This window comes from Daphnia pulex, chromosome 12, assembly GCF_021134715.1.
Source record: "Daphnia pulex isolate KAP4 chromosome 12, ASM2113471v1".
NCBI lineage: Eukaryota > Metazoa > Arthropoda > Branchiopoda > Diplostraca > Daphniidae > Daphnia > Daphnia pulex.
Genome location: NC_060028.1, coordinates 5,596,295 through 5,666,852, shown reverse-complemented (window position 1 = coordinate 5,666,852; position 70,558 = coordinate 5,596,295). Strand labels below are relative to the sequence as shown.

The window sequence follows — 70,558 nt, the reverse complement described above, 5'->3', positions numbered from 1 at the left end:
TCCTCATTGCTACGTCATGTAAAATTAGCTAAATTTTCTTCCATGAAATTTTGCTCCAAACGAGGCCAGATTCTTCAAAAACCTTTCATAGTTCGCCTAAAATTTTACTGTTCCCCCCGCGGCGCCCGCTCGCTGACACACACACACACACACATATACACACACGCACACACGGTCGCTCAAGTAAAAAAAAAAAATGGGAAAAGGTCAAAAGGAGAAGTTATATGGGGTATCTGAAGAGGTTTCCCTAGTCGACGAGTCGAACTTTTTCGGCTTTTTCGAAAAATAGACAAATTTTCTTGACGCAAGAAATGGAGGGCGATTTGAGCGGCTATAACAACAAAGGCCAGATGCAGGCCAGTCGTCAGCACCTGGACCAGAACAGCAGCGCCAACCACCAGCCATCCCCATCCGCCCTGTGAGCCTCCCCAAAAAAGATAATAAAAAAAAATTATATTTACTTCTTTTTTGGCGGGGGATTCAACTCGGCGCGTGGTTTTCAGAAAGAAAAAGAGAAATTATTTAAAAAAATTTGCACGAGCGGTTCCCGTTGGTTACACTTATAATTTTCTTTTTTCTTATTCCCGATAATTTCGACACACACACACAAACATACATGTTTGATGAGGATTTGTGAAATACAGATCCATGGGATCCCCTCTTAGTGTAAATACTTCCCCTCCGTGCGATATAGAATCATTTATATGTCCTGGTAATGTATGTATGTATGTATAGGATGTAAAATAACCAAATAACAACCAACATAACAATAGTCTGTCCATCGGATGTTAGCATCGGACATTTTTTACATCCGATATATGTCCACCGGACATGTCATATACAACTAATATTATTTTACTGGTGCCGACGGACTTTGAATGGATTCATGTCCAGTTTTAACTTGGGCAAATTTTTTACTATAAAATTATTCCGACCAAGCCGACAATCTTACCCATAGCTTAGTGGTGTAATGCTAGTGCTCTACTGCCACACCAATGTTTAGATGTTGGGTAGGGGTCAAATGGGTACTGTACGTACAAATCAAGGACAAATCTTACTTGGTACATCTAACAAATGTTGAAAACATGTACTAATCGGATTACTTAATTCATTCAAGTCTAATCTCACTCTTTACATAGAAGGCACATACAAATCATGTATCACCTGGGAAGGTATATCTACCAAAGGTTATGGGAGTATTCGACTCGGATAACTTCATTTCTTCTAAAAAGCCTAAAAAATGTGACGTACAATAAATGTAGTATGATCATCGGATCGCCGACGTACTGGATCAGGAAAGTATTTGATGTCGTTGGGATGTCCTAAGGATGAAGCATAAAAGGTGCAATTTTGTTATTAATCAAGGATTCGTAAAAGCCACCCAGAATTCTTTTCAGTAGCTGTGCTGGTTTTCTTAAGAATGTTTTCTTTTAAATAAAAGTGCATTTTTTCTTATCGAACCAGCGAGTCTGAGGTGCTGGTGTTCCAATTTTTTTTCTTTCTTGAGCTATTTGAAACTTTTTTTCATATTACTTTTTGTAATCCTTATTTTTCCAATTAAAAGACACATATATTAATTTATTGAAGTTCAAAGTAGGATTAATTATTTAAAAGTAAAAAAAAAATCGACATTAACCTTAAAGAGTGATTGCCAATTTCAAGAAGCCTTAAAGCCCGGTGTTCCGGTGGTTCATATTTTGATTTCATCAGGGATTATATATTTAATTAAAATTTCTTTCTGAAACCATCGTACAAGGGATGCCTGATAAACACAAACATCGCTATAGGAATCTGATATAGTGCTGGACAAAGCTTGGTTTGCAGAAATTGCTGATTGATAAACTGACTGAATCAAGACTGAAAGAAGAACGAATCGTTTTTATAGTACTTAGTTAAAGTGTAACATTTTTATTACTTAGATATAGGGTTTTCGTGTCAGTGACTAACGGGAAAAAAATTATTTTTTGATTTTGATTTGCCAACAAATGATTTAATTTAAAATCAACATGATGATTTAAATCAATATATGAATAAATTGCCATTTAAAATGCTTGGTTATTTTAGCCTAGTAATAATAAAAACCAAAAATAATAGATTCTATTGAGAAGGCCTCATTAATAACTGCTTCGGCGAGTTAAGTTGCGGACAAGATTTGCTCTTAATGATGAAACTAAGTAGTTTAACTGTAGGCACCTTTTTTGCAATTATATCGTGAAAGCCTCCTGCCTAAGAATGCATTTCTTTTGTTGAAGGTAATTTCCCAATTCTAGCTATGCCAAAACTACCAACACACACACTGCAGCACTTTTTACGCTCTTCCACAGGAATATTTTCTTCAACACCGTCAATTTTTTCCTAGCATACAATTTTTTCCACAACTTGTTCAGTACTTCGATTCACTAGAACATAGAACATAAATAGAGTTCAAAAAGAGAAAAAATGAATTAAGACATCCAGAAAAAAATAATTTTACTTACATAATACAAACAATCAGTATTTGGAAAGTCTTCTTGCTCGCGTTGAAACAAATTTGCTAAAAATCAATTTTACTCATTTAATCGGATATTGAAATCTGCAATTGAAATTATCAAAAGAGAGTAGGTCTGTTCTAAGGGAATACCAAAAGTGAAATAGAGTTCTGGCAACTAACAGAAATAATATAATAGATATAAAACGGATCACGGATAACGGATGGACAACCAGATACCATTTATGCAGTCTGATCTAATGAATGCCAGTCAATCCGGACCTATTTTTCCGGCCAAGATTTTCCCTGAAGAAATGAAATGAAAATTGTTAAAATGGTTAATAAAATAATTTGCTCTTAAATGTATGTGAACAAATCAGCTGTTTTCTGTTTACGAACAACTTGTTTAGAAAATATTGGCGGCTTTGTTAAAAAAATCTTCACGTTTCTTCATAAAAAAGTGAAGCCATGCATACTGGTATGTTAAAAGAATTTTCCTCGTAGTCGACACGAGGAAGGTTCGATTTCAATTCGTACCGTCAAGTATACGAATAATGTCGTCTTTGACATAAGTTTTTTTTATTTTCTGCAAAAATCTTTCGAGATGAAACGAAGGCCATACAGCTTGAGAACACACATAGTACACTGAGTAGTGCTACAAGGGGTACTGGATCTCAATTCGTGTATTTTATTGTAACTAAGTTAACATGTAAACCGAGTCTAGGTGCTTTTATTCCTTTTTCCTGCATTAAAGAGATGATTGGCGCCTGGACAAACTAGTGAAGGATAACCTAGGACAACCTAGAAGAATAAAGATGGTGGCTTGGTGACCAGTTTTTTGGGGATGCAAATAAATAACAGGCAAACCTACATCAAAACACAAAAGACCTTTGTTTTTATTTGAAAAACAATTCATGTGAAGGATCTGTTTGGGGTTCGCAATTCGCATGTCATAACTCAAACTACGGAATTCAAAACGAGAAAAACAAAAAACCAGTAAAACCAGAAAGAATTTCAAACAAGACCTATGGATAGATATTGAACTTATCGAAAAATTTTCTTTCCACCACCCATCCCCTCTCTTCCATTTTTCGGGTTGAATTTGAGAAAAAAGGAATAAAATAATGGCAAAAAGTAATGGAAAATTAGACTTTTAAACGATGGCTTGTTCTGCTTTTTTGGGGTGCAAAAAGGTGCGCTTTTTACATACGTAGTACATACAGTAATCCGTGAAAGTTTCTTGAACAGGCAAATGGCTCTCTATGTTTTAAGTTTAATTTGACGGAAGGGATACTACGGTGCCTACCGTACCCCCGATATTTTGCGCCTTTTTCTCTTTTTCTTTCGTAGGTAAAGGAAGAGAAGAATATAAAGAAAAAGAGAAAAGGGCGTAAAATATCGGGGGTACGGTAGGCACCGGTGGCTTCTGTCGATACTGCTACTGGCGAGGATGTCGTGGCTGCTGGGTTATATATACCAGTAGTGTAGCCGGTGTAATTTGGAGATGGCTCCAAATTACACGGTGAGGGGAAAATTGGATGAGGGGAAAAGGTACCCCAAAAGATTTGACAGGAGGGCAATAGGAATACATATGGGTGATAATAAGGTGAGTGATGGGTCTGAATCGGCAGAGTCACAGATAACCAATTATAGATTGGTTAACTGGTGGAGAAGCTGAAGTTGCGGAAAAAAGAAAGCGATGTGGGGGGAAAGGATCAATAGTTGGAAATACATTACACACATTAAACTTTCATGGGATTGTAGAGTTTGGTTTTTCATATTAAATAAAAGATCTAAGGTTAATTTTGCCGTGTCTTCTAGACATCCGGAAAGCAAGAAGTTGATGCGAAGATAAAATAATATACATATATCAGTATAATATCGTTTACCGTTCGTATATTTTCAACTCCGGTCCAATAGAAATATGTCGCAATTCTATTTTAATCCTAACTGAGCATTGGTATTATGGGGGGGAAGCAATGGCAAAGAAAAATATAAAGAGAAGTTAACGTAATTTAGCGACGCATTTTTTAGAGAAGCAGTCACGCAGAGGAAATACAGGTGGGAAAATACTCATCCAAGTTGGCAATCTCGAGCCACTATTCATTAGTGATTAACACACCTTCTTGGTGTGCTGCGTTTCTAGCCGCTTCTACTTTGTTTACTTTTTTAAATTCCAAATCTCCCCTACAGACAAATGATATCTGGCAATGCTGTATATTTCGTCTGAAACTGCAATAACCCCAAGTTGAATCTTATGAATGGTCAAAAAAGCTCATAGATTTTGACATATAATTCTCTTTTTAAAATTTCATCAGGGGTTTAGATGGTCCTACTTTACCCATGGTATCATACATATTAACAGAGAACAACAATTTGATAGTCTAATTTTTCTCATACTAAGAAACAAAGAAGCCGAAAAAAGATGCAATACAAGTTTTTTATTTGATTAATCTTGGGTTGCAAGAACAAAATAGTTTACTGGGATTAAACACTTTAGTTTAATTTGTTTAATGACGTTACAAAATGTATTGTTAGTTTTGCAATGCACGCAATTTTTTAATTTTTATATTAATAAATGTGGTTTTCAATACTCAATAGCTAATAAACTCAAAACATATCGGCCTTCTCCGAAAATTTTCGAAGATTAATCCTGCGATCATTCGCCCTTTTCCGACCCCTGTGCCGTCTTCGATGAGGAATCCAGCACGAGAGCCATCAGGGAAAACTTGTTCATGTTGATTGCAAGCAATCTTGATTGTTTCCTTTTGCAGAAGGGAAAGCCCGATTTCTTCCGGGAAATCAAGCGTGTACGATGTATCGGGAGGAGCAACACTGGCGAGCGATGAAGACTCTACGATGTTCGCAGGATGAGTCGCGTTGACTTTGGTGAAGGTATCAGGTTCGTCGACAATCTCCCCGAATGTTAAACGTCGTTGGGAAAAAGATGGAGAAGGAGTCCCTCGAATCGACCGCGACGAGGGTCCAGGGGATGGCGTCGACCCAATCCTTGATCCTGGGCGAGAAGATACCGGTGTTTTAAGGGGTGCCTTACATATTAACAGAGAACAACAATTTGATAGTCTAATTTTTCTCATACTAAGAAACAAAGAAGCCGAAAAAAGATGCAATACAAGTTTTTTTATTTGATTAATTTTGGGTTGCAAGAACAAAATAGTTTACTGGGATTAAACATTTTAGTTTAATTTGTTTAATGACGTTACAAAATGTATTGTTAGTTTTGCAATGCACGCAATTTTTTAATTTTTATATTAATAAATGTGGTTTTCAATACTCAATAGCTAATAAACTTAAAACATATCGGCCTTCTCCGTTGACGATCCCCTTTACTCCTTCTTGACCAGGCTTAATCTATTCAGATTATTCTATTCAATCAGGCTATCACGGTTGGGTGGCGGATGCTAAAAACTAAGGCACTTTTTTCCAGCTCTCTTTGAACAAATTGCAAATCGCAATTCCCTGCAGCTGGAGCCCATTACTATTCATACCTGCGCGCATGACAACACTTTGTGGCTGAAGATGAGAATTCCTTTTCCCATTTTTTTTAGCTTCATGGTTGATCTGTCCAAATTGCTATTTAATTTTGGCCAATGAGAGTTGGATGTCTTAAAGGCCTGGCCGTTAGATCGTGTATTGAGAATGTAATGACACCAATTAGCTAAAAAAAGCAAGACGCTGACTACAACCAACCACACTTCTATAAGAGAAACTTTTAGCTTAATAGTGATTAATCTTAAACTTAACTTACCTTTAACGAAGCATAAAAACAATCTTGGGCCCCAATTAGTAAGGAAGACTTCATCTCCGCAGCTTACCACAACATTCCACAGTCTAAATGGAAAGTTTGGAGGAGTGTCCTCGCTATTCCCTTGTTGTTAAAATATGGATGGAATTTGATGGTAAAAGTTAAGGCACTTTTTCCAGTTCTCTTAGACCACATTGCAAATCGCAGTTCCCTGCAGCTGGAATCCATCACGTACGCCTGCCAGCAGCATGAAGTACTCTACCGAACGACTCTCTTGCTGGGTTCCTCATCATGGACGGCGCAGGTGTCGGTAAAATTCAGATGGTATTGGTAATTATATTCGACGAGAATTATATTCGAGAACTGTTAAAGAGAAAGCAAAATGTCTATCTGGGTTTCTGTTTCCAGTGACCTGAAGTATGACGCGGAACGAGATCTTCGCGGCATTGCAGCCCACTAGATTACTGTTCATGACTTCAAAGAGATGTAGTACAATTCTCTTGCTTATTGGAAAGTCCTATGAAAAGTCCTATGAAAAATGCAGACAGAATTCACTTTGATTTATCTCGTTTCTCTTCTGATTTAAGAGCAGGGCTGTTATAGATAGTATTATAGTAATGGATAAGCCAGAAAAGAAGTATTAGTTCTGTTCGTTATTGTCTCCTTTTGCAGTTGGGAAAGCCCGATCTCCATTTTTTTGGTAAGTTTGTACGATGCAGCAGGTAGATTTACACTGGCCAGGGGGGCAGACTCGACGGATAAACCAGAATAGTAGTATTAGTAGTGGCAACCGGATTATTTCATCCATTTTTTAATCCATCCATGATTCTCTCCAATCTATCCCGCATAGGCTAATGATGGAAAACGAGAAATGGCCATTTGTCAAATCAGACTTTTATATGCGGGGAGAGGGGGGTCTCTTCGTTATTATCGCAATGTCTGATCGCTTGATGAGATCCAGTTATTTGTCGTTCGTGTCTTTTATATTAATAGCGCTACCGACTGTACTCTGTGTATTTTCCAGCTGTATAGCTTTCGTTTTCTCTCCAAATATTTCATCGTAAAACGTCGTCGGGAAGGAGAGGGAGAAGAAGTTCCTTGTCTCGATCACGCGAAAGGTCCGGGGGATGACGTCGACGCCATACTCTACTACTACGGATACAGAAATCTAGATTTCAATAGTTCTCGAAAACTATTCCTGCTTTCATTCTACTTTTACAGAAAACCGTGTCGTCTCCCTAGAAGAACCCAGCACAAGAATCATCAAATGCTTTTATTCACTTGATATGCGTTTCAAAATATCGGAGAGTGCCAACAGCGAAAGCAAAAATGACGTCATTTTCTCTACATAATCTTGCTGAATTGGAGAGTCATAATCCAGTGGAAAATACCAGGCACGTACGGAGCAACTCCTTAAATGTCGTAAAGAAGATTTTGATGGTTTTATTGTGTTTGATAATTGCCATCAAGCCAAGAATTATGTTCCTATCGGCTTCACGGAGCCCATCAAAACTGGCTTGGCAGTGCTGGAATTACAAAACAAGTTGCCTAAGGCCAGAATCCTCTACGTCTCTGCTACTGGTGCCTCCGAGTACAGCATGTGGACCTCCTTTCTCATAATCCCTGATAACATTAATAAATTCTGCATTATAACAGAATAAAATTAGAAAAATAAACCGTTTCTCTGTCGTACGTTAAGTTTTTTTACCATTAAATAGAGTTCCATACCCTATGGTCCCAAATCAGATAGAAAATGAAGTGAAAGTTGCCAGTGACGCTATCAAATGTGGCAATGTGTGGTTATTGGCCTGCAATTCACCTGAGAGGCGCATTCATGAGCAGGTATAAAGAATGAGAGAGAATTTTCTGTTTTGTTTCTATGCAACCAAAAAAGTACTGGTGTCTTTGGTCCGAAATCATTTCCTGGATTCCTCGGGCGAAATGAAGGGTAATAAAATCACTATTTGGTGATTGACACTAATCGGAAGACAGTTTTGAAATAGGGTGGTCAATCAAAGATAGCCTAGGGGTGAAAATTTAAGAAATTAGAGAAAATTTTTCCACCAAACAGCCTTGGATCATTGAAGAAAATTAATCTCCTTAAAAGAAACCGCTTCATGTAAGGAAAGAAGTCAGTGACTGTTAACTATGAAGTCACTAATATAGCATCAGAATTTTCTTTTCATGCACGGTTTGACGAATGAAGGTTTGTGTATAAATAAGTTTTTATTCATTCGCAGGTTTTCTGTTTCTTTTTATTTCGGTTATTTTTTAAAATTTTATTCGTAATGCAAAATTTACTCATTTTATCAGGACTTTTGAAATGTGCGGTGTAGGAGCTATGGAAATTGTGGCGATGAAAATGAAGCATCGAGGCATGTACATTGCCCGTCAGTTGTCATAAAAAAGTCGTCATGTTTAAATTGGTGACAGTTTCCCTATCACCAAAGTTCATAAAATCTTTTTGTCCCTTAAAGCTCTCGGTTCTTTACTTACTTTCTTTTCGAATATCCCATTCACAAACAAACCACACGCAGTCGATTCATGACATATTCCTTTCTGGTTATAATTTTTTTGTTATACAGTAAAATTGAATACAGGAAAGATGCTATTTACTTACCAGTATGCATGGCTACACTGGATAATCAGCTTCTCAACAACTTAATTGTCTCCACTAAACACTAGGGTAAAACAACGAATTCCGGACAGCATCTCGGATACGCGAATGCCGGACAAAAAAGTCGATTTTTTCAATTTACAATTATAAAAAAACGACGAAATATTAACGAAAACTAATGAATGAATTTCAAAATATGACAGGGGATACACAATTGAGCCAAAGGGCATCTAAAAATACGCTGTATTAATTGAGTTATCATGAAATGAAATTTCTCAATTTTTCTATACGGCTGACAACTTTGGCTCTGTGTTGTCAGTTAGTAAACATATTTTACGGGGTAAGGAATTTCTAAGGTTAAAACAAGAAAAATCCCTTAACTAATTATATCAATCGATAGAGAATTGAAAGATCTACAATATTATATAAGGTTTTGTCGTTATTTTTAAGAATTTTCTTAAATATCGAAGAAAATAGAAAACAGGCCAAAATGCGAATGTCGGACAGCTGACGCGAATTCCGGACAGAAAATTTTGAAAAATTTCTATTTTCTGTTTTTTAATATGTCTATACATCAATCGACGCAGAATTGTAAGGCGAATCGATTGATGTGCAATGTTTATAAGTTTTTTTGTATAGTTTTTCCATTATTTAAAAAAAAAGATTTGAGCGACAAGAGGATCGAATCTTAGCAGATCCAAAAAAGCTGTCGTCATAATTTTTCTTTCCCGTTCCACTTGTTTATCAATATTTTTAAAAGGCGTAATAATTCAGTAATTTTAGTGAAAAAATTTTTGAAAAAAAATCGAGCAGTTAGTTTTATAATGACTACCATTCCCCAAAATGGTGTATCTTTCGTCCGGAATGGTTCTTATTGTAAAATAATTAAAGTCTTTGTGATTTTTAATTTAATTCCCATGCCCGTAACCCCATTTTGCTTGAAATTCCCCCAAAAATGTTCGAAGGGCGTAAAATTTTTTTCAAAATCACTTATATGTAGCGTCAGTCTTGCTCCCATAAGGAGCCATGATGCGAATTCCGGACAGACTACATAGTCCGCTCCGCTCGCTAATCGATCTTTATAGTTTTAGACAAGTATCGTTATGGCAGTGTGGGTTAAGGTCCGCTTGTAAACGTGAAGGTTGAACGTTCAAATCTCATAACTGCAATAACGTTAAAATTAAATAGCGTGATGGTAACAGTTGAGATTATTTTACTTATTTCAATAATTGTTACAATTATGTATTATTGAATATATTTATGGTTTAAGAAGAAGCCATTATTACGTATGAACCTAGCTGATGTCCATATTATTTTTGTTTCAATATGTCTGTTGCTTGCTTTGCATTTCTAATTGCATGTACGACTAAAAGATTTTACTAAATCTTTTAATGCAGATTTACCCTTTGCAGGTATCGAACGTCAGTCCTTCCGCATGGTAGACAGATGTTATACCGCTGAGCTATGTTGTTATAGATATGACGTATAAAGAGTAATGCAGTGTTAGTCATATTTTTTCCATCTGCTGTCCAGAATTCGCATCAAGGGCTTTATGGGGAAAGAACCTTCATTAATTAGACGAATTATATTAACGTCATGTTACCATTATGCAGCTAGACATAAAGAGGACTTAATTCTACATTTATTGATACCAATTTTTCTATAAAAATATTAACTTAGAAATTCTAAGAAAATTTTCAAATTTCGGTGGTTTTCGGACATTCGCGTCACGTATGGGCGACTTTCTATTTTAATTTCTCCAGAATTCCAATACGGATTTCAATTTCGTTTTTTGTTTTAGAATTCTAGGCCTATTTGTTCTTGTGAAATATAGTAAACGAAAGGGATTTGCAAAATATTAATTTTATGTTGTTAAGTCGTTTTGATCCCAGGTCGAAAAGTCTTGGCAGACGAAAACAGTTTTTGACAGCTCAATGTTTTGATTTTTTAAATCGAAATATCTCAAAATACTTTCATTGCACTGTACTATATGTCTTAAGCAATTTTACTAAGAATTAAAAACTGCATCGATTGATATAATTAGTTTTTAAAAATATTTCTGTCCGGAATTCGAAAAAATGTCCGGGGCATTCGCGTTTTGTCCGGAAATTCGCATTTCGGGTTTACACACAAACGCCATAAGTCGGATCGCTGTCCGGAATTCGCTGTTTTACCCTATATAGGTAGAATAGAGAATGGTTAGGTTACGTAGGCTTCATGGAAAAGTAATAATAGTGATGGACAAAATGTCACAGAAATCTAAATGAAAGATTTTTTTAAAGAAATCAGCCAAGAAATACTAAACAGTTGTTCATGCCTGCAAACAGTTGATTGGTTTGCATATGTTTTAGAGCTCACTCCTCTTCATATTAAATTTAACAATTTCTTTTAAATTTCTTTTCTTCCAAGAAAATTGTGGTCTGATCTGGAATGACTGGCTGACTATGTAAGTGGTGGTTGTCTATCTATTTTCCGTGACGCTTTTGTGATCTTTATTTTTCTGTTAGTTCGTTGCCATCCACTCTCTATTTTCCTTTTGGTAGCTCCTAAGAAAGTACCCACTGTGTTTTTATAATTTTCACTCAACTTCATATTTCAATATCCGATTAAATAAGTTTAATTATTTGATTATTTAAGGAAGTTTATTTCATCTCAAGCCATAATATTGTTAAGTATGACTTCACAACTACTATTTTGTGTATTATTAAAAACCTTTTCTGGATATTTTAATTCATTCTTAATCTTCTCAAACTCCGAAATATATTTTTTTCTTATAAAGTGACTTACTGAACAAGTTGTCGACAAAACATCCGCAGCTAGGAAACATTGACTGCATTGAAAAAAGCTTTTAAAGTGGAGAATCGTTAAAAGTATTTCAAACCTGAGCATCCCCATTGATTCGAACAATTGTTGGCAGTTTTAGCCAAGCTTGAATTTGGAAATTACCTTTAACAAGAGAAATGCATTCTGAGGCAGGAGGCTTCCACGATACAATTACAAAGGAGAAAAAAAGTGTCTACAGTTAAACTATCTGGTTTCATCCTTTTTAGCATTAGATTTATTGTAGTCAATTCTGAATTGAAAACATATTTTTTTTACCCGTTCTATTTCCTTTCTCTCACCCCCATTTCCACTCTCATGGAGTTGTCACCCACTCATAAGCGCGCCTTTTCTCTATTTAACAGAGAAAAAGGCGCATGTTTGGAATAAATAACTTTTACTTGTGAGAAAGATACTGTGTATTATACGTAGGTAACATTACCAATATAGATGGTGAGGACTCTCTCTGTGGAGTCTTGGGAAATACTCCGCTTTTTTATAGTGCAGAATCTGTATACGTGGCTTTTGCAAATAATGTATTAATCTATCACTTGATGTACACTTGATCGTCAATAGATCATTACAATATGGTGGAACTCTTTTAAGTAAGAGTACCTACAGTTAAAGCGGTTAGCAACTGTTATAAACTTGATGTTGATAGAAGTTTTTAATTAATCAGTTTACGAGCAACTTCAAAATTGCTATTATTGCAGCATGTAATTGTAATTTTTTCCAATCAACCCATGTATTCTGTGATAAGGTTCTTAAGTCTGAGCTCACTTGTTTCTTTTAAACATCTCGTTTTCTATTTTTTTTCAGTGTAGCAAAGTTATTCATATCAAAATAGAGGCAGGAAAACTTTGGTTGAGTTAGCCGTCTTCTTCTTCTTAAAAAGAAGTTGAAATAAGGACTGTGGGAGTTGAATGCGAAGTTTGTCTTCAGGGCTTTTATATCGATACATAAATGGTTTTATACAAAGGAGACATAAAAAAAGGATTAAATGATTGACTTTGTTCCATTGGAATCGCCTTGTGATTCTGAACAGGATAGACGTATTCCGGATTTTCCCAGTCCCTATTCTTTTCAAAAAATTACCTCTGGAAAAAGAAGTTTTTTGGAACCTTTGAGTCGGATATCGCTTGTTAAAAATGAAAAGAAAAAGGAGTAAAAAAAAGACCAAAGATATTTGAAGTCTAAAGAGGTGAAACTTTCAACCAATAGAGCCGACGAATCATCTTAATTTAAAAATTTGTAATTCAAGAAAGAAAAGGAACGAGAAGGTGTTAATGAAGAGCCGTCCATTGATATTGATACCAGACTTAACGCTCAAGATGATAAAGCGGAGGTGGATACCGCTGAGGAGTTGGTTGCCGTGGGTTGCCTGTTGAGAAGCCTGTAAGGAGTTAGCACCTGGTGAAGACGAAAAGAAGAAGAAAAATGTTTAAAATTAGAAAATAGAGCAAGGATAACACAGACGTTTGATTAATTCCCTTTTGATCGGAGAAACAAAAATTGAGCCACCGTCCATATCATTTCCATTTTGGCACTAAAAACTCGTAAATATACAATTTTCTCAACTTGAATTATTAAAATACACCTAATTATAGCCTTTTTAAGGAATGGTTTCCCCAAATATTCAAGGGAACTTGAATTGCCAAATGCAGGTGACAAGAAAACGATGAACCCGATTTTTTAAGGCGAAGTCTGTTTCTTCTGCGAAGAAAATGTTGCACTCGTTATTAAGACATCTGTATTTAAATAATTTCAACTTTAATTTGTGGCCCATAGTTCTGTTATCTGATATGCTACTTTTAAAAGTCGGTAGAAGTCAAGATATTCTTGTTGGGGGTTGTGACGAGTAGCTTGACGCTTAATTACTTTATTGTTCACATTTTCAAAAAGAACAACTGAATATCTCCTGATTCCATCATTTCATATGAATAAAATATTCGTCGCTGAAGTCACCACAATTAATCTGGACAACTTGATGTCTTTTTCCAGCTGGATTTCTGCCCAATCGTTAAGCTGGACTTGTTATGCGTGGACGACCTCTAGCTCCGAGACGAGATTATAGTTACATTTGCATTGCATAGAAAGGTAAGAATATGGGCATTGACCGGATTATGGACCGATTACGAATAGGATTAATAACAACAAAATTTCTCCCTCTTTGCTGGCGAGTCGGTTGACCTACACGTCTTATCCGCCGTCGACGTATGATTCTAGCCCTTACAGTGATATTAGCGACAATGTCGATTGTACTCGATTGTACTTTCAAGTTACTAGAAATGGTAAAATGCATCACCTTGAAGATTGTCATCTAAGGGATTAACCAACCAACTATCTTGGGCCACAATGTAAATGAACAACAAAACAACGTTTCAGGGGAAAGCTAAATCAGTACGGCGAATTCCACCCGGACTTCTTCAAAAGGACCACTATAATGTCTCAATCTTCCAGAAGCTCGTCGATATCGTTATTCTGTATATCACTTAGGGATGTAAAAATTTGCTCAACTGTCAAAAATTCCAAAATCTTACTTCAGTGTATACGTCTCTTCATCTATTTACATACGTCTCTCACATTTTGCGTTTTATAAAATCTTTTGGTTTCTAACATGGCGTCCCCTTCGAAGACCAAATAGCTGTTCACAGTTCCTCTTCGTAAATTCTTGCAGCACACCTGAAAAGTGAAATTCGAGAAGCTTTTTACAAATATCAATTTAAAAAAGCAAGCGTCCAGTTACACATATTGTTAAATGCCTTGTATGAGCCGTTGTAATCCCTCTGTTGCATTGGTAGTGATGCACTTCAAGTTATTCCTTTGGCGTCAGTAATTGACCAATATGGGTACCAGAGTTGAAAACGTAAAATCTTTTAATATAAATTTAAATTATCTTAATTACCTATTATTTCTATTGAATCAGCAGTCTCGGTACTGGCACTAGCACTTTTCATTATGTTGGTAGCCTTAGAAAATGATTTCTTGATTTTTTGAAACGAAATCTGAAAATACTATTCTCCTTAACATTTTGTGGATATCACTTGTTGCAATTAGATTAAATGTATCATATCCACAAGGGGGTGCGCTGGCAACAAAATACTCGGTGTTGGTATTTTACTTTCTCCTTACAAAATACTCATCAAAGATTTTTAGAATGTAGAATAAAATAGTGTTGTTGATTCTGTGTAGACTTATGATCTTCATCTTAATTTATTTCAATGTTCTTCTTCATAGCTTACCCCTCAAAATGCGTCTTATCAGATTGAGCCATTGTCAGTAATAATATGCTTGACATTCGCTTTTAAATCAAAACTCTCTATAAAAAAATGCAGTACTTAAGTAGCACAGAGATATCCCTTGGATATCCAGGAGATGGATTGACAGACGAACTCGACGTCCAGTTTTATTTCTATAGGACATCCAGCGATTATCCAAATATCGCTTTGAATGACATCAAAATGAGATATCAGTGAGAAATCTATTTGGATATCCAGCTGGATGTAGACTGGACGTTACTTAGACGTCTGAAGACATATAATTTTGAACGAATTTTATGCCTACAGCATCTTACATTTGTCGTATGCTTCCATCGGATATTTCATAGACCATGCAAAGTTGTATCTACTGCATCCATTGGAAATTCCAGGAAGGTTTCAGTACCCATTCATGGCAATAACAACAAGTAAACATCAAACAAGTTCCTCATATTGTCAATATGTGTTAGTACTTGTTTGTTTTTAATTGCTATAACGTTTGTAGAAAAGAATGTGCTCTAGTAAATTGCTGTACATAAAAACAATCTAATTGTTTTAAATTGACAGGATAGCCCATCTCTTCAAACCATTTTCATGGTTTTTCAATACTCGGCTTAGAGCCGAGACGATTCAGGGTTCTAGCCTGTTTTTGGAGGCCAAGAAACTTCATATTTTCTATGTCATGTTCCAAATGTTCTTTCAACAATTTACTTAAATTCCAGGTATTTAGAGCTGTTAAACACGCAGAAAAAATGAAGAAAATTCTTTTTTTTGTGTAGTTTTAAAATTTTTTTGCACCTTATATTGGAATTTTTAACTGAACATTTTTAGGTTAAAAAAATTTGTATCATTACAACCTGTCCATATTTAATTACCTATTTTATTTTGCAATCAAACTGTTAAAAACATATGCAAATCGTATGCTTTTGTTTTTTTCTTTTACTTATACTAATTTTTGTGTTTTTATGAAAAAAGTTATTGTGTTAAAAAAAAATAAAACGTATGATAAAATTTGTTTGTGGGAAAAAGTGTTTCCGTTTTTAACACAGTGCTTATGAGGAAATTGAACAGTCATAAAACTGTATAACTCATACATTAAAAAAGATAACAATCCCCCTTTGTTTCATTCGAAAGCTCTTTTATGAGAATCATAATTTTTTTCAAAGGGAATGTAAGTTTATAAGTTATTTAAGATATTCTAGGTCTTTTTTCATATTTTCCCAATCGTTATGTATTAATAACACACGCTTGAAGCGCTGCTTTTCTAGCCTCTTCAAATGTGTTTACTTTCTTTTTTAAGTCTCCCTTACCCCTACAGTCAAATTATATCTGGCAATGCTGTATATTTTGTCTGTAATTGCAATGCACCCAAGTTCATTCTTACGTATGGTCGAGTTTGAGTACATATCTTGACTTACAATTTCCAATTTTAAGTCTCATCAGGGGTATAGAGGAATTACTCTAAACCCATGGTCTCATATATATTAATTTAGCTAAAAAATACGATAGTCTACTTTTCTTCATACCAAGAAACAAAGAAGTAAAAATAATACGCAAAAGAAGTTTTTTATTTATTAAATTTTATTAATTCAGTTTAGTTTTTAAGTTTTTCATGACATTTCAAATGCATTTCTGTTTTATTTTTCAATGCACGCAATGATTGGAATTGGAATGACGTTTTTTTCTTGGAGAACATTGCTGATCCTGAAGCATTTTTGGACCAACCACCATTCACCTCGATCCGTTAGTGGAATCTGCATCACTGGACAGTGTGGTTCCTCCCGATGTGTGGTACAAACTCAATTTACCGGACGAAACCATCAACAGCAGGTCGCTTTCTTCCCTGCTTTGCGGAGTTCATCACGTACGACTGCCAGTAGCATGAAAGTACTTTACCGAACGACTCTCGGAAAAAAAATTATCAATTTTTTTTATTGCTTTTCGGAATCAGCTTTTTTTGGGACTGCTCTCCCTCCCCCATCACCAGCCGACAAAAAAAGCAAGGCATAGCGTATATGGCAGTGATTGCTTAAAGAGAGGTGTCAAGGATGGGTCGAATCGAAAAAAATGATTTCGAAAATTGCGGGAACGGATGTGTGTGATTTGTGTTCAGAAGCAAACTCGAAGTTGCTGGGCGAAGGAGGCGAATAGAGCGGCAAGCACCGAGACGATTCCTCCCAGGACGGCCGTCAACCGGGACGACTTTTTCAGGATTCGATGGATATTCCAAATTGTGTTTGCGGAGTAAAATGGTGAACAAAAAACACTCGTTCGCAACAACGAGAGAAACAGCACTAACACGCACGAACACACTTGAATTTTCCCCCTAAATCGGATAATGAACAATTATCGGGGGGCGGGACAATTATCGACGCTTGCAGGAAAAACGGAGCGACGAGCAGCAACCTTGCTCCAGCGCGCGGCGAATCTGACTGTCATGGCAAACGCTTGGCGCGACGGGAAACAACCCTCATCCGAATAACAAGACACGAGAGCTCACAGATGGCCGCCCGTCTTGTCTTGCAGAAAATTCTTTCTTGGCAACATTTGACGTGTGTCTCCCAAGTGCTGCTGCTCCTCCTGATGGGAAAATATACTCGCGCCAAAGAATCTAGGGGAAATAATAATAATAATAAAAAAATCATCCGGGGCTTGCTGGCCGGTCGGGGGCGACATTTTCCGCAATTTAAACATGTCGAATTTGGGCGATAACGTCAAAAGTATTTCAAAGTCAATTTGTTGGACCACGATGAAACCGTGGGGGAGCGCTGAATGACAAGCAACATTCCCTTGTCATTCCTACGGAAGACGGGAAAAAACCCGGCGGTGTGATTCCGGATGAGATAAATATCAAGTCGGATAAGGCGGAATGTAAGCAAACGTTTAAATACATGAAGGAGGAAATCATCAAAATGATAGTGAGAGCATTTTCCGCGCGCGCATTTCGCCATGATTGTCCAATTTTAAAAACAAAAATAGTTGAGTCGGTTCGTGACGATCCGCCGGAATGGGGAATTAATTATTTTTGATTTCCAGGAGATCAATTCCAAGAGATCTGATGGGAAGAAGAAAAGAGGGGAAATCAAAGTTATAGGTAAGAAAACAACTGTTTTAACGTGAAGAAGTTGTTTTTTCCATAAGACGCTTTAGGCGACACAGACCAAGTCAGAGCTATATGGCTGTTTGACATCTCTTAAAAAAAATTTTACCATCGTGGAAACGCAGCAACTCAAGTATTTTCTGTCTGCTACGAGTGACTTGTGTAGTTCTGCGAAATATGAATTTTTTGAAAAATAGTGATAGAAAAGGGGGTTCTTCAGAAGTTATGATGTGTTTTCTTTATATATTAGTTCGTTATAGTGTTAGTGTTTAACTATGTCACTGTCTAATTATGCCAATGGACTTAGTATTGAGACCAAAACACGTTATTTGGGAAAGTTACAAATGTTTAACAGTGATTGTCCATATTGTATTCCTAATTCTCTGTTGAAACACGGTTTAGCCTGTTATCCAATTGTTCCAAAAATTGCTCCCTTAGATATCTTCATACATCTTGTTGAAACAAAAAGCTATCAAAATCATCTGGAAGCCCTTGGCGCATACAAGGGGCTGTCTTCTGAATCCAAAAAGGCTGTAAAAGATGGTTGGGTTCAAGAGTTCATGGCTATTGCTCTCCCATCACGGGTAGTGTTGATGAAGGCGAAGGTATATTATTCGGTTTATTAATCAACACTTTATTACGAGCATTCATCTCTAATTAGGTATCACCTTCCCAAGCAATAAGTGAAGTTCCACACAAGCCATGGGCAGTAGTTTCAACAAAATCCTGTTTAGTAATTTGTGCACATTGTACGTGTGCTGCTGGGTAAGTTCACCATGTGTTTATGATAATTGTTTTATAATGTTTTAAAATTATGTAAACCCTTTTTTTAGTTTAGGTTAGGTGTGCAACCATGTGGCTGGGTTGCTGCAAGTCTGCATGGTTTCGTCACAGATTAATGAACAAATAAGCTGCACTGAGGAAATGTGTACCTGGTCTGGTACCTATTCAAAGCCGGTCATTTTTGTGTTAGTTTACTTATGTTTATGAGTTTATGACGATTAACTTATGATCAGGACGTCTTCAAAAGAGTGGCTGACATGGGGGCTATTTGTAAAGAAAAATTACCAAAAGTAAGGGTACCAACAAAGGAGGAACTATTCCTGCAGCTCTTAAAATCACTTTACCAAAAACCTATTGGTTCTTTGTTTAAAATTGACCTAATGGGTAGTAAATTGTCGGATTGATAAGCAATAAGAAAACACATCATAACTTCTAATCAACCCTCTTTTCTATCACTTTTTTTCAAAAAAATTCATATTTCGCAAAACTACATAAGTCACTCGTAGCAGACAGAAAATACATGAGTTGCTGCGTTGCCACGATGGCAACAAATGTTTAAAAAAAGTCGTACAGCCCTATAGACTCCTGGTCGCTTCACGGCTGTGTTGGCTTCCCTATCCCGGTTTCAGGGTAAACGTAAGCCGATTTTCAGAGATTTTAGGGCGGAGCGGAGCCTGTCAGAATTTTGGAAGTGGAAACGTTAAAAAGAGCCATCTAGGCTCTCAAAAGTAGCTGAGCGTAGTAGCTGACACACTCACTAGAGGCGCTTTTTTAAGTTTCCAAATCGGCTTACTTTTACCCTGAAACTGGGATAGGGAAGCCAACACAGCCGTGAAGCGACCAGGAGTCTATAGCTCTGACCAAGTTGGACACAAATGAGATTTTCGCATTTGCGGAGAATGCGCAACGCAGGATGTCCAACTGCTCCATTGCCAACAAACGCCACGATACGTATATGCTTCCTCTCTAGTCCCTCATTTCATGGCAATAAGACGAATTTTGTCTATTGCCACGAAATAATTTTTTTTTATTCGACATTCGCGCATGGTTAAGTTAGGTTAGGTTAGGTTATCTGTGTCAAGTTTTTTACAACTGTGTTTCAGCAGTGTTAGCCGAATGGTCAGCGATTAATGTCACGATGCGTTAGCATGGCATTCGTTTCTCTGTCGGGAGGGAAATTTTTATTTGGAGATTACATCAAAGGTTGTGTTTCACGGAATAATCAGAGCTATAGAATACTGGTAGCGCCACTGCCATGTTAACTCTTCCTCTCGGAAATTTTCTCTGAGGCTGAAGCCAACTTTAGCAATCGATATTGAAAATCGGAGCTAGGATATCGATCTTGCCCCTTGCCACTCCTGCACTTTTCCTTCCATTCCTATTACCTTGCCTATACCCTACTTCCCCACACATCCGACGTGGCGCTTATAACTAAGGAGCAGGGCAGGCAAGCAGGCTTCACTTCCAGAGAAAAAAAGCAAGTGTTCGCTTAATGAGTGGCGGTACCAGTATTCTATGGCTCTGGAATGATTGAAAAGAAAAATGTTGCGGGAATTAACCGAATTATGCACATGTAGTTTTACCCTATTTAGTAGTTTTCCTAAACATCTCCTGTGGAACTTTGTATGAAAACGCATTTCGTGGATTTCGTGGCAATAGACTAAATTCGTGTTATTGGTTATTGCCACGAAATGTGAGAGATCAGCGAGGAATTATAGGCGTTTCGTGGCAATAGACAATTTTCTCTTTATTGCCACGAAAGATGTCGTGGTAATAGACAGTTTCGACCGTCGCGCCACGACATCATTTCGTGGCAATAGATCTAATCTTTTTTTTCACGTCGCGGGTCGCGCCATACGTTGAATTTTAAATTAAATATAGGGGCATTTGATTAAGTTAATAATTATTTGTCCATGTTTATTGACTTTATTCTGATACTCCCACAAAAAACTTAGATTGGCCGAAGTTTTGATTTTTGACGCAGCTAAATGACAGTAAGGAAAGAACCATAATAGCCGTAGGCATACCAGAGTATGGTATGGCTATTATCAACATTAGGGAAAAGAAAATCTTTTTTCGTTTTCATAACCTGAAGACAGGCTGGTTCTGCCGCACCCATCAACCTTTTGAATCTTCGGTGCTTTGTGTTTACTGTTTAAGAATAAGTAAGATGCTTGCAAAACAATTTTCAACTTCTTTTAGCAAAGTCTTTACATTAGTGCTAATTGTTTCATCCCAGATGTTTGACACAGTACAAGGTAATTTGAATGATGATATGCTATTGTTTGTTTTTTTCACTTTGTGTTAAATGTTTCTTCATTTTAAATGTATAGGTGGTGGCCATGGTGGTGGTGGTAGTCAATATTGTTTATCATCTGATGGTTTTCATTCACCAGAGTGTGGTCCAGCAGGTATTCAGTCTCCTCCTGAAGTGACAGAAGAAAACACAATTAAGGGAACAGGGTATTTTACTTGGAATGCCACAAACATGAACCTTGAAATGTATGTTGAAAGGATCTCACACAACATATTAATTATTCCAAAGACCTTCTTCCATTTATTTGTTTATTCCTATTCTGCATTGGGTTCAATTGCTTTCAGAATATATGATGCATTTTATAATTGTGTAGCTATACCCACAAGCTATTTCCAAAATGTTTTACTCAAGCATCTATCAAAGTTGATTCTTTCTTTGTTGTATGGGTTGTTGGTGATTCTCTTTTCATGGTTACTTGTTTATTATGACAGCACAATACCAGGAGTATTTCCTCCAACTCCTATTTCTCCTAAAAAGCTCAGGTAAGTACTATATTTATATATATGAATTTTTATGCTCAATGGTTTCAATATAATATTTATTTTAGGATGCAATCTGGTCACACTTTTCACCTGGGCTACTTGCTTGGTCTCATCAATGGTATTATTGTGTTTGGATTGACATTCTGGGAACAAATTATGCATTGAAATCATAGCTATAGAAATGCCATCTTGTATATCCTACTTCACTAGTCTTTGGAATCGTTTAATGTCCTATAAACTTGCGCTTTAATTTGCATGCATTTGCCATAAAGCTAGATTCTTAGTTGCATTTAATGTAGTCTATTATGCTGACTGCCTACCAAAAAACAAGATGCCTAGCTCCCTCCTTGTTCATTGTAACCAAATACCACTCTTGATTATTTTTGCGATGTAAGTAAAAAAAAAATACTTATTACTTTCTATGCGCTTGATTCGAATCGTTACTATTAAAAACACTTCCTTTACAAGCTGTATAAATGATTAAATACACATTTATTTTGAATTTGATGTACTGTGTATTTCATTCGGCACACAAGAAGATATTTAATTGCAAGTGATGGATATAAATGAAGTGTAACACTAGGTTAACAAGGCAGAAATAAAACTAAAGTAGCTCACTCGTCATTCAACTCTTTGAACCTCATCATGGCCAACTTCTTGACGCTTTGGCGATAATCATCTCCTGCAACAGCATACGTTTTCATCCCCAATCCAGCTTGGGCACTGCGACGATCAGCCTGAAAATGAAAACACAAATTAGTATAAGTCCTAATTTGAAGCAAACCGATCTTATTCAGTTGGAGACCATTACCTCAATAATGGTGGTCCTTCCTTGATTGGATTTCCCGAGGCCTTGTCCTTCTTGCCAACCCATTTTCTGCAGCAATTTGTTCCCAACATTGTTGCTGGTCAACCCGCTCTGCGATGGTCGTTCGTAGTCGGATGCAACAGTTTCTGTCCGGGATCTCGAGACCGACTCCTTATGGCGGACAAAGGGTCATTTGAATTAGCAGAACGCAGGACAAACGTAGAAGATGGATTTTCAAATTTAGCTGCTGTGTTAACAAACTTGTTTCTTGCGTTGATGATTCGGCTCACTGTCCCCATGCTTTTTCCTCCTCTCTTTGGCACGGTCGCGATACGCAATTGGTGTGTTCTGCTTCTTCCAAGCTTCAAGATTCTCCCTGTGCAAATCCGATAACTGTTGATGTTTAACCAATGTTTCTCGGTTAGAAAACTGTCGTTTGCACAACAGACACGCAAGCTTGGTCCAGTCAATCAAGCTCTCCAGGAGTTCGGCAGCTTTTTTTTCATCGTGACCATCACTATCGCTATCACTGCCGTATGCAACGAGAGCTGAAGCACCTAAAGGTTTCTTGTCAGCTAACTGTTTCCTCTGCAACACTTGAAGTACTTCGTTAAGACTGGACTTGTCTGACGGCGGTGGTGGTGGTTCAGGCTCTTTTCGTCGTTCAGGTTCTGGTTCATATGCAGGAGCTGGCACTGCAACTTTCGTCGATTCCTTTCTCTGGTTGAGTGTTTTAGCCCATTTTTCCATATCTTTTGCAATTTTCTTTGCAACGGTAACCTAAATAACATACATATATCGGGATAAGTACTTAATCACTAAAATCGTATACTACAATTACTTTGTCTTGTTTTTCTGGTTTTTCTTTCTTGTCTTCTTGGGTAGAGGTTAAAGGTGCCATTTTGCTTTCGTCGGCAGACACAGGAACAAAACTGTGTTTATCACTATCCCAATAACAAAACTGCTGAGTTTGTGGATTGTAGAAGTATTGGGTTTTGGAGTCATAGTAGAGATTTGTAGCTGTGTCATAGTAGTAACCGGATTTTTCATCAAAAACATATTTGCTTAAGTCGGGCGCTACTGCCTTCTGCGATTGGGCTGTGGTTGATTGCAGCTGATTTGCATAGTACTGCGTGTAGTATCTAATTAAAATCGATAACAATAAATACATTTTTTTTTCGTAGTAAGACATCCAAGAGCATATATACTGCAAATAAGAAGCGTGTTCTTCTGGTGTTTTGGCATATAGTGAAGCCGAGTACTCTGCCAATCGAGGGATTTCCGAAGCAGTGAAGTTGTTTTCATTTCCAGACACAGTTGCCTGTGGGCCATTGTTAGCATTGCTAACAGACCACTGCGCCGCGGCAACAGCTGTCATTCCTGCCGGAGCCAATGAGTTGGCGGTGGCAGAAACTGAGGCAACTGGCATGGACGAATTTCCTTGTTTGCAGTACGACACCATTACTAAAATGAAGTGAAGTTACAAAAAATTGTTATGTCATTTTAGAAATTATAACCATCACCTTCACGGCCATCGATTTCCAGACGTCCTACATCAGACAAACCAGCGAAAAGACGCATTGCGTCATTTGTATTGTTCATCTCAAAGTAGCAAACTCCCCTCGAAATGTTGTTTAAAGGATCACGACCGATACGGACGGACTTTATAGGTAACGTGGCGACACCTGGAACGCTTTGCAAAATGCTCAAAACTCTGTCTTCATTGGTTAGGACGTCCATATTTCGTAATAATACAGCTGCAAAAAATTTTTTTTTAGTTAAATACCAATTTCGTAACACAATCTATCAGCCTGTCTCAAAACTAGTTTCTACTTACTGCTTGTGGGAAAGTGAGAAATCTCTCTCTGAACATCATTCATCAACTCAGATTCACTCCTGGGTGATTGGCATTTAAAACATATTTCTCGACGCTTGAAATTATGTTCACCGCACTAAAAAAAAAAGGAATATTAATATTATACCTCGAGAGGATATCTGAGTAAAACAGAATTACATGAATGCAAAACCAATCTTGAGCTGCTTTTGCAGCTTTATCATTGAATGAATCTTTTGAGATACTGTACTGAAGAGTAGCTTGATACTGGTTTTCCAAAACAAGACATCCCTGCAAAAAAAAAATACCATGTGAAATTGACTGAATAAAAAACAACAATCCAAGTCCCCATTTGAACTTGGTAACGAATATTTGGGTAATATTTGATTTAGAGAAGATGACATCCCACGGGACTGCTAGGGACAACAGCCAACCGTGTCCCCACAAATGCGGTTAGCGCTTTGTCGTGAAGTGGGGGTTTGATGCTACCTGATTGACTTCCATCCACCGTTCAGCTTCGGGTAGACGATTAAATTCAACGAACGCGAATCCACGCGAAGCACCTAGAGGTTGGGTAATAGCACCCAGAAATATCCAATAACAAGTGCTCCATTATTGTATTTGTATACAGTCCAATCCATTTCTCCATCATTTAATCTGGAATCCCCTTCCATGAGCGCACTGTTATAATTTTGTTGATCATCCTGTGTACGTCCTAAGGTTTTACACCTGAGGTCTCCCTAATTCAACTAAATTTTGCGTATTGTCGATAGTACCCTACCCGTATCTTTTCTCCGTATGAGTCGAATATCCTTAGCCACAAGTCCATGCATCACAATGTTTGCTCGAATCTAAAAAAAGGAATGCCGTACATATTAATAATGGGGGAAGGGGATATTAACAACAAGTCACATACCTCGTTTTCAGCTACATGGAGAGGTAAATTGCTGACCATGATTGTGTTGTTGGGTGCAACAGCTCTCCAATTATCTGTTCTTTCATATTCTCGTTCACGATGATCACTAAATTAAGGAAAATAGACACCATTTTAATTTTTTAAATGATTTTGATAAAATTGTAATTTACTCATATGTTGGCCTTTCTCGTTCTCTTTTACTGCGATCACGACTTCGACTTCTTCTTCTATCAGCACGGCTACGACTCCGACTACGGCTTGAACCTGAGTCACTACTCCAGTCTCTTTTCTTGTTTCTCTCCCGTCGTCGCTTTCTTTCTGCGGATTTCGATCGGGACCTATGTTTTTTTGTTTTAAAACATTTTAATTTATATTTTCAGTTAAGGGGTACATTCACAACAATACCTGGATCGTCTTCTAGTTCTATCTCGATTTCTCTCTCTATTTCTATCCCAGTCTCTCTCAGTCTCCCTTCTTGTTTCTAGAGCAATATGGTACTGTTCACCTGGAGGGCTTATTTCACCATCTTCTTGTACGATTGAGCCCTCATGATTCATCCTATGTGGGGGAAAATGAAAGTTAAGATAACAATACACAAAAAAAATTTCAAATAGTGCATATGCACTGTAGCACATTAACAATAAATAAATATCTATCCAAAATAATGATAATAGATTATCCATGTAGAACATTAAGTAAAGGTTTTAAAATGTAAAAATTAAAATTTATTCTTTGCCCATACCAATATCCATAAGAATGTTCCCCTGTGTAGTTGTTTGAGTTAGCCATGTCTAAAGTTTCTATTTCGTAAAAATCTAAACGGAAATAATTCGATTTTCCACTGGACCACGATAGGTAACCTTTACGAGACGTATTTCTGTCGAATAAAATTAACACGACAGAAATTTAGAAAATGCCCCACGCTTTCTTAATCAGCTTGTTAACACGTCGTTGTCCCTATTTTTTTGCCACAAAACCACTGTCGTTTAAAGTGATGCGAGAGCCCTCTGGAAAGCAGATCAGAAGTAGAAACTATGGAAATCAATAATATCTCCCACTAGATGGCAACGAGTGCGATCCGTAATAAGAGAAAAAGGTCTATAGCCTTCGTAGGCCTGTAACCAGTGTAGCCTATACTGTATAGTATGAAGTTTTGCAGGCATGTTTGGTATCCATGGTATCAGTGCTTGCTTTTGAAAAAAGACTAATGTAAAAAGGCTAAAAACTGGCTGCCCCGTGCAGTGGGTGTGACGTGTGAGAGCCTGGGAGGGATTGACTCCCGCCATTTAAATCACGGATAACGGCGGAATTTTTATTCGTATTTTATTTTTCTCGGCCTTTTCTTTCTCTTTTTTCTTTTAGTCATATTTATTTCACTTGTGGTTTTTCTATTTTATAATTGAGAGAAGTACGGAACGCCAAATGACCCCCTAAAATAATAGCACTCGACAAGTGCTATTTATTTTACAAATCACTTGAATAATATACAACTGGGTGGCGCCATCTAGCGGTTTCAATTGGCGTAACGGAATGTATCGATTTTTCCAAAATGTACGTATTCATATCGATTGATAATCGTTTCCACAAGCGAAATGGTGGAAACTATTGGTGGAAAGATTCATGCCTTCATTGAAAGTGTCAAATATGGCTTTGTCGTGTTATCGTGTATGTTCGTGAATCGTGATAACGGTGAATCGTGATAACGGTATAACTAACTGATAACTAAATTTACATGAGTTAACATAGTTATGCTTTCCAACTGAAGCACTTGACTTGATCAAGCAGTTAACTGTCTAGTTTGCCTTGGAGGATGTGACGTCTTTTGCTTCTGCCAGTAAATTATTCATTGCATACATTGTTACACTTGAAACTGATTTTTTTTTTTTTTCAAATTAGGTCATATTACTTCTAATCATTTCAAGCAACATGTTATACCCATCATACCTCCACATGAAAGGACTGCTCTTACATCCCACGAAAGACTCCCCAGTTGGAGTGAACAAAACTCGATTTAGGAAATGATATCCAATCAAGTAACACTGTTTATTATTATTTTTAATCATTATTTTGTATCCCAAAAATTTAATGCCTTGTTTTTTTGTTTATTGTTTTTCCCTTTTCGGGACAATGATTCAGTGAGGACATCTCAAAGGAACAGAGATTCAGGACTGGATTATATCATGCTCGCGATCAGTATGCTGTCGACCTTGAAGTTACTTATAACAGCTTGGGAGTCGGTGGAACAAAAATAAGAACGAGTACGATCTACGAGAATTCTCTAGACGGTCTTCCCTACATATCTTCATGACCCTGGTAAATATAGAAGCTTACAATTTCGAGAGCCTTCAAAGAAAATACGGGCATTTGCTGTGTAGGCTACCAATTGCAATGCGGAAATATCGCCGACTGCGTCATGAGGTGATGGCAATAACTCAAACAGATGAAACTTGAAATAAAACATTTAGTTTCGTTAATATACATGTATTCATTTGACTCATCCACACAGCATCGCAAAATATCAACGTAAGGAACTTATGATTTAGGTTAAGCTTACGATTTGTATGTTCTAAAACGCATCATGGACGAGAAAATGGCCATCCTAACTTGCCCGGGGTAAATGCACCACGACAATGTTGAGTTATTAAACGATGAAATGTTGAGTTATTGAATGACGAAAGTTCCGGGTTGAAAGAATTGACCGCCAGCATCGAATAAAAACATCCGTAGTAGAGAGCCGGAAGAAACAGAAAACTGGCGGAACATATTTCCAACGTAGAAAGCTGAATGCCGATGGTCCCCCTTCTTGATTTGACAGAACTATTGGTAACGAGAGCGTTATTATGTTTTGGTCAAATGTATCACTTGTAAACAACAACTCACATCAAAAGAAGGCTTTGAAGAATGCAATAAGCCTCCAGAAGTTGTTACGAAAAAAAAAAAAACATCTATCGCTTAACACCGCCCAGTGTTATTTCTTTTCGGTCGCCTTGAAACCACAAAAGAACAGTCATGAGGCACAAGCCACAAGTTTGATTTCTAATCAAGAAGCGACAGCAATCGCGGACCCGCCATTAGCAAAGTTGGACATCGAAAAGACCTGTTAGAAACAAGACGAAATTTGTGCATTCGTTACGGTGTGTTATATTTGAATTGGAATACTTTGAATTGAGTTCAGAAGGATGCTGGCTACTTCGTCGACTCGCTCCAGTGCAATTCGGCCGGGTAGCTATGGATCGTCCTTCTGCTGGCCTCGAGTGTTGGATGACGCCAAGCTCGATTAACTGACCAGGGCACACGCTGTCCATACTATTCTTTCCTAGTTTTCAAGATCATATTTACTGTTTTATTAGGTAGTTATTAATAATATGATTTAGTTTTCAGTTGCTTACACGCAATTTAGCAACGCTGAAAACAAGAAGATCAATATTATTCAGAAAACAGAAGATCTTACCGAAAAACAAGGCACGCCTTTTTGATTGTCGACCGTAAGTGAAAAGAAAAAGGCCAAGAAAGAGTCGAGCTTAAATGACATTGATTACTTGACATGCATAACCTCACGTGGGGCTACGTAGCTGCTGCTTAGATAAAGACGAAAATGATCGTTAATTTCAAACGAACTCTCGAAATTGTAAGCTTCTACTATTTACCAGGGTCATGAAGATATGTAGGGAAGACCGTCTAGAGAATTCTCGTAGATCGTACTCGTTCTTATTTTTGTTCCACCGACTCCCAAGCTGTTATAAGTAACTTCAAGGTCGACAGCATACTGATCGCGAGCATGATATAATCCAGTCCTGAATCTCTGTTCCTTTGAGATGTCCTCACTGAATCATTGTCCCGAAAAGGGAAAAACAATAAAAAACAAAACAAAAAAACAAGGCATTAAATTTTTGGGATACAAAATAATGATTAAAAATAATAATAAACAGTGTTACTTGATTGGATATCATTTCCTAAATCGAGTTTTGTTCACTCCAACTGGGGAGTCTTTCGTGGGATGTAAGAGCAGTCCTTTCATGTGGAGGTATGATGGGTATAACATGTTGCTTGAAATGATTAGAAGTAATATGACCTAATTTGAAAAAAAACAAATCAGTTTCAAGTGTAACAATGTATGCAATGAATAATTTACTGGCAGAAGCAAAAGACGTCACATCCTCCAAGGCAAACTCGACAGTTAACTGCTTGATCAAGTCAAGTGCTTCAGTTGGAAAGCATAACTATGTTAACTCATGTAAATTTAGTTATCAGTTAGTTATACCGTTATCACGATTCACGAACATACACGATAACACGACACAGCCATACTTGACACTTTCAATGAAGGCATGAATCTTTCCACGGTTCCACCAATAGTTTCCACCATTTCGCTTGTGGAAATTATTATCAATCGATATGAATACGTACATTTTGGAAAAAATCGATACCTTCCGTTACGCCAATTGAAACCGCTAGATGGCGCCACCCGGTTGTATATTATTCAAGTGATTTGTAAAATAAATAGCACTAGTCGAGTGCTATTATTTTAGGGGGTCATTTGGCGTTCCGTAGAGAAGCGCGTCGGTCGGAACCCCTAGCTAATCCTCCGCCTGCGAAAAAGTGGATGTTGGATCAATTCCTACCAAACATGACTGCACAGTGCACACTGACTGCAGACTCCACAATTGAGGAATTTGAAAAGGTGTTGGAATACGCCTTCAAATATAGGTCACTGTCGCTCCTTATCGAAGGCCCGAAGATTTGACTAGGGAGAATGAGCTTGCAAGAGAAAGGCGAAAGAAGCCTCTAAGGACTAAACTTATAAGCATAGACTACTTCAGCATATAAATTTTATTGTTTGGTATTCTTACTTGTTTTTTGTTTGAATTAAATTATTTGTTGTTGTAAGGGATGGCCTGTGAGAGGCGTCCTGTAACCCTATTGTACTTACATATAACCCTGTTGTTTTTATTTCAATCAGAAGAAATCGGGAGGGGATATTGCAGTCCATTGTTTGCTGTTGTCAATTGATTGTTTAAAAAATCAAAATAATAACAGGCGGATCACACGGCAATGAATTGAAAATTCGAAAACAATTCACTCAGATTCAACATTCAATGTTTCAATTCCCATTATTCATATGTTTACAGAATAATTTTAAATGAATAAACATACAGTAATAAATAATTAAATATATCGTGCTCTCCCGTTATTCTTATTCGAAAAAACGGAAAAATCCACCAAAATGCCACTCTACGGGAGTGTGAATCATTATGGACACTAAAAAAAAAAACGATTGTATTGCCTTCAGTGCTGCTCAGTAAAATGCGATTATTATTTTTTTTTTCGCGATTGCGAAAGAAAATTTATTTGATGAAGTAGTTAACTTTAATTGATGGTATGAAATCTAAATTTGTCTAAACGAGTGATAATTTGCAGATTTTGTATCGATCAACGTAGTGGCCAATGAAATGTTGTTATCTGACTTTGCCTAAAGGGGCAATAGGATATCAGCTCTTTCGGGCTTCGGCTGCTACAACTTACAAGCATGCTTGTTTCTATCTGTGAAGCGCTGTAAAGACTGGAAGAACCAGTTCCTCTTTCACTAGTTATTTACAATTACAATCACTAAAAGTCACATCCCTGTTTTTTCACTTTGTTATTTCTTTCTTGTCTAAATAATTGCAAGAGGTTCTAGTACTAGAAAAAAATATAAAATGGGCGAAGTGAATAAAGTCAGCCCAATCAAAAATTTTTTTGCCGGTGGTTTTGGCGGTATTTGTACCATATTTGTTGGCCACCCGTTTGATACTTTAAAGGTATATGATGTGAACGTTCTTCTTCTTGATATTTATTGATTTTAAAAACATTTTGCTTTAGGTTCGACTTCAAACAATGCCTATCATACCTGGACAGGCTCCTCTGTATAGTGGAACATGGGACTGCTTGACAAAAACAATCAAGCATGAAGGATTTCGAGGTCTCTATAAAGGTGAATATATTTTGATATATTGGGGTCTTTTCCAGTGTGTGTAATTATATTAGACAATTTGAACTATCATCTGAAATTCTTATTCATCAAGGTATGGCTGCCCCAATTACTGGAGTTGCACCTATTTTTGCCATAAGTTTTCTAGGCTTTGGAATTGGAAAAAAGCTTCAACAAAGCCATCCCAATGAAAGGCTATCATTACTCCAGCTTTTTAATGCAGGAGCATTTTCTGCAATTGGCACAACAATGTAGGAATACCGAATACTATACTTAACCTTTAACAGCATTGTCTATCAATAATCATTATTTTTTCCAATCTTAAAGCATCATGGCTCCTGGTGAGAGAATTAAATGTCTTCTTCAGGTAGTAGATTTGCAAGTGGTGAAAATTAAGGAAGACTATATCAATTCTCACCCAATGCTTGTAGGTTCAACAAGCCAGTACTGGCCCTGCAAAGTATGCAGGACCAATTGACTGTATTCGGCAGTTATATAAACAAGGAGGTATACGGAGTATCTATCGGGGAACAGGAGCTACACTGCTCAGAGGTAAGGTTGACTCAACTATAGTTCAAGAAGAAAATTTCTGCAACTACAGATGAACTCTCTTTCGATTTGGTAGATGTTCCAGCCAGCGGGATCTATTTTATGACCTATGAATGGCTCCAGGTTGCACTTGCACCAGAAAACTCCGACGGGAAATTAAGCCCAATTCGGACAATGTTTGCCGGTGGAATGGCAGGAATCGCCAACTGGATTATTGCCATCCCACCGGATGTACTGAAGAGTAGACTACAAACAGGTAATATTTTTTAATAGAATCAGATATTAGGCTATTAAATAAATGAGTTAAGTGAAAGGTAATATGATAACTTTATATCTTCGATTATTTTCCCACTTGAAGCTCCCGAAGGAACGTATCCTAATGGAGTGCGTGACGTCTTTAAAGTGTTGATGCGCGAAGAAGGTGTTCGAGCTCTCTATAGAGGAGCAGTTCCAGTGTTTCTTAGGTAATAGGGACATATTTAATTAAATAAGAATTTTTGATAACATTTTTTAACGTCCATTTTTCTTTAAAGAGCCTTCCCTGCAAATGCCGTTTGCTTCTTAGGATTTGAAATGGCTTTGAAGTTTTTGAACTGGTTAGCTCCTTCTATCTAATTGCGGAGCACTGATATTGTTCCAAGTAGATATTATCAAGAAATATGCACACTCCAGTTTGACTAAATACAATATAGTTTTCTGTAATATTTTCATTTATTATTTTTTGAGCTTGTGCATGAACTCAAACTAGGAGTTATCTGATTGTACACAAGTCGGATCATTTTACTGAATTAGCTTGGCTTGGAAACAGGTTTTTATGCAAATAAACTTGGGAATTATCTGGTCTCAATTTTCTTCCAGTTATCCAATAAATTCTCGAATTAAAACTATTAAAAAATGGGAAATGTTAGTCGGTAATAACTGATGAAAAAATTGACAGTAAAACACACCCGCTTTAAAAACTCCTCAGCGCACACACGGGCTCGTGCGTTGACGGCCAATTTCATTTCGCTAATTTCTTTGTCTATCTCTTCCATGAAGTGGATGACAAAATCCACTAATTTATGTTTGTACATGGCTTCAGTATGAAAATTAGTTATCAAGAAACTTATGTCATAACCCTAGAGAAATTATCAATGTATAACAACATATTTTAGAATATTTTAAAAAGAGTTTACCTTAACAACATATTTTAGAATATTTTAAAAAGAGTTTAACAACATATTTTAGAATATGTTAAAAAGAGTTTACCTCAACAGGCTTTCGTCTCAAAACAACAAAATTTTCTGCTCGCATCATCATGAACCTCATAAATTTGTGGCAAAGAATTTTTTCAATTTCATCAGCCTGTTTGATAGAAATGCTAATCCGAACAGAATTAATAGAGGCTTCTATCAAGACTTTTTCTTTCTCATTTCTTGAAATAACAACTGGATTCAGTAATAATTCCTTGCTTGTTCTATGTTTCAAAATAGTATTTATTAATGTTTACTCAATTTTTTCACTCATTTAACCTTACCTGACTTCCACTTCAGGTTTATTGTGTCTTTCAACAACTTGGGAAGAAAAGTTTTCCAAACACATTGCAGCTTCCAGTGTACTTCTAACTGCGGACAAGTAAGGCCTCAAAGTTGCTGACTAAAAATGACAAAATATTAATTATACGTGTACACATAAGACGATAGGAATGATAAAAGGAAGAGGGTGTGGTAAAGTGTTTGAAATGTGTTTTTGTCTGATGAGTTCAAAACATAATATTTTCAAAGTTCTTTTTGGATTAGCTGGGTTTGAATCACAACACAGAAGTTTAAGAGCAAACTAACCATTTTTTGCAATTTGCACAGCTGAAAAGCGTAGAATCTTAAGATAGTTCAAGAATATGTTCCACGGACACTATTTAGGCCCTACTCAATTTAGTGCTTTCTTTGGCTTTTTTCAGTGGGGTGGGCCGGATCTGTCAAAAACCGCAATTTTTTAAGATAACATGGGAACCGACGAAGAATGGAAACAGTTCAATCTGCTGCCAGTAGAGGGCCCGTATTAAATAAAGCAAAAAAATCAATCAATCAATTTCCTTTATTCAAGAAATTTACCGTGAGATCACAGATCACAAATCAAGCCGAATATAAACAAGTTTTAGTCCTTAGGGGTTTCGTAAATATCTTTGATCTAAGACTTGTTGTTAGTTTGTTATATATTACTTGTATAGGTAGAATTGAAGATAAGTCTATAACTAAACTTTTGTTTTGTGTGTTTTTTTAAGGGAGCGTTAGAAATGATATATGCAGATAGATATCCGCTACGTGCAGTCGATGCCGGTATATTTGTTTTATTTTGAGAAATAATAGGTTAACAAACATAGAATCAAAGTAACGATTGCACTAATTTGTTGACGATTGCACTAATTTGTTGCACTGATTTGTTGATGCAGCACATATCACCATATCAACTGTCCTTTTCCATTGGAGATGAAGAAGCCCGACAAATGAAAACCAACGTTTCTATTTGGTATTTATCAGCTGCCTCCAATAGAAGTAAATTAGGGGTAGAGTCGAGTATGCGGCCATTATAAATAAAGAACAAAATTTGTTCGAATATGCTTGGTGTAATGTCGCTGATGTCAACACACCCAGTATTCGCCTCGAGCATGTCGTGGGAAAACATTGCGGCAAAAACTGGGCTCCGGGCGGCCAAAATCCATCGATGGGCATGAAAGATACGCCCAGAGACGAGCAACTGAACATCGGTGGTCATGCCATCCAAAGCGGAACGCCAAAGCTGAGTTGGGCAAAGACTGTCCTGCAATTCGTATCGATATTCCTCATTATCCGCTTGTTCGATCGTCACACAGAACGTGAACTGGTAACATTTGTATCCATTTGCAACGGAGAAATTGCTTGTGAAGACCAGATTTTTATTAAGATCCATGTTGTGTTTCTTCTGTGAACAGGGATCCCATCTGTTGAAGTATGAGACACCAACCACTCGACTGTTTCGACCAGTAAAAAAGTATAGGTCGAACTCGCTACAATTTGTATATGGGATGATACGTACACACTGAATACCAACGCCGAACCACATACCGTCCTTTGATTTATTAGAGAAAGTTGTGCGATTCAAAGTTGGCAACTTTTTCAACGTCCATGAATATTGCATTACGACACCTCCTTTCGTTAATTGTGAGTTCACGTCAGCTTCACATCTAAAAATATATCAATTTATGGTTTATGAAATTTAAATGAATTAAATATAAGAATACTTCGTGACCATTTTTTCCATTGTTCCATTTGCGGTAAATTTAGGAAGCATTTCATCTACGAAGTATTTCTTTGCATACGTTTTCATATCTATGAGATAATAATCACAGTCATCTAGTAGACCAGTGTAGAGAAAATGAAGAAATCTTCGGAAAGTAACAGGATCTTCATCCAAAATAAGTTGTTCAACTGCAGCATCTTTTATTTTTGCCGTCAAAGCAGGGCAGCGAGCGGCCAAAACTGATTTGTGGACTGGAAGCTTATGACCTCTAACCGTTAACACGAGGTCCGTAAATGGCCCATTCATGGATTCAATAATCTGTTTTTTCCATTGTGAATCGGTTAACTGTAAACAAAAAGATGACTCTCCAATTACGTGGACTTCAAAAATGATACAAATATCACGCAATTTAGAAGCTAAGCGATTGAAAGGAATCAACAAACTAAATTGCTGAACCGACGAATATGATTCAACACTCTCCATAAAACCAACAAAGTTCGTCTCTGGTTGATTTACTGAAACTCTTGTAGCACGCAGACCGAAACGATTCAGGTAAATACATTCCAGATAAATCTTAATAAGGCTCGCGGGTCTTTCTGAAGTCTGAAAATGGATCCGACAAGTTGGCTGATTTTTGAAGAATACCGTACTAGACAAAAACGTATTCGAATGTGTCATTGAAATGAGGCATAGTTTGGTATTTAACATCAAACTTGTTGGTTCTTCTCTGATTAATTTCGATAACATACTACCAAAAGTCCTAAATACAAAGATATATTTTAATTCGTGAAAATATGCAATCTAAATTTAAAATGCTCATTTTTAAACGCGTTTTTCTCACCGTTTATTAACAGCACTTTCTACGAACAAAAGCAAGAAAAATTAAAATATAACTTTCTCAGTCTTCAAATTTAATAACAATGTCGTACTAGTTTTGTTGATGTGGATCTTTACACTTCATATCTTCAGAACGAAAATTTTTGTTACGCTTGATGGAAAGTGTACGTTAAAACTACAAGATGCTACAAGGAAAATGGCAAAATGCGTCTGCAGAAATGGAGGGACTTACCGTAGACGTTCCAACAAGCGTAAGAAATTTTTGTTCTGCTATCAGCCAAAGCAGAGTGATGGCTGATGAAAATGCGTCGCACTGAAGGAATAGGGTTGGTGCATGAATAAGGGATTCGTTTGAAAAAAATACCATTAGAATCAGTTTTTCACGCTGATTCTCATGGTATTTTTTTATATTTTTAAAATAATAATATCCCCCCGTAATCTCACTTCAAAGTTGAGATTAGCTCCCCCCATTTTAAAACGGACCCCACGCCATTTTTGGTGAGCGGTCCTTAAAATGGGATGAAGTTTCCCCCTTTTCACCCTTTTCGTCTTTCGCCTTTCGACCCTAAGGGCAAAAGAGGGGGTATAGGCAGCACGAAAAAGGGTGAAAAGGGGGGAAAAAGAGCAAACTTCATCCCATTGGATGGAAAAATGGCGGGGGGTCCGTTTTGAAGTGGGAGGAGCCTAACTGTACTTTGAACACAGATTACGCTCTGAAGAAATTATTTTAAAAATATAAAAAAATACCATGAGAATCAACGTGAAAAACTGATTCTGATGATATTTTTTTTTCAATCAAATCCCTTATTCATGCACCAACCCTATTGTCCATAAGGCTTCGTCCCCGAGCACTCTCCAGTCTCCCTTGTATGCACGGGTGACACCTTGCGGACCAGAAATATGTTTGAACACTTCTTGCCACAGGAAACCAATTCAGATTTTATTTTAAATAAAAAAAAAATGTGACAAAACTCGCATTATTTTACAGAATCTGGGTATTCCATGGATCTATTTCGCTTTAAAAATATAGAAAAAAATAAGGAAACATTTTTGACAGAATATGAACTATACTGATTTGGACCTACGAACTAATCACATGCGAATCCACCACTATACTTTGGCTGGCCACTTATTACTTGGCTGCCATTCGCTTACTTTCCTTCTAAAAATCGCTAATAATAAACCCTGTTTGGGAGCAAAACAGCACTTCAGTAAGGCTACGCATGGTGGCAGCACTGCATATAGATGTTATTCCAACCAAGAAGTAGTAGACATGCCAAAAAGTCGTGCGCAGTTACGCCAATGCGCACCACTGCGGCCGAAAGCAGAACGAAAATTTGTATAACGCTTGACAGATGACGTAGGTACAATCCTTTGTTCGAGAAGCAGACGGTTCGCGAACAAAGGATTCGGACTCGGACGAGTTTGCGAGATTAAAGGTAAAAACGCCAACCATCTCTCTCAGGGTGACGAATCGACCATGCCATGGAAATGTTCAACTTATTTTTTTTTAATTTTTTCCTCGTTTTTCCGTTTGATTGGTTTGTGGGGTGTGATTTGTTGCAAACGACTGGATTTTCGAAAGCAGATTGCGGATTTCGGACTCTCGAAACCATTCTCGAGTCCCTCCACGTTAACGACCCATTGCGGAACTGAGTTTCACATCGCCATGGAAGTCAGGCGCCAATTGGACGACGACGACGACGTCGAGTTGTACGATGGGACTTCAGGCTACTGGATACAGAAATCCAGATTAGCCCTTTTCCTATTTCTTCGATGATTCTCAAAGATCAATCCCGCAATCATCCTACCTTTTCCGACACATGTGACGGCTCGTATAAAGAATCCAGCATGAGAGCTGTAAAGATCGGGTGAACTACTTCAATCTATCAAGATTTAGTTACCAGATCTAACCACTGGAGGGCGCTAGAAGCAATAAACAGTAAGTGGCGCATCTCTACTAGTCTGCCACCTCCAACGCAGCCTTGTCGACACTCGACACCATGATTCACTAACGCAGCTGCATCGACACAAGTAACATCGAAAATCCTAACACTACGATGTCAACAGAAGAAAGATATCAATTCTCGATACGCTGACTTCCGCCGTCGCCGCGGTATAAAAGCAGCTCCTTATCCCCACAAAATACAGCCTGCCGGACTTGATCCCTCCAGTAACTCCTTCCTTAGATCTCTTGCTTATAGGTTGTTAGTATTAAGTCTGTGCTATTGTATTGTAATATACTGTGCTTCTTGTAATACAAGAGCATCATCCTCCGAAGCTATGGTATTTACTGAAGTAAAGTTAGACTTGGAACGAGCCTTACAGAGCCATCGGGTGAAATTCGTTCGTGCTGGTGGCAAGCGAACTGGATTGTATCTTTCTGTAGTTGGGAAAGCCCGATTTTCATTTTAGTGGTAATTTTGCGCGATGGAACCGGAATAGCAACAATGGCAAATGATGCAGACTCTTCGATTTTGGCAGGATGCGGTGCGGTGACGTTGATGAAGGTATCTTGTGCCCATATATCATGTCCGTCAATGAATGGAATGTGATATTTTCGGCTCCAATATCCTCTAGATCTTGTTGGGCAGCGTGTATCAGGTTACTGGACACAGAAATCCAGATGGCTCTTTTCCTTTTCTTTTGACGGTTTTCAAAGATCAACCCGCAATCATTCGTCCTTTACCGAAGCCTGTGCCGTCTCCTATAAAGAAGCCAGCACGAGAGCCATCGGGCAAAATTCGTTCGTGCTGGATGCTAGCGAATGCGATTGTGTCTTTTTGGAGTTGAAAAAGCCCCATATTCAATTTAGATGTCAGTTTGAAAGATGAATCGGAGGCCAATGATGCAGACTCTACTATTATGGCAGGATGCGGTGCACTGACTTTGGTGAAAATATCGGGTTCTTCAAAATTCTTCCCCGAAATTAAACCGTCGCCGGGCAAGAGAAGGAGAAGGACTTCCCTGACTCGACCGTGATGAAGGGCCAGGTGATGGCGTCGACGCCAATCTGGATCCTGGGCGAGAAGACGCTGGTCGACCAGCTTTTTCTCTAAAAGCCATATCAGGTCACCACGTAAATGTAAAAAGCGCCACTTCTATTTTGGAATGATTAAAGTGTAAATAGAATAGAATGACTGCGTAGTGAAATTGAGCTCTTCATCTCAAGATGTGGGTGGGAGCCGGTGCTGTTGATACCGGATCGAGGGATGAGAGATAGGATTTCATTTTCAATTGGGAATGGAGAGACTTCGTGTGTCTGTGTGTGTGTGTGTGTGTCCTCCTCCCTGGTGCAAAGTGCAGCATCTCTGCTTCTCCCTGCGACGACTGGTCGCAGGTTTTCACGCAAATTTCTTTTTTTTCTTCCAACTCTATTGTCTAATTTACAGTCGAGAGATAAGAAGGAAAAAACAAATGTGAATGAAATAAGAGACATGATTGATTTTTCTCTCTTTCGGTAGATGATGTCGTGCACGAATGTCTGGGGACAAGTATCAAACATGCCACCGTGATGACGCTGGGTTTTGTTTGCTGCTCATCTCACTAGACACTATCTTTCATCCCACGTTTGCGTCTTGTATTTTTCGTAACCCAATTTTTATTTGTTTATTTAGATAAACAGCATCCCTGTTGATTGGAGATTCTACCCATGACCGAGCGCCGAGCTACGTATCTCTTCCTTCCTCCCCCTTTCTTGAAATCTCCTCTGTCCTCGAGTACACCCATGAGAGTGTGGGGGTATTCACGAGGACGCCCTTTTCTCTATTCCGCCTGGTGTACATTCAACTTTTCAGCGGATGGATGGAAGGACTTATGGATGTCTGGCCGTATTTCCCAGGCATAAAGGTAGGACACATTTCTCTCTATTCTTCTTCCTTTTTGACTGTTTGGCGGCGTTGATTATTAATCGTTGGATAGTAACGGAGTACGATTATTCCTTTGCTATGCGGTTTACTCAGTCAGGGTTTTATTTTTTAAATAACTCGTTTGTAGAACGACTTGAGATCAGGCTTGTTTTGAACCTCACAACTTCTGTGAGTAAATTCCGAAATTGTTTTAACTTGAAACACTTCAAGCAAAGTGCAACTGGGAAATGTGATGGCAAAGAGGGACCTGCCACCACAGCGGCACCTCCTCGTTTTATTAAATGATGAACTTATCTGCGTACGATTTTGTTACTCTATTAAGAAATCGAGGGGCCAAATTATTTTTTTGGGACTGGTTGTGCCCCTTTTCGTAACTAATAGTCAATTAATTGCTTTGAATATTTCTCTCAGCTGGCGGTCAAGTTCTTCTTACCTGCACAAGGAAGCCTTTTCATTGGCTTTGACAACTTTGATCTAGCGGAGGGGATAGGATTGCTCTTGTTTTGTGTCAGATCCTTTTATTTGTTGTTTGTTTGTATCCCAAACCGAGGCGGCCATTCTCTTTCATCTTGTCGCTCGTATCTTCCCGTTGTGTCCTTTTACTCGGACATTTTGTCTTCATTCGTGCTACTCGAACCGAGAGAAACCCGGCTCACCTTTAACGGGTGTGCCTTACGTTGTAACGATATAGTTTGACACCCTTTGACTCAGATTATTTCAACTGAACACAAAACGTTGATTTTTGACTCCCATTCGAGGTTAAGATTGTTAAGGGACCTTTATTGTATTACTTCGCAGTTCAATCAAAAGTTTTTCCTTTTTGTCGTTGATAATGGATCGCTTAATCGTAGTGCATGGTCTCTTGCATCCACCAGGAAAGAGAGAAGGGCTATAGATGAAGCGGTTGATGATGGATCCGACATAACGCTGCATTTCACTGGCCATTTAAAAGAAGTCAAGACAAAACACGTATGCTGTTAAACAAGAAAGAGAAAAAAAAGGGGGAAAATAGTCTGCTATTACAGTCTCGCTTAACACCCATCATTACGTGGTGGTGGTTATTTCGCTCTAGTTGCAGATCTATAAAAAAAGGAAGAAAAAAGGAGCAAAAGAGTGTTGCGACTGTTTGTTTTTGTGCACGTTGAGCGTGACCAACGTATAACACTTACCAAATTTCCTTCCATTTTTCATCGGCGATGGATTGGCTGATTGGATTTTCTTGGCCACTTTTTGATTTTGAAACGATCATCAGTTTGTTGGTTTTCTTCAAGTCGAATTGGGTCTCTCTTATAGTGTGAAATTGTGAACTGGATGTCACACGTCCAACGGTTTTGATTTGGTGAAGAAGAAGATTCGACAATCAACTTCGAGTCAGTGTCGCTGACTCGATCAATTGCCAATTTTTTTATTTGTAATTTACGTCGTCGCTCATCATGAAACTCTTGAAACCTTTTTGAAATCGTATTTTTAATTTGTTTGTTGGCCTTTTATCATCTCGTCGTCTCATTTTTTTTTTCTTTTTTGGTTTTTGATAATTTCAGTTGAAATTGGAAATAATGAGGCATTTTGATGTCGCACGTTTTGTGTAGTATTTATAGTCGTGCTCGCATTTAATAGCACACGGCGTGCGTAATTAGAGATGCAATATTCGCCCATCAAAAGACGCATGTAATTTATTTCGGTACATTTTTTACTCTGGGATTTGTTTGTTTCTATCGCCTTTTTGGTTGATTTGTTTTTTATTTTCTTCTTCTTTTCTTGGCGTGGAATTTTTATCGATGCACTTTCGCGGAAAATCCCACTGAAAGGATCTAGCGGCTCGTATAACGCCAAACGATCTCCCCCCTTGTGTGTGCGTGTTAAACCGATCCATCACGGTGGGCGTTCCGAAATCCTTTTTTTACTTTTTATTTTTTTTTTAACTGAGCGAGAGCGGCGTTAGATGTACATTCGATCGGCCGGGGTAATAATCAACTCACGACGCGAATCGAATTGTTTTCGACGTTTGCAATGACAACCTAATGTTTTAAAGAAAAACAAAAATCAAAAGCCCGGCCGTCTGTTGGCCGCTGTTGGCCCGCCGGCGGGACTGATTACACACCACAGTGAAAGCACACACCCTCTTACAGAAGCCGAATAACTGTCCATCTCTATAGAAAGATAGATAGATAGGGTGAGAGAGACGATCGGAAACGCTGTGGGCGGGCAAGATCGTTCGTGACTTTTTGAAACACCAACACCTTTCTTCTTCTTCTCTTGACTCCTTCTATTTCTTGAGTTGTGTATAACAACCTTTTAGCTTGTTAAAACTTTTTTTTGTCGTTTCACATTTTACCGATTCGATCGACGCCTCTCCTCGTCATATTAGTGATTTATCGATCGATTACATCTTCCACCCGTCTTCCCTTTTCATTCCCTCATTCCCTATCGAGCACATTTATTGGTTGTTAAGTTTTTATTCATGGAGGTCGATCGTATCTACGTGGGTACGAATCGTATACGACTAATATTTTTGAGCTCCATTTGCACCGGCCTGATGATAGCGCAACGAGCAAATGAGGACGATATAAATCGACGATAAAAATAAAGTTTCTTACATCATTTGCACGAATGAATACATTCGGTGATTTGTGGGTTTTAACATTTTTATGGCACCGAATTTCCCTTTGGCCTTGCAATAGGTGGGAAACGGAAACCGTCCGTCGCTGTCCCTCTGTCCCTCACACTTTCTCCCCTGTGATTAAACAAAAAAAACAAACAAGTGCAGTCGGGGCCCATTTGATGACGAAAGCGAAATTACGCCATTATAATGGCAACGACGAACGAAATCGTCATTTTTTTTTTGGAAGGAGGTCAACGGTTTAACTTCGAAAATAAAATAAAAAAGGGGGTTCACTAATCAAAGTGCAGAGTGTCGAGTACACACATAATTCAAATGGCGGAGGGGCTTCGAAACAAGGGCCAGCCATCAATTAAAGAAAAAAGTAAGTATTGCTCAAGTATTGCACACGGCCACATTAAGAGCGTTGTTTGATGAGCTAACAACAACTGAATCACCATCTAGAGCTGTAGTGCTCAAAACAGAATCAGACCCTAGAAACCCAAGTTCATTACGACATGACAGCTGAGAGTGCTGTTGCAAAGTGATGTTCCCAACTCCACTTCCCGATGCTTAACAAAAATATAAGCCGAAACGAGACTGCCTTTCTTTCAGCCCGCTGCAGCGCTGCTTTCTATCGCCTTGTGAGCCGCACGCCATCTGGCGGTCACGGAATGAAGGGCACGATAACACAACAACTCTACCCAAGACGTCACGCTGTTGTAAAAGATACAGTATCCTGTATAAAAATCGCTATGCTATAAAAATAAAGAAGCGTGTAGTAATGGAAACTCTACCACTAAGACGCCGGTTTAAGACTACTGTATTGGGCTTCGTCTGTGTCTCTCTAGCTACCAGTGAGCCACCTAGTGAAGCAACGTTACAACATCTAGGTGGCTACAACCTTGCGATGGAGACGAAACCGAATCAACTCCCGTGGACTGGGAGCGTCGAGGACGACCATGATCGACTGGAGGTCGTACACCCGCCGATTCAAAACCATGGAACGCCAACATTAAATCTTCCGGATCACCCAACTCCGATAGTGTAGGATTGATTAAGCTAGAACGGCCCCTAATCGGTGTCAGTGTTGAAACGGGAACACTTGAAGGTGACTGCCTCTCCTCCATAAAGTTGATTGACCTACGCATCGGTTGATCGATTGAGACAGCCGGTCGTGACGATTCAATTGATGGAACCCTTGTCTTCTGCTGAGTGCTGCGTGGTCGAACGAGCGATTTGTCTAAGTTGATTGCTTGCCGATTGCGACGAAACAAGCGACCACAGGTAGTTGACACAATGTAAGAATTCGGTTCTGAGCACACGGACTGAATCACTCCGGGGATCCTTTTTTTTGAAACACGAACACGAACCGGATTGCGAACTGACAGGGGAGAGATACTTTTTCCGGCCCACAGAGTGAAAGAATTGAGTGGCTTGACGCTGTTCCAATATCTCTTTGACGAATGTGTCGCTTAATTTTTTTGACTTTAGCTGTTGGGTGTGAGCAATAATCCGCCCCTGAGATTTCTTCGTTGCAGAATGACAGCTGGAGTAGGTAATCCGTTCCCGAGAGGAGTGGAGCGAAGAACTTGTAATGTATCTAATAGGATCTTTCCTTCACTTTGAGATTTGATAAAAGACTCTTTCACCGTTTGTACCATCCTTTCCACTAATCCATTGGAGCGAGGGTATTCAGGGCTGGAGGTTGTAGAACGAATATTTAAAGCGTTGCAGAACTGACGAAACTCCGCGGAATCAAATTGTTTCCCGTTATCCGACACAAGTTGCTCCGGGACACCAAAATCAATGAAGAAACGCTTGAGTTCAGTAATCACTGACGCACTAGTGATAGTTTTCAGAGGCACTGCACAAGGCCGTTTACTGAAGTAATCTACGACCAACAAATAATGAACTCCAAGAATTTCGTATAAATCAGCGGCAACTTTCTGAAATGGATATTCCGGAATCGGAACCGGATATGATGGCTGTGCTGGATTTTGATGCCTATGTTCCTGACATTTATCACACCCTTCCACCAGATTTGTCACTTGATCCGTGTAACGAGGCCAGTATACCGTTAACTTGGCTCTTTCGATGCACTTGGAGATGCCTAAATGGCCGTCATGAATTTTTCTAAGAACATCAGACTGTAGGGATGCAGGAACCACAATTTGTTCGCCTTTGAGTATCGAGCCGTTGCACTCACTGAAGTCATGTCTGTGTTGCCAAAACAACTTGGTTGCCGCATTGCAATTCTGTTGATGTTCAGGCCACCTGTTTCGAACAAATGACAGGACCGCTTGCAGTGTCAATTTAATATAAAAACATATAGAGAAATTCGCCTGCTCAAGAAATTAACAAGCGTGACTGTATATAAATATATTTATATGTAAAATAGTATACATAAAACCATTTCAAATATAATTAAATCCCACCCAAAAGTTTTTTCATCACTAAAGATGACTGACCGCTCCCATTGCTCGTCTTTGTCGGCATATGCCGTTGCAAAAGCCATCCTCTGTTCCTTCTGCGCATTGGTAAGTAATTGTTTTTTGGCTGCTATTCTGCAGTGCATTCCCTCCTTTTGTAGCTGGCGGGAAATTTTTTGAAATTTTTTATAAAGTTCAATTTTCGAACGTTTTCGAACGTAAAGTTCGGTTTTGCTCTTACAGCTGCCAATAACCTTGCGTCATCCAACGGGGTTGTTTTATGAGGTCGACCTGATCCTAACCGTCTCGTCACATCCAGCGTTCCTTCATATCGTTGAATCCACCTTCGCACTGTTTCCCGATGGCAACCAACGACCTCAGCAATATCAGTCACAGGAGTTCTTAACTTATGCATGCCAACGATTACTCCTTTATCCTGCAGTGACAGATGTTTTCCCTGTTGACGCTGAAACATCTTAGTTTTTTAGACGGAAAAAAGATCAAAAGGAGCATAAGTGCACAAAAGAAAGGCCATTCAACAAATTTTAGGCATAAGTCGCAGAAATTTTTCTCTTTGTCATGTCTTTTCTTTGTAGCTGGGAAGTTGGAAAACGTATGGAATTTTCGAAGCTTCATCAATCAATCTGTGGGATAAAACGATTTTCTCTAGCGCGGCTTATTTCAGGTTTAAAAATCTATCATAATAATTTCTCCTGTCAATTTATCACGTTACAATAAAAAAGATGGAATAATATTGTTTATTTCTCATTCTATTTGTTATTATACACCGAGCTGGACATGTTATTCATGGGGAAAAAAAGGAAATCAAATTAAAACCTCAGCGCGCGTTTAGGCATGGTTTTCCAGGCAAGGTGCTGGGAAAAATTATCAAATTGACGAATTTTCGGTGGGAGACTTGCTAGAAGATGAATTTCCCATCCTTAGTCGCCCGTTATGGAGTCGGTTAAATTGGTTTTATCCAGAATTCCGAATGACCCTTTTTTTTGTCGATATTTCCAAGCTTATCAAATCCACAAAAGGTGCGCAATTGGTTTCGTAAATGTTATGCAATAGTATACCCCCCCCCCCCCCCCAAATCCAAAAAGCTTTGTCCTTTCTCCACAATATGGGATAGAATAGAAGAAACGATTCGGCTGCAACCAAATCAACCACTGACAGCCAAAGAATTATTCGACCTGATTGAGCTGTTATGGGAAGCTGAAACCCGTCAGCCTCTTTATTGGTCTGGGCTCTCAGACTCCCTAGAGTTTAATTTGAAACAAATTTTGCTTGCTAACGGTGAGCGCGTTTAATAAACTTTGGGTTGTAAGGATGGGAGATGTTTAAAAACATGGCTTCAAGACACATTTTATTTTTCTTACCGTTCCCATAATTTTTATGTTTTCCTCCATTTTTACATGCAGCCTTTGAAATGTTTCAAGGTTAAATTCAAGGCTACATTTTCAGGTAATAAAAGGACGCAATCGATCTTTCATAACTAAATTTTTTATCGTTTAACATTTATACTAATTAACACATTTAAATAAAACCGAATGGACTGATCTCGTCAATGAAAAATTGGCGCAATGACGCTTAACAAAAGGAGAGAACAAATTATATAGGTGCATCATTTCATTTTTCATCGCTGATAAAGAATGAACGATGAACACACGCGCATTGATTTTGCTGTTTCCCATGCCGACTTCTATTTGGATTCGTGGACGGTTGTCATTTTTTACGAGCAAAATTTCAGGTAATATTTTCTATTTCCTAATCTGTTTTTGAGACAAACATTTCATATTCAATTTATTTAGCATTGCCGCCAACGGTTTCATATTTGAATGCAGGGAATTGCAGCATACTGAGTGCTGTGTTTCCGTCCTAGGACGCATCTCGATCGATGGCCCATGCTTCGTCAGAAAAGTTGACGGTCTACTCCTAGATGCGTGAACCTCACAGGTGGTAAGGACATGGTCTGTTTTCTCCAACTCTAAACAGCCATGTCAACACAGTGGGTCGCTACTCGTTAAAATGGGAAACATTCTGAATAGATTGAGAGATCCCAGCGCAAAACAGTTTAAAAAAACCATCTCTTACAGAAATGACAACAGAAGAGTTTGTGAACTGTGCACTGAAGAACACTAAAACACCAGATGTGGGATCAATGATACTTCAATTTAGCAGTCTGAGTATTTTTTATCTTTCTTATAACATTGAAAAGTTAAGAAATAAACTCTTTTAAAATTATTACTGCTAATAGGCGATGGAGAAATGTTAACTTGGTTATCACTACAACAAAGTACATACAGGGTTCAAGTAAACGAAATAGTTTAGACAGTCAACGTCCTGGGTGAAACTCGTGGACCACACTGTATGCATCCAGGTCATCAAGGTTCCTTCTCGAAAGTTAACATGGAAAACCTTTACTGTGACAATTGTCATAATTATGGCCCGCAAATAAAGGAATTGAAAAAAATGGACGCTGTCGAAACGGAATTATATTACTTCGACCTGCACCATTTTCCTTGTTGTGTTGGTTTCACGTTCTTCGAACAGTAGAAAAATTCTATAAGAACTATTTGAATCATTGAGGAATTTAATGACAACAGAAAAAGGTATGTGAAATAATGAAATAAAGTGATTTCAATTTGAATAAATAAAGAATTTCATATTAATTAATTTTATCTAGAAAAATATCCTATACTATAATACAAGTCGTCGCTTGGGCGGGGCTAAAATAGTATGTGCTCACGCGCTGATTGGCTCCCAGAGTTTCTACCTGTTTTGGGTTCTTTACCCTCAAGGGAAAATCCTCGAGTTGCAAGAGGGGTGGCTGAGTCGCTGAAGGGGGGATCTAGCTAGGGTAGAAAATGTGGCGAAAGGAACTCGGAAATTCGTTCGTGTTTTTTACTTACGATAGCTGCAAAGCGAAAATAACGTTTGTAAAATATGAACTTCATATTTAACACTAAGGAAAATGTGTTCACAAAAAAATAATGACTAAAATCGGCTTACTAACTTATAAATAACGAGACGGCAGTATGTGAATTTCACTCACCACTGTCGGAGCAACTGCAAAGTATTTAAAGGGTGGGAGAAAAGTCTAAGGTTTAATCGCTCTTTCTCACAAGAAAAAATGTCTTGATTAAACCAGTGTTTAATTTATAGATCCTTATGGAACTTAGAATTAAAAGGGATGGAGAATAGGCCCGTTTTCAAGGAGAAAGAAAATCGCTTAGATATTTTTAAAAGAGTTTTTCTTCGTCGGGACTCGGGGTCTAACACTCCGGCTACTATATCGCGAAACATTTAGTTACCTATAATTAACAATAAATATCCGAGAATAAATGGATATAAAATAGAAGACAGTGAGTGACGGGTAACTAATCAGAAGACAAAACAATATCAGTCTTAAATTAAACTGTTTGAATACGCATCCGCGACTAAAACAGACCAAGCTTTCAGGGAAAAGAAGAATAGTTCTAACAAAATTAATCGAGGGGCAGACAGAATATCAGACGACGAATCGACGGGCAGGCAACGAATATTGGGTAATAAATAAACTACGGACAAGAGATGAACAGGCTAATCAAGATATCACGCAATTCAAATAAATTGCAAATAAAAAAATCTTTACAACATAAAAAGAAAAAAGTGATCAAAAAACGAAAATTGTCTAGCAAGAAGAAAATTAACTGGCAACAAGGCGACAATGAGTTTGACGCGCAAGATGTCAACAGGGGGAAAAATTTAAATCACTCTGAATCAAAATAAAACATCAATCAAATCAATTGCAAATAAAAAAATCTTCGCAAATTAAAATATATAAATGAAAAAAAGTGATCAAAAAACGAAAAAGGTCTAGCAAGAAGAAAATTAACAAGGCATCAATTAGATTGACGGGCCAGATGTCAACAGGGGAGAAAAATTACCCCCAAACCCGCTCTTTTCTGTTTCTGTGACGGAGTAATAGGGCCGCTTTGAATTTTAATATATAGTTCGCTTTCGTTGGGTTCTCCCTTTAGCAAAAAGAAAATTAACTGACAAAAGGAGAACGACAAGGAGACAACAACAAACGGTTTTTCTCGTTCCAGCTCGGAATTGAATCAAAATATAAAAAAGCTTTTCATGCACATAAACACACACAAGAGTTTGATAGGGGTTTGGAAATAGTCTTGTAGCTCTCGCTGATCAATCCCCATCTCTCGATCGTCGATTGATCTCCAGTTTTGTGTGTATGCTATAAAATTTACAAAAAAAATATGAGGCAGAAGAACTTCTTTACGCTGCGTTTCCCCGTATTATCACAGTTTAGTAGCAGTATCTATCAGAGTATGGTCCCGCTGTTATCCGTTTCTTTTTTACAGCTTCTCTGACAAATTATATTTGAAGGGTATCACGGTTATCTAACCTAAATGTATTAGATTCCACTGTTGAAGAAACCCAGCCTGGACCCTGAATTGGGTAATTTTTGGCCTACCTCTAATCCGTCATTCTTATCAAAGCTTCTTGAAAGAGTTGTTGCTCGTCAGCTGATTGCTTACCTTGAGCGACGAAGTTTACTTGTCCCTGTGCAATCAGCGTACAGAGCAAATCATTCGACAGAGACTACCTTGCTTAATGTGCTGAATGCTCTTGATTGCTGTTTACGGAGGTAAAGCTGTCGTCCTTGCTTTGTTGGACCAGAGCGCTGCATTCGATACGATTGATCATGCTATTTTATTTGATCGTTTAACGGCACGATTTGTGTTCACTGGCTGTGTTCTTGCTTGGTTTGAGTCGTATCTCTTGAATAGAAGGCAGTCAGTCAGTCAGTGTTAAGGGAAAGTCGTCCCGTTCTGTTTTTCTGCCTTTTGGTGTTCCTCAAGGATCCGTTCTGGGGCCTATCCTCTAAACCCTGTACAACAGCCCTCTTCATGAGGTAGCTTCTGAACACGGAATCTTGGATTTAATTAGTTAATTCAACATAGATTTTCGTTTTCTTTTTTCGTACTTATTTTAACGAATTTTCTACCCACTATCCATGCAAACGTACTATTATTATGTACTTTTAATGCACTGCTATATTTTTAAAAACCTGGCTAACATAGAAAACGTTGCTAACACTGAGTAAATGATTTTCATAGCCAAAAAATTCTTGGCTCGAATTACCTGATCGACTGTTTACCCCCACCCCCTTCTCCGTAAAATCTGATTGTCTTTTAGGTTAAACGAATCACTGCTAATACATATTTAAATGTCTACACGCAACACTAATCTATTCTGCTTTCGATTCAACAACAAGTAGAGTTCAAAAAACAAAAAATTAGTTTCAATGAATTCCACCGCAATCTAGACCAACACGATTCCGCCAAGACCAATTACTTGATATAATACATACGATACTTACGGAAGCAAACATCATTATGAATCCAAAAATTTACAGAGGCTGCATCACTCACGTCTGTTATAATTTTTAAAAAATCCAGTGAATGAAAATATCCTTCTCCTCCACGATTGCTCACCACTTTACGTGCGATATGTTAGTAAGGAAAATATGCCAAGAGGATCTTGTCTTCAAGTAAAGCAAGAAAATAAATGCAACCAAGAAAAAGAAATGTGAGAAGCGCCAGTCCTCCGTAGCGTTAATTTATCACACATATGTGTGTGTATGACTATTTTAACTTAATTATGATTTTTTTATCAGAGTTGCGGTTGTCAGCTTGAGTGTACCAGCATCGTCTCTTTACCCGATTGAAAATGATGTTTGGCAAATTTCTTTTGGGTGTGTAAGTAAAAATTGACAGGAGGTGCACAACAGAAAAAAAATTTAAATATTCGTGACAGACACAACGACACACATGAGAGAGAGAGCGGGAGAGAGAGATCCTCAAGGACATTTCTAAATACTCTATGACATCCGAAAAATGTAAATGTTTGACGGCCATAGAACACCCCACCCGGCATTACTGAAAGAAAAATTCGGAAAGCTGATGAAACAATTCAGTAGTTGACTATAGAGTGCAGCGCAAGGCTGTGCTATCGTCCAACACGGCTTGTGGTTATCACAAAAGTTTCGATTTAGAATTTAGATTGGGTGTTAGAAAAAACTGAAGCTGTTTCCGTGGAAGTGAATAATGATGCTGTTGAATACAAGGTAATTAGTTTTTTTTTATCAAACTTTCATCCGTCCTCGACAACAATTTTTGAATCAAAGCTTACCTTTTTTAGCTCTTTTTTAAGATTTTCATGCAACAATTAGCGTCGTTTGTCAAGTTGTTCACGATTAATCCATTGGCCAAGAGTCGTAGAATGCGCAATCACTTCTTGAAACTAAATCCAATGTTTTCTTCCCCTATTTATTACCATAATTGTGAGTCATCATTTTCGTCTCATGTGCTATGCTAAACGGGATACTTCGCAATAACGAGCTTCTTATATGCTAGCTAAAAGTCGACGTCTTTTTTATATTTTATTGTTCTTGTTTGCTCGTCGATTTAAAGTGTTCAACTTTTACCCCACTATTAACTCGCGTTTTCTCTTCTCCCGAAACGATAAGTCAGGTTATTCACTAGCACTTTAACTTTACACTTTACACGCCCATTTAAAAATCAATACACACGTGCTATGGAGGAAGGAATAATCTCAAGTGGTATGTAGTAATGCGTAGAATAGTAACACAGTAGTTCAAGAGCGTCCACGAGCAAAAATAAGTCTAATACCGCATTTAGACGACGGTCATACATTGGAAAGTCTTACACACACACAATTAAAAATGACCATTTTCTTTTTTTTTCTTTTTTATGTCGAGCTGGCTTATACAGCGTCACGGCAAGAGAGATAGAGAAAACTATAGACAAATATAAAAAACAGATCTGGGCTAATAGACTCAGTGGGTCTATAAGAATTTTGATCTAGAGAATCCCTTAGGGAAAAAAGTTTTTTTACTCTGGTCAGCGTATATATCTTCACGGTGCCGTGGGTGAAAACACACTGGCGGCTCGACTGGGAGTCACTACGTTCAATATTAATGCTTCATAATTTTCCGTTCGTTAACGTTTCAATGTTCAATATGCCACTAGCTGGAGAGAGCGGGAGCTAATGGCGCTCTTTTTTCGCCCAAGATGCGGGAGGGGGAGAACCGTAAAAAATAAGGAAATGCATTTATTTTCCGCCTTTTTTCTCTCTATCCACAGATACACTCAATAAAAAAACCTAACTTTTTACGAAAACTTTTTTTTTAAGGGTGTTGGTAATCTGCATTACAATTCTGCATGACTGCATGAGGGTAATCTGCATGAATTCACTGCATGAACAGGGCTTTCATGCACGCCTAAGGGCAAGATAAACTGCATGAATACTTCCGCATGACACCAAATGAAAATTTCGCAAATTATAACGCGGGTGATTAAAACACGCTAGGTTGTCTTACAAAATTGCGTTGCCTACGTTGCCGATACATTAAGTAAAGATTAGTTGCTTCTGGCAAGCGCCCAAATGAAAACCAATCAATTGCTACGTCATTAGCACTACAATCCCTTTGTTATACTTAGAGAATGAGAGGAGCTCTAAACTCTATAAATCAGTTTTGACGTGAGTGTGGACAACATATGACTACCAAAAGTCAAAGGCAATTGGCTGCTGAAAGAGTTGTTAGACTTTGTGAGAAACTTATGACTACAGACCCAGTTTTTAACGTTAAAACTAATCCAAGTGCCGGTGTGGAGTACGTGTACGAGCCAGCTGCAGACCAAAAAGTCAAAGACGGTATGTGAGAAAAAACTAGCAACATTCACAACTAGTAACTTAAGATTAAATTTGTTTTGGTAGACTGGCGGGCTGATGGCTGGCACTGGCGTCAGAATGCTTCTTATAATCACATAGTAAATGGGGTAACATTCAAAAAAGTTCCTTTTTATTGTGCTGTCGGGAAAGAAATCAACGGTATTGTTCCCATAACCAAGTCTTTTCTGCGTGACGTTTTTTTTCATCCAACAATCCCGCATCGTGTATTGATAGCTTATAGTGGGGACGAAAGTGAAGCTGAAGAACACTGCCACGGCAACGCCCAAACGGAAAAAAAAGAACGAAAATTTTATTCCTACAAGAAATTCAACCAAAGAAAAATTGAGGAATAGTACCGGGTGTCCCATAAATGTTTACAGAGAGCTATTGGCTGACGGACCGGCTGATTTAAAAGAACAAGCTGTACAGCTACCTCGCGATGTAGAACAAGTTAGAAATTTCCAAAAAAATCAAAAGCGTAAAAAGAAGAAGTTTCGTCGTTTTAACGCGCATGTCGTCCAAATACGTAAGTTCCACCCGAGAGAGGATCCTGAATGGGACGATTGGACAGACGAACCAAATGATCGGATGCCGGACGATCCAGACGAAAGCTTGGTCCAGCAAGCCGCTGAAGAAGATGATGTGGTGACACCATCACCCGCTAGTTCAACAATCGATCCGCCGAATAAAGTCGTGGCGCCACCTCCTCCAACTACAACGAGAGCCGGAAGAAAAGTAGTTCGTCCGAGCTGGATGAAGAATTTCGTTGTATGATTCGTGTATATCTCCCTCCTCCCCTTGTCAACGACTATTTTTCGTTAGTTTGTTTTGTGTGTGTTTTGTCCAGTTTACTTTCTTTATCTTTTATCCCGTCCCGTCTTAAGTTTTTATTTTATTTTTTTTTTGGTTGGGATGGAAGCAGGGAAATTTTGTTTTAATTTTCTAAAATGGGTACTATACAATTTGACACAACACCCTGTTTAATGTCTAAAATTTATGTGTCTAAATGGGGGGGGGGGGGTAATCTGCATGAATTCTTTTAGATTTTTTCCGATTCATGCGGCGATTCATGCAGATTACCGTCATGCAGTCATGCAGACTAACGATAATTTTATTTTCAATTTGAACCGCTCAACGAATAGAGTTGATTTAGTTTTTACTTTTTTCCCTTTGATAGCTAAATAAACTATTATATATATACTAAAGCATGCGAAACGGCAATAGCCAAATAGTGTCTCGAATTAAAAACAATACCCTACTACACACTGGTCCCAAATATTTCTAAAGCTGCACATTTGACATCTTTTTGCGTAAATGCATTTTACTTTTGACCACTTATAAATATCGATCCAAAAATGCTGAATGTCAGAATTTCAGCCAACAATACTAAATTTTGTTATTGACCACATGTATCTGGTTTTGTGAGAGTTAAGAGTATATTTCAAGGAAAAATCATCAATTCTGGTAAATAAAAGCAGAACCGGCTTCAAACCGTGGAACTTAAAGATCTAAGTCAATGTAAGAATACAAAAAAGTCTAAACATAGAAATTTTCAATAATGTTAAATTATTCGAAACTTCTGTGTTAGAAACGTAAAAATTTCATTTGTTTTTTCTGGTCATGGACTACTTAAGCTAGAGGACGGGACTCTCGTCCTATCCCGCCGTGTTATAGCTTGTCGGGTGGATTTTTAATCATAATTTTTAAAGAAGGGTCAATCGATAGAGATTTAAAAAGCTATTCTAAGTCTCCAAAGCACCTTTCTTGTGAAGATATTAAATAAAAGATATTTGCGGTTAAATTTTGAGGGGACGGGAGAGGTGTTCGTTGGTTGTCTCCACCTAGCGCTAAGAATTCTAAACTCTTCTATGGTTTTTAGAAAGAAAACAAACAGAATTCAGAGAATCACAGATAGTTTAAGTATATATTTTTTTAGTATTTTAATAAAATAAAAAAAAAAATTGGGCTATCCGACGACTCCCTCTGGTGAGCATAGTTTCTCCCACACCTGGGCACTACCACTACACGTATACAGTTCACACGCTACTACATAAAACACTTACAGATCCACAAACATAGCTTCGGATATCTCTTTAGAAAGTCCTAGAAGTCGGCCTGGACAAATATGAAGAGAATAAGAAAATTCAAATAAGAATACGGTGAATTGCAATGATATTTCAAAAAGTGGTTTGGTTGAATGGAAATGAGACCAAACTAATAAGTTGACGACGTTATTGATTCCATACAATGCTGTCCCATGTTTCACCCTTGACTAACATAATAACGGTGGTCTAATCTCAGGTCAGAAGCTCTGCTCTTCTAATGAAGCAGAAGCGGCTGAAATGTCAAAGGACCGAGGTTCGAGACTCGAACAAGACGACATAGAAATTTCCATTAAACTGAAATTTTATAAATACAATTTCACCAGTCACTGCTATATCATGCGGTCAGTGTCTTAGCAAAACTATACGGTTTCCCCTCTTCAAACATTTCACCGGTGGTCTAATGGTCAGCATCCCGGCTTAACATATCGAAGGGCCGAGGATCGGATGTCAACCTAGAAATTTCGAAATAATTGAAATTTTTAGAATTTAAAAAGACAACAGCACCTAGAGCTTCAAAATTAGTGTAATCTAACATTTTTGAATTGTTCGAGAGCGAGAAGATCGGTAGTCGAACATTTCAAAAATGTTAGATTACTAGAGCTTCAAAATTAGTGTAATCTAACATTTTTGAAATGTTCGAGAGCGAGAAGATCGGTAGTCGAACATTTCAAAAATGTTAGATTACACTAATTTTGAAGCTCTAGGTGCTGTTGTCTTTTTAAATTCGGCTCTTCCCTACCAAGACAGGTTTTCTGATATCGAAAAACGATTAATACAGGGTTGTAGATCCTATTACGCTGATCATTTTTAATGTATGGTTTAGGGTGTGCAAATGAGCGGAAGTGCCCGTAAAACGCGTTCAAAGTTTTGAGTTTTACGGAGCTGAGGGCGGCGCGTACCCATGGGAGAGGGGACAGTGAAGGGGGGTATACCTGGGCCATACTATACCAGCCCATGTTTCCCCCTTGGCTTCCATATCACCGGTAGTCTAATGGTCAGCATCCAGGGCTGATATGTCGAAGGACCGAGGTTCGAACCTCGGCCAAGTCGAAAAAAAAACTTTAATAAAAATTGAAATTTTGAAAATTTAAAATTGTAATAGCATCAGTCACTGAAATATCATGCGGTCACAAGTTGCAAACATAAATTAATGTTTGTGGGGAGCTACCATACAGTTCATGCTTTCCCTTAACTCATTTATGACATCGGTAGCCTTAAGGTTAGCGACCCGTGCTGCCATGCCAAAGGACCGAGGTTCAAAACTCGGTCCTCGGTCGAAGTCGCTTAGGAAAACTAAATCAATTTTTGATAAATTAAATTTAAAAGCATGGAAGTGGAAGATCGGTGGTAAACTGGTAACTCACGACCGCGACAAGAGCGTGAGGACGTGACCGTGACTACGGAGAGGACAAGGGGAGAGGAGAGAGATTACCCAGAGCTGCAAAATGAGTATAATCTAACATTTTAAAAATGTTCCTCGACTTCTTCGTCGATGACTCACTGTTAAAAAAGGAGGCAAGGAAATGTTACTTGGTCAAATTATTTATTAAAAACAAGACAAAAAACATTAAACAAAAAGAGTAATAATAAAACAAAAAAAGTGATGGGGTCTTTGAAGTGCTTGGAATGGTTAACGGTGAGATGGATGTAACCATGGTTTCTGTAAGAAAAAAAGGAAAACAAAAAATTTAATTAATATTTGGTATAAACAATACGATACCAGAAAAAATTGAACGAACAGTTTAATTACCTAAGACACTTGTATGCCCTCCATTCGTCCGAAATAATAGTTGTGCCAGGAGCGATGTATTGCTTGATGATGGCAAGCAACGTTTTTCGTTACCGGTCGGGCACTATCACCAGGAAGCAGCGATTCGTCCCGCGTTCCACACCTCCGAACACCCACTCGCCCTTCTTGCAGTTCCCGCGTTTATACTTGCCTGCGCATACAAGTAAAAAAAGGCCTGAGTATCATTATTTAAAAAAAAATGAATAAAGATTAGATTAGGCTTACGTTTCTTGCCGAACAAAGACTCATCAATTTCAACGACCTTTCCAACCCCACCAATCTGTGTGAATTGGGCGGAAAGACCAAAGACGAGATGAAAAACTACCTCCCGAAGATATTTCGTCCAAAGTCCGGTGGTCTTGTTGTTGACAATCCTCATCTTCTCTTTCATCTGGGAGTAGCTTTGAGAATTAATGAAGAAGCAGAAAAAGAACAACGTCTAGAAATAAAGAAAAACAAAGTTAGACATCAAGTTACATTTCAATCTATTTCGAATTAATTTAATTACCATTTCCGTGATGGAGAGCTTGGAGCGTTCGTACAACGTGCCGGTACGCACGGACGAAGTCGGACCCTTGCAGAGGCGTTTGTTCTTCGGGTTGCGATAGGTGCACTTCCAGTAGCAACTATCAACGTAGGCCGTGTTCTGATGTAAGGTCATTTGTCGCTTGCAGAGAGAACAGATGCGATGAGGTAGAATGCCGTCGGAAACAAGCCTCTTGATTGCGTCGATACCTATCAATACAAAATAACTAATTAATATTACATCAAACAACATTAAATCGATTATCGATCATTTAATCGATTACCATTTACCTAATAGAGTAGGGTCCGTCGGTGATGGGTTCTCGGTGGGGATGAGGAGTTGCCAAATCTTTCCTTCGTCCCATGTATCATCCTGCATGGGACGCCTAAAAGAAATGGGATTGTAACTAGCTTTAGAACGAGAGATCGTGTGGGGTTGAGCCATTGTGAAATATTAATGTTCAAACTTAAGTTTTTGGCTTATATATGGCACCCGTCGTCTTAGAAATAAAGCTCTGATTCGCTCGGCAACAATAGAAGATGATCTCTTCAGTTTATGATTTGCTCGGCAAAAAACAGAAGAAGGATTTCGTTGGCTTTAGCCATGTAGATGCTGTAATCCATCATTTTATTCCATCATTTTAATCCGTATTAGCAGCTTATGATTTTCTCGGCGAAAAACAGAACGATTACATTTGGATTTAAACTCTGTAACTCCAAGTATAATCCATCGTAATCCATTATGTCGCATGGTTATATAATCTTTATGTATTTAACCTAAAACCTCTTTTTTAGATTCGAATTAGATTCGAACCTAGGTCTCTACGAACGACAGCTGAGGCTGCTGACCATTATACCACCGTTGACTTATTCAATGAAACATGTGACCGCATGATATTTCAGTGACTGATGCTATTACAATTTTAAATTTTCAAAATTTCAATTTTTATTGAATTTTTTTTCTCTACGGACATGCCTTCTTCAAACTCTATTCCGCGCCCTCGAACTTCTTCCAATTTTGAGCGCATCTAGCGGTGATAATCTCAACTTAATGAAAAACGACGAAAGATAAGCCGTTGTACAAAAATATTAGAAAGCCGTTGAACCAAATATAATTGAACAGCAATAGTAAGTGGAGTAGTGGGTAGAGCACTGTAGTACCATTCCAAGAAAATTGGATTCGGGCCCACCAGACAACGTTTTTTTTTTCTTTTTGCTTAAATTTAAGTATTTTATAACACTTTTAGTGGAAACCAATTAAGATTTAAGATAGCCAACCAAACCTATAACGACTAAGTATTGTAATAACGTATCAATGTTGTTAGAACTTAGAAACTGAAATGGGCAGTAAACGGTTGCGGGTGACCCGTGGTGTTGGTACACACCCACCAGGTGGCAGGATTTTTTGGAAGAAGACAGATTTCAGTTTCCGGATCTCTTTAAAAAAATCAACTTCGTCCGGCTTGGCTAAATCACTAGGGAAAAACTTGAGAAAGTCTTCTTAAGAGAAGCAGAACTTTTGTCACTCACTGGCGACACCGTATCACTCAGTAATTGGTTGAGCTGGATTTTGCAATCTCTCTTCTTTTCCTCGTTTTCAATCCAGTTAGATTTAAAAAAGGATGGGTGAGTGCGGCGAAAACAGCTAATTGGTCGTCAAACAACATGGAAAATCTAAGAAAAAGAAACTGTCAGAAGCTGTATATAAATATTCAATAATAGCCCTTATCTCAGATCGATCGACGAAATGGTCCGGTCACGAATAGCTCCTAGATAAGGGAAAACTCTCTGTTTCAATTTCTTTTTCAGCTTAGAGAGTAGAGGTAGAACAACTCCCAATCCAAGAAACCACTCGTTTTCACCCTGAAAAATATCTAGCACCGCTGCAAGAGGCTTCATCACTAGCATGTACTCAATCAAGAGTTCAACGTCTTCCTTGGTCAGAAGTGGCAATCCAAGCAGACTGTATAGAGTGTTAGCTTTATCCAAACTTTTATATAGTGAGTGAGGAAAGATGAAAGGCTGTCAAAGGTGATGTTCCACTGTGCAGCACATGGCGTCACAAGGACCACGCCTAAATTCAATTTTAAGTTTCAATTATTACCCTTCAATAAATAAATTAAAGCGCAAGAATAATTTTACAGACCAAAAGCTTCTTTTGACTGCTCAGCTGCTACTATTGAACGACCGATCTTGTTTCATAAAGCTGTCGTACTCATCGCTTTCCTGAGTGCATTTATTTTTGGGAGTGACCTGATGTCATAGTTGGTTAGACTTGTGTCGGCACTGGCGATTAGATTGAGCGTATGAGAAGCGCATCTAAATATTAAATAAGAAAAGAAATCTATTAGATTGAAAATCGGAATAACTACATTAAAATTGATCAACCTTATATGAGCTGGAAGTATGATGAGTGGATCACAATCTTCTGTTTGTAGAATATCATAAGTTTCATTGGTACGGGAAGCAGCTTCGCTTATATTGTTCAATTCTTCATCCTCGTCGTCATAAATTTGCCCCACAAAGCCATAACATCAGCATTAACGTCGCTATCTTCTTCGAGGAGGTTTTCTGCGGCTTTTTTTCGACATTTCAGCCTAATATGAAATGGAGATGAAGACGGTCAGTAAATGATCGAAAAACGAATAATAAAACATGCTTACTGAAAATTCCTTGAATGCCTTTACGAAATTTGAACCGTTGTTCGTAACTATTTGATGCACTTTGGTGTGGAAAGTAAATTCATCTAGAATGCCATCAATCATCTTTGCAATTTTGTCGTATGTGTGGGACCTTAATTCAACAAGGAAATTCATGAGTAAAGAGAAAGCACAAAAAAATTTAAATATGACAAACATTTTACCTTCAAATATCTTGCAGGCTACACCCACCAATTTTCTCTCAATTTTTCCAGTTTCATTAGTAACTAGCCAATGGGCCGTTACACACATAAAACTGCGCTTGATCGAACCTTAGATATCGGCAGTCAAACAAACTTCAGTTGCCGAATTAAATTGAATCCTCAGACGATCTTCGAAGTTAATGTAAGCTTTGGCAACCGTTTTTTTTTCAAAGTTGCAACACACATCACTTCATTTTTTGGGTCGATTTCCTTTAAAAGATCTCGGAAATAAATAGACTCGACGGTGGAAAGAGGCCGACCTTCCGCAACGATGTAGTCAAAAATACGGAGGTTGATCTTTTCTTGAATATCGGATGGTAATCTTCTTTCTTTTTTTTTTAAGTTCTTTCTTTTTTGAAATGGTCACTGGATCCAGGGAAGTCGAAATTTTTTCTTGATGTAATTTTTTAGAAGAGGGCAAAACAGAAGAATCCAGAGAACGAGCTCGTTTATTTCCCTCTGTCTTCTTCGTCATGCTTTCCTTATATTGAGAATGTAAAGTGAAATGTTTCTGAACGATAGAAAAAATTAAATTTCAGTTATTTAGAGTTTTAATGTTAATCTTGCGTTCTTTAGATGTCTGACCCAATTGGAAGGATTGCCATAATGGAAACGCGATATCCATCCACAACTCTTACACGCCCCATTTACATACTGTTGAGCTAACTTACTTCTTTTTTCTTGCCGAACCACATGACTATGGTTAGGGTCGAAAGAAAATTCCTTAATTACTTCAGGGCTCATTTAAAATAACTGTAAAACCCCAACTTCAAAGCATTCTGGACTCGCATTAGCCATTTTCAGAAAAAAACTAAACTGACAGTAGCTGACAGATCAGATTGTCACATGCTGTTAGGGGGATGGGTTTTTGCAGTGTGGTGCCTTTATTTGCCCATCTCTAACTGCCAAAGATTCGCCTTTGTTACAATCACCATGCTTTCCACTCAGCGGCTTTGCAACGTTATGCAACGGATATTTAATCAACCAAAAATCGTACAGGAAGTTTTCACTTTATTTTGTGTCCAAACCCTAAAAATTTAGGAAAACATGCTCTGCATCCCTATTGACGTTGTCGTCGACTCAACGGGCATGTAGACTGTTCCGGTAATCGACATTGCATGAATTTGGTAGTTGCCGCAACATTAAAATTGGGTTTGGTTGTGTATGCGGCGGCGGCTGGGTCAACTATTGCGGAATTGGAAATATTTAAAGCTGAATGACTTTAGAGCGACTAAACATATTTACAAACGACTTTTAAAGTCTTGTAAATTATTATTTTAAGTATTTTTGTAGCAAACCATAAAAATCTAGTTCCATTCTGTTACTAGATATAATGAATTTACGAAGGGACTATCCGCCATAACATCCTTTGTAAAAACCTTGATGGAATTTTTGGCATAGTCCATCATAGTTATTTTTATTACTGGATCATCGTTTATGCTATCATGTTCAAACTTGGCAGTATGATTAATTAAAAAATAAGAAACATTTCTTAGCTGCCAAAAAATTTTATTTCTGTAAATTCACTATTTTATTACATTTTCTAATTTTTCCTTTTTGTTTTGATTTTTGTTAATAGTAAACATTAATATTTCAGAGGAGGGTTTTTACTATAAATATATATAAATGTAGATAACAAAGTTCACGAAAAAATCTCGTGATAGTATTTGTTCCTTGTTACCCCAGTTTTTTTTCATATCTTGACTCCACTAGTTAGAATTGAAAATAACGTCCAAATTATTTATGGCTTAAAATGTTGATGGTTTACATTTTTTTATGTTAATTGTTATTTATTTGTTCATTTCCTACCCAATGCGATACTTTTATTGAGGATTTGTTATTGGAGTGTTTTGGATTCAGCAGTGGAGTGTGAAGACCGCCCAACTTGTGTTTTCGCAACCCTTGGCTTCGGTTTGATGTACGTGACTTTCGCTAGGCGCAAAACATCTTCTTCTTCAAACTTCATCATTCTGGTAGGGTTGGAATCAAATTATTTTGTTTGGTCTGTTCTGACGTGGTCTAACTGAACGATTTTCTTCACGACGATCCAAGGCAGAGGCGCTGATTCTAAATTTGTCAGTGAGTTGAGAAAACCTAGAAAATCGATTAGGGAAATTCAACTTCCTGTCTCGCGTAACGGGATTCATAACGTAATCACAACTGCTGTAAAATGAAGAATGGGAGAATAGCTGATCGCAATCACGTGTGTACCAATTACAATACCATTTTCCATTTTTATTTTAATTTATTGCCATTTTCAGTTGAATCAACGTGTGTACCGATATCTACTGGTTATGGTGCAAAAGCAAGCAACAGCGGCAGATTACTACTACTCTACGCCGCTATTTTACTTCCCAAAAACAACAATAACCCACGCAACCCCTTCTCACTACACCAAGGCTAATGAGTGCTTTTCGGCTCCCGGTTTCTACACCGAGGCTACTACACCCTATGTCACCACTAAAGATGCAGATTACCAAATAGTTACATTTATACTCCACCCCAAGCTGAACAACTATATCTATGGCGATCAAGTGCTACGTAAAAACTAAGAAGTTGTATGCAGCTGCTGCTCCAACGCACTACGTTGAACTGAAAAGGTACCCCCAACTGACGCTGCACCCACCTACTACATTGAATTCTTCAAATACGGTTATCGAAGGAGCGTTGTCATATGGAGATTAAACGATTGGAAATTGTCAATCTCTTGAATCCTAAAGTGAATGAAGAATAAAACATTGGATTCGTTTTCGAAATTTTCAGAATCTTCGGAATCCTCGAAATCTGTGGCCATCTACTTCCTTATTAAAGAAGCGACCACCATTGTCTGAAGAGTCTTACAACGCAATTAAAGATGACTAGTCTGTAGAGCACGAATCGATTTGCAATAAATTCCTTTTCTAATTTGTTTTCCAGATTTTCGGCATTAATGAATGATCTTGCTTCTCGGGTTAGCTGGATCGTCTTGCGTCGACGCTACTCACTCGAAGGCTCATTTCTACTCATCCTTGTTTTTCAGATGTCGTCCACTAGCTGCATCGACAGATCAACGTGATGTCGTTCATGACACATTTCATTCATCATGACACACCGGATATTTGGTTCACAGCTTCGCTCTGTGTTATTTTTGCATTTTTCCTGTGTGTCGGTTGGTTGTTTAATTGCGTGTTAGTTGTAGACCCATTAAGGGCACCATTTGCATTGTTGCAGTGTCGTTAGTGTAGGGTCAATAATGAAAGCAACCAAGTGGATCTGAGCCGATGTCGTTGGCCAGCGATTTTTTCTTTTAATATCTGTGTCCAAACAACGTGCGGTCAGGCCGATTGAATAGTATAAGTAGTATGTAATAGTTAATCGAAAAGAAACAATGAAAAGCCTAATGTGATTTTCATATTGCCTAGTTATCTGACACAAGAAAATAGCTATACTACATTAAGGGTGGCCCTGCACTCATTGCAAAGCGTGTAATAATTCACTCACTTCGTTCAAGTATCCCTCTTTGTACATTTGGTGGTGTAGTTCAATTTCTTAGATTGTGCGACCCAGTGGAGTTTGAAATGTAGCAAAAATGATAAATTTGAGCAATTGCATTTATTGGCCTTCATCACAATAGGCGTCGCTGAACCTAGCACTGGTCTCCTACAAAATCACTCAGATTATAAACGTAACTTCTTACGATTACTAGAATTCGCTTTCCTACTAGTTTTTTCAGACTAGCTAACTGTAAAGAATGTTGCGACTATCCGCAAAACTAGGGGAAAGTCTACGTATAAATTGTTTGACCGACGCAGTGGGATAAAAAAACGAAAAGCAACAAAAAGGGATGTGGACTTCGAACGGTACTCTAGGCACCGCGCGCCCCAGAATTAGGCTCTGCGCGCCAAAAAAATCAGAAAGTCCACCCCCCTTTTTTGTTGGCGATGGTGATTTCGTCACTTTCTTTATTTAAAAAAATACTTCGGCATTCTTTACTTAAAATAATTACATGAACTTTGCACAAAAATGTATTCTACACATAATAAACAATGTTACAAATTAAAAAATTTTTTAAACACATAAATGTAGGGATTCAAAGGGAGTATTCCCATAAGACCCCATGTAAAAATTGAAAACTCCGTTACACACCTGGCCAGAGTGTCCGATTTTGACGATTTAAATTTTCTTTCCATTTGCAACCTTTAATCTACACGTACCATTAACTCCTATACCATGGTAAAGTTGAAATGACAAAACTTTATAAAGATCATGTTGGAGTACGAGCGATTTGTAAGCAATTAGTGTCCCTCAACCTTATTCCCTGGCAAAAGTTTTATCGTGCTGGAAAGAACTCTTTCAACAAGGGAGAGACCTAAAATTTGAAAAGATGTGATGCCATTGAGACGGAATAAATATATTTTTAACGAGTTTTATAATCAGCGCTTCATGAAAGAAAATCACGCTAGGAAAGCATCAGTTCCTATTAGAAGAAATCCCAAACACCATAACTGGTATGAGATTGGCACTAGTAGAAATGTCTACCAATCTAACAGTTAATTTAATTACTCATATCTTTAAATGAATAAGACCAATGACATGCATACCAACCTCAACAGTAATATGTGACAATTTTCAAAAGAAAAATGCCTGTTAGGATTTAATGAAATGACAGCCTCATTGATTGAGTATGATGTAATGACGTTCTTCAATCAGAGTATTAGACGGCTCGAGACCACTAAACATCAAACTTATCCGCATCTCTCAAGCATTTTCCGTAAATAAATACATGAAAGCCCTTGAAGCAGTTCGAAGGCTGGAAAATAGATTCCCATCGAAAATTTATGAATTGTCATGATCAACCACGGATGTGCCGTCCAGAATTGGTTCCACATAGTTTTGCACATTTTTTGATCAGCATTCATCAAATCAGCAGCTTCAGTGAAGGACTAAAGAAGCTGGACCCACAGTTTAACAGAATCAGCGTAAGACTAAATGAACTTGGGTGATAGGGCGTATTCGTCAACTATAAACGTGACGTCTTTAAACGAAAGTTTACGGGCAATGTAAACCCGAGTCCATCAATATCTACCCCCCCCCCCCCAAAGGCGCAAAAAATAATAGTACCGCAACAAAATTAGTTGTGCACTTACTGTCATGTCAAACAATATGCTTATCACCCATCCTTTCCACTTATTTTGCGTTGAAAAAAGACATTTCTAGATGACAAGCGCACAACCAATTTAGTTGCGGTACCATTATTTTTCGCGCCTTTTTTTTGGGAACGGGGGTGGGTATATATTTATGAACTCGGGTGTACATGCCCCGATGCTTCATCTCTATCGCCAAAATTTCCATTCCTTCTACAACAGATTTCTCAGCAGTCCCAATAAAACTGATAAAGCCTGCATTAAAAACAGAAATTAGAAAAATAAACCGTTTCTGTAAAAAAAATTCTTACCTCTAAATGGAGTACCCTCACCCCACAGTCCCAAACGGACCATATAACTTATATGGTGGGGTTCCAAGGTACCGGTAGCGGAAATGTAGACAATTCTGGCCTTGGGCAACTTGTTCTGTAATTCCAGGATTGCGAAGCCAGTTTTGGGGGGACTCCGTGAAGCCGATGGAAAGCAATTTTTGGCTTGATGGCGTTCATCAAACACAATAAGACCATCAAAATCTTTTCCACACCTGTCAACTACTTGCCTCATACGTGTCTGGTATTTTCCATTCAATTTTGACTGTGCAATTAAGCAGGATTAAGTAGAGAATCCCGATATCTTAGATCCATAATTAATCTTCTGCAATGAATAAACTTTAATCTTGTTTCTGACTCCAATGTCAATCATATCTTGTTCTGCGGTGGACTTCAGGCTACTGGATACAGAAATCCAGATAGCCCTTTTCCTATTTCTTTGATTTTTCTCAAAGATCAACCCCGCAATCGTCCTACCTTTTCCGACACCTGTGATGGCTCGTATAAAGAATACAGCATGAGAGCTGTAAGGATCGAGTGAACTACTTCAATCTATCAAGATGTAGTTACCAGATCTAGCCACTGGAGGGTGCTAGCAGGAACAACCAGTAAGTGGCGCATCTCTATTAGTCTGCTACCTCCAACGCAGCCTTGTCGACACTCGACACCATGATTCACTAACGCAGCTGCATCGGCACAAGTAACATCTCAAATCCTAACACCACGATGTCGACAGAAGAAAGATATGAATTCTCGATACGCCGACTTCCGCCGTCGCCGGTATAAAAGCAGCTCCTTATCCCCACAAAATACAGCCTGCCGGACTTGGTCCCTCCAGTAACTCCTTCCTTAGATTTCTTGCTTATAGGTTGTTAGTATTAAGTCTGTGCTATTGTATTGTAATATATACTGTGCCTCTTGTAATACAAAAGCATCATCCTCCGAAGCTATTGTATTTACTGAAGTAAAGTAAGACTTGGAAAGAGCCTTACAGAGCCATCGGGTGAAATTCGTTTGTGCTGCTGGCAAGCGAACTTGATTGTATCTTTCTGTAGTTGGGAAATCCCGATTTTCATTTTAGTGGTAATTTTGCACGATGGAATCGGAATAGCAACAATGGCAAATGATGCAGAATCTTCTATTTTGGCAGGATGCGGTGCGCTGACGTTGATGAAGGTATCTTGTGCCCATGTATCATGTCTGTCAATGAATGGAGTTTGATGTTTTTCGGCTCCAATATCCTCTAGACAGAGTTGAAACTAGCTCACCGAAACGTGAGCTTAGCTCAAGCTCTCCGCTCATGGCCTAAAAGTGAGCGGAGCTCAAGCTCAAGCTCGCACCAAAAAAAGTTCTTTTTATTAATAGATTACCTTTGACAACTGACAATCAAAACGGTGTATTTTTTTCAGATTTGCTTTCATGAGAAAGCGGTCAATGCTCAATGGCAGAGGTCTAACATTGAATGAGATATGAGAAATCAGAATGACAAATCTCAAATGGATAGACCGAGGAAAGTAATTAATAAAATACACCAAGTTCGAATCATTGATCATTTTTATGAGTTTTTGATGGAGAATTCTTCCACTTCCTGGATGACACACCGTTTTGTTTCATAAATACTAGTTTGTCGAAGTTGGAATCAGACAAATTGCTTCGTTTCGGGACAAAGATGAGTCCTGCCGTACTAAAAAGTCGTTCGCATGCAGCGGAGGATGGTAACGCGCTGTTGAATTCCCTGAATATTCAAATCATGTTTAATGTCTTGTTACCAAATGGACGAATGTCGCAAATAAACTAAAAACTTGTTAGCAGGCAGGCAACTTACACAAAAAAAAATTTAATGGTGGGAAAACGATCCAAATCTTTCAGGGAGGCTTTAAGACATCCTTCGTTTAGAAAACGGTCTGCTTCGTTTACTTCTGTAGGTGCTCTTCTTTTAAGCGCACTTAGGAAGCTTTTGCTTGATCTTTTTCTAGTCGGCGAACTGTCAGCTCCACTGTCAATCCTGTTAACAAAATAACATTTTAAAGAAATTACAGAATGAATGAGAAGTGATATTAAACTTACTGAAACTCCATTGCGGCAGCAGTGCGTCGTTGAACTTCGTTTTTAAGGAGATCTGTGTCACTTTCTTTACTTTCCTTATCTTGCACCCACAGATTAAAGTGGGGATCAGAAAGAGAGGCAAGTTGCAAATGTTTCTGGAGAAAAAGATGATTGAATCTAGCACTAATGCTATCCAGTAAAGAGCCCACCAACGGAATACAATGAGTAATGCTTCTGTCTTTTTCCATTTCAACCAACTTTTCTTTCAAAACAGTTAGAACGGGCAACACGCATCCAAGGGACATACTTTCCTCATTTTGGAAAATGTCTAATGCTTGTGACAGGGGTTTCATAACCCTAACAAATTCTTTTAAGAAGTCTTTTTCAACTGCAGTCAGCTTAGTGATTTAAAAATGTTCGAATGTTTCGTTTAGGGCTTCGTCTTTTTTATCAATGGAATGTTCTACCTTCGCCAATCCGCCGTAATAGCTATTCCATCTTGTATCATTGCAAATGACGAAGAGTTCGCCCATTTTTGACTTGATGAAGTCCGATGCAAGGGAACTTCTTTTTTTTGTTCCAAATACTCTTCAACTTGAGGTCGAGAGATTTTTTAATCTTTAAGAATGGACGATTACGAATTTTCTCCACATCCGTGGTTGCAATGAGGTTTAACGTATGACAAGTGCAGCGCATATGTGGAGGAAGAATAATGCGCTCCACCTCCTCTTCATCGTCAGGGTCTGATCCATCTTCAAGTCCATCCATCTGTCCTCCGCTGCTTCCATTAGACTTTGAGACTCTTGCTGCCTCCGACGTACAAATATGACTCTCAATTATTTCTCCGATGTCGACTAGGACAAAATCATCCTCTTCTTCCTCTTCAAAACAGTCTTCGTCGCTGGCTTCATTAGATGCTCTTTCATTTCCAGCATCTTTTGCTTGGAACATCCGGAATGCTTTCAAGAAGTTTGATCCGTTGTCTGTAATGGTTAAGTTTACTTTTGAGGAGATTTTGAACTCTTTATGCATCTCTGAAATTGCTTTGGCCAGCACATCGTAAGTATGGGATCCATAAATTCGGCGGACGCCAAGACAAGCGCTTTGTCTAGTCACTTCATCCACATCCAGCCAATGAACCGTCATCCCTAGGAAACTTTTTTGACGAGCCGTCCAACAATCAGCTGTTGTTAACACATGGCTGGCTTTTGATAGTTCTAATATCAAATTTTCCTTGGTTTCTTGATACTGCTTATTTAAAAGTTTCACCATGAACGGGCGACTTCTGATTGACAGTGGACCAATCAAGCCACCAACAAGCTGCTTGAACCCCTCTTTATCCACTTTACTGAAAGGAAGCAGACCAGTGATGATATGGTTCTAAAGAAATTTAATCAGTCAGTAATTTATTCGAATTAATGAAGCATAAGTGACTTACCAAAATTGCTTTATCTAATTCATCCTGAGTTCTTATTTGTTTAAATCTCGAAGTTCCATCCAATAAATGTGTAACAATTTTAGGTTGCTTCAACTGCGACTTGTCAGCAGTGTTGTTCGTCTTGTTGAGGTCTTTTCCTTTTTCTGACCAGAGCAAATTAAATTCTTCCAGACATTCAGGGTGCTTAAGCTATAATGTAAAAAACACATCAATTTAATGCTCATCAATTACAATTAAAGACCCTCAAAAGCCTCAATGACTTATGAAAAAAAGTGAGATATTACCTCCATGTGGGTTCTTGCGTTATACACAGAGTTCCTGGTAACTGATAACAACTCTATATTCCCTTTCTTGTTGTAAAAAGTTTTAAATTCGTGGCACTTCAAACATTTAACAAAAAACCCTTCCCCATTTTTTGTTAGCTCGATGAACTGGAAGAATTTTGTTGGCAGCTCAATAGTCCCTTTCATCCATGGATGTCCTGCAGAAGTACTGGCAGTGGCAGGTGTCTCACCATGCCTGTTATTCTCACTGAACTCAGAAAAATGTTACAAATTAGTCGATCATCAGGCCACTCAGTAATAAACACAAAAGTCAAACTAGAAATCAGTCAATAGGGCAATAGGCCAATAGCCTACATCCTAATATCAATAAATTTGTCTAATTGTCTTTACCTTTCATCGCTGCCAGAACCAGAATCATTGTTCTCTACATTTACAGTTTTATAATCAACTTGATCATCACCACCTACAGCAGTAACAGCACACACATGACTTTGACTTTGTAAACTTGTAGCTGTACGCTTTTTTGACGCCATTTCTTTTTCCCCACTCTCTAAAGAGTTTCAGACTTTCAGTTTCAGATTTCCTGGTTTTAATTTGAACAAAATTAGTGTGAAATATCAATTAAGCAATTAACTACAGAAAACCGATATTTAAGACACAACTCACAAGTTTATGTTTTTTTTTGTTCAGTTCAATCACTAAGCTGCAACTGTAAAGCATAAGCGACTAGTATAGGCTACGCAATTAGCATGTAGCACAGACTGACAGACAGCTTTCCACCTACAACATGGAGACTTGTCTCATTTCGGCAACAACTTTCGATTTCGGCCGCTAGATGGCGCCACAAGCATGAGCTTCCGTTCATGAGACAAAAGCTCAAGCTCAAGATCACACTTTTTCAAAAAGAGCGGAGCTCAAGCTCAAAGCTCACAAAATGAGTGAGCTTTTGAGCTTAAGCTCAAGCTCTCGTGAAGCTCGTTTCAACTCTGCCTCTAGATCAGGTTACTGGACACAAAAATCCAGATGGCTCTTTTCCTTTTCTTTTGACGGTTTTCAAAGATCAACCCCGCAATCATTCGTCCTTTACCGACGCCTGTGCCCTCTCCTATAAAGGAGCCAGCACGAGAGCCATCGGGCAAAATCCGTTCGTGCTGGACGCTAGCAAATGCGATTGTGTCTTTTTGGAGTTCAGAAAGCCCGATCTTCAATTTCTCTTTGCTCATAATCTTCTTCTTCCACCGGCAAAAGAAAACGAGGCCGAATTACAATAATTTTTTTGACTTGATCTGAATATGTATATAAATACAAACTCCCAGACCCCTTTTTTTTAATTCGCGCGCTGGGTCTTCCATCTCGTATGGGGGTCTCTGACAAGGGCAGACGCGGGATTTGAAAAAAAGAAAATTTAAAATAATTTCCATTTTTGCCGCCGTGCCAAAGTATGCGGCATTGCATAGTTGCAGCAGTAATGATGTCCTATGGTAGTACTCGAGTTTTTTCTTAGACTTCATCTCCCGAAGATTCATCTGAGCTTCTTTCTCTCTTTTTAACGCCGTTTTATTTTTTGCCATAGGCTC

General features: G+C 38.2%; 5 protein-coding genes and 2 long non-coding RNA genes across 11 annotated transcripts; 3 read left to right on the top strand and 4 right to left on the bottom strand.

The window, feature by feature from the left end:
* The first annotated feature begins 20,625 nt into the window (after positions 1–20,625).
* On the top strand, positions 20,626–22,116 carry LOC124209794. 2 transcript variants are annotated; one of them, XM_046607990.1, is made up of 4 exons: positions 20,627–21,068; positions 21,144–21,312; positions 21,559–21,609; positions 21,675–22,116. In XM_046607990.1, exons 1-4 carry the CDS (start codon positions 20,849–20,851, stop codon positions 21,772–21,774), a joined length of 540 nt encoding a protein of 179 aa, XP_046463946.1. In that variant the 5' UTR covers positions 20,627–20,848; the 3' UTR covers positions 21,775–22,116. The 2 variants fall into 2 exon arrangements, with proteins under 2 accessions (XP_046463945.1, XP_046463946.1); XM_046607989.1 differs by having other exon boundaries at positions 20,626–21,068; positions 21,144–21,609.
* Positions 22,105–26,179, bottom strand: LOC124209791 (RNA-binding protein 5-like). Its single transcript, XM_046607983.1, has 14 exons — positions 25,910–26,179; positions 25,573–25,725; positions 25,338–25,505; positions 25,168–25,273; positions 25,033–25,102; positions 24,741–24,814; positions 24,432–24,542; positions 24,255–24,369; positions 23,941–24,174; positions 23,626–23,881; positions 23,259–23,559; positions 22,679–23,197; positions 22,421–22,588; positions 22,105–22,346 (listed from the first exon to the last, which is right to left on the bottom strand). The coding sequence occupies exons 1-14, from the start codon at positions 25,954–25,956 to the stop codon at positions 22,224–22,226; spliced, it is 2,445 nt and encodes an 814-aa protein (XP_046463939.1). The 5' UTR covers positions 25,957–26,179; the 3' UTR covers positions 22,105–22,223.
* Positions 26,180–26,782: 603 nt separating this feature from the next.
* On the top strand, positions 26,783–27,638 carry LOC124209797. Its single transcript, XR_006881060.1, has 4 exons — positions 26,783–27,001; positions 27,064–27,200; positions 27,304–27,480; positions 27,543–27,638. It is a non-coding gene; the product is annotated as an uncharacterized LOC124209797 (long non-coding RNA).
* On the bottom strand, positions 27,628–29,509 carry LOC124209796. 2 transcript variants are annotated; one of them, XR_006881059.1, is made up of 7 exons: positions 29,300–29,509; positions 29,103–29,239; positions 28,815–28,991; positions 28,619–28,745; positions 28,327–28,483; positions 28,048–28,264; positions 27,628–27,984 (listed from the first exon to the last, which is right to left on the bottom strand). It is a non-coding gene; the product is annotated as an uncharacterized LOC124209796 (long non-coding RNA). The 2 variants fall into 2 exon arrangements; XR_006881058.1 differs by having other exon boundaries at positions 28,619–28,742; positions 29,300–29,508.
* A 1,083-nt stretch (positions 29,510–30,592) lies between these two features.
* LOC124209793 (mitochondrial carnitine/acylcarnitine carrier protein-like) lies at positions 30,593–32,531 on the top strand. The gene is made up of 8 exons (XM_046607988.1): positions 30,593–30,965; positions 31,027–31,138; positions 31,230–31,386; positions 31,463–31,502; positions 31,567–31,687; positions 31,761–31,940; positions 32,043–32,148; positions 32,218–32,531. Exons 1-8 carry the CDS (start codon positions 30,864–30,866, stop codon positions 32,297–32,299), a joined length of 900 nt encoding a protein of 299 aa, XP_046463944.1. The 5' UTR covers positions 30,593–30,863; the 3' UTR covers positions 32,300–32,531.
* Positions 32,377–33,679, bottom strand: LOC124209795 (actin-related protein 2/3 complex subunit 4). Its single transcript, XM_046607991.1, has 5 exons — positions 33,505–33,679; positions 33,201–33,319; positions 32,933–33,140; positions 32,632–32,802; positions 32,377–32,568 (listed from the first exon to the last, which is right to left on the bottom strand). Exons 1-5 carry the CDS (start codon positions 33,505–33,507, stop codon positions 32,563–32,565), a joined length of 507 nt encoding a protein of 168 aa, XP_046463947.1. The 5' UTR covers positions 33,508–33,679; the 3' UTR covers positions 32,377–32,562.
* A 447-nt stretch (positions 33,680–34,126) lies between these two features.
* On the bottom strand, positions 34,127–36,158 carry LOC124209792. 3 transcript variants are annotated; one of them, XM_046607986.1, is made up of 4 exons: positions 35,869–36,147; positions 35,781–35,799; positions 34,941–35,699; positions 34,127–34,883 (listed from the first exon to the last, which is right to left on the bottom strand). In XM_046607986.1, exons 3-4 carry the CDS (start codon positions 35,684–35,686, stop codon positions 34,127–34,129), a joined length of 1,503 nt encoding a protein of 500 aa, XP_046463942.1. In that variant the 5' UTR covers positions 35,687–35,699; positions 35,781–35,799; positions 35,869–36,147. The 3 variants fall into 3 exon arrangements, with proteins under 3 accessions (XP_046463942.1, XP_046463940.1, XP_046463943.1); XM_046607987.1 differs by having other exon boundaries at positions 34,578–34,670; positions 34,736–34,883; positions 35,781–36,158; XM_046607984.1 differs by having other exon boundaries at positions 35,781–36,147.
* Positions 36,159–70,558: the final 34,400 nt, after the last annotated feature.

What these genes read in the sequence shown, in the direction of transcription:
- LOC124209794 (XM_046607989.1), top strand. Translation starts at nt 20,849, where the DNA reads ATGGCTATTATCAACATTAGGGAAAAGAAAATCTTTTTTCGTTTTCAT. An exon ending in GATGTTTGACACAGTACAAG is followed by an intron (nt 21,069 to 21,143) that starts GTAATTTGAATG and finishes TTAAATGTATAG; the next exon opens with GTGGTGGCCATGGTGGTGGT. An exon ending in ATTTCTCCTAAAAAGCTCAG is followed by an intron (nt 21,610 to 21,674) that starts GTAAGTACTATA and finishes TATTTATTTTAG; the next exon opens with GATGCAATCTGGTCACACTT.
- LOC124209791 (XM_046607983.1), bottom strand. Translation starts at nt 25,956, where the DNA reads ATGGCTAACTCAAACAACTACACAGGGGAACATTCTTATGGATATTG. An exon ending in AGAACTAGAAGACGATCCAG is followed by an intron (nt 25,506 to 25,572) that starts GTATTGTTGTGA and finishes AAAAAAACATAG; the next exon opens with GTCCCGATCGAAATCCGCAG. An exon ending in TTCTCACTTTCCCACAAGCA is followed by an intron (nt 24,175 to 24,254) that starts GTAAGTAGAAAC and finishes AATTTTTTGCAG; the next exon opens with CTGTATTATTACGAAATATG.
- LOC124209793 (XM_046607988.1), top strand. Translation starts at nt 30,864, where the DNA reads ATGGGCGAAGTGAATAAAGTCAGCCCAATCAAAAATTTTTTTGCCGGT. An exon ending in ATTTCGAGGTCTCTATAAAG is followed by an intron (nt 31,139 to 31,229) that starts GTGAATATATTT and finishes TTATTCATCAAG; the next exon opens with GTATGGCTGCCCCAATTACT. An exon ending in TCTGCAATTGGCACAACAAT is followed by an intron (nt 31,387 to 31,462) that starts GTAGGAATACCG and finishes CCAATCTTAAAG; the next exon opens with CATCATGGCTCCTGGTGAGA.
- LOC124209795 (XM_046607991.1), bottom strand. An exon ending in AAACCTGAAGTGGAAGTCAG is followed by an intron (nt 33,141 to 33,200) that starts GTAAGGTTAAAT and finishes TTTGAAACATAG; the next exon opens with AACAAGCAAGGAATTATTAC. An exon ending in TGAGACGAAAGCCTGTTGAG is followed by an intron (nt 32,803 to 32,932) that starts GTAAACTCTTTT and finishes TAATTTCTCTAG; the next exon opens with GGTTATGACATAAGTTTCTT.
- LOC124209792 (XM_046607984.1), bottom strand. Translation starts at nt 35,686, where the DNA reads ATGTTATCGAAATTAATCAGAGAAGAACCAACAAGTTTGATGTTAAAT. An exon ending in ATGGAAAAAATGGTCACGAA is followed by an intron (nt 34,884 to 34,940) that starts GTATTCTTATAT and finishes ATATATTTTTAG; the next exon opens with ATGTGAAGCTGACGTGAACT.